This window comes from Pezoporus occidentalis, unplaced genomic scaffold, assembly GCF_034315485.1.
Source record: "Pezoporus occidentalis ecotype Australia unplaced genomic scaffold, CSIRO_AGI_Poc_V1 ctg226, whole genome shotgun sequence".
NCBI lineage: Eukaryota > Metazoa > Chordata > Aves > Psittaciformes > Psittacidae > Pezoporus > Pezoporus occidentalis.
This window is the reverse complement of record NW_026914138.1, coordinates 741449-813537: the sequence shown is the minus strand read 5'-3', so window position 1 is coordinate 813537 and position 72089 is coordinate 741449. Positions and strand designations below refer to the sequence as shown.

Genomic DNA, 72089 nt, shown 5'->3' with positions numbered 1-72089 from the left:
GGTACTTCCCTCTCCAGGCAGTTTCTCAATGTGCATTTACTAAATAGAGTATTTTACAAGTAGCAGTTGTCCCATGACGTATGCAGAAAAGACAGAGAACAGGTGGAAATCTCTGGTTCCATCTCCATCAATACTTCTGTCCCTGTCTGTCTCTTTAATTGCTATTGACTGCAGAAGGTATTTTTTCATTGAGGCATGAGGTAAAGTGATATTGATTACAGTAAATGAACTTTTCTGTAGTCTGAGTCAATTGGGAAGGTGCAGAGAGGAAACAGCAGGAATGTTTACCTTGCACAGGAGTGAAATTCCTCTTTGGAAACTCTCTGCTTGACTAAGGGACTGGGTGATGTAAACCCACATTTCGAATGTTTAATGCAGAAAGTCAAGCTTTGGGTAGAATGAAAATCTGCTTCATTTGCTTGATGTATTGAAACAGAAGAGAAGAAAATTACAACAAAACCAGATTTAACTTTTAATCCCTCATGTAAGGAGCTTTTGCCATGTAATTTTTTATCACAACTGCATGTTTCATTCTGGGGAAATAATGGTATGAAAACAAAGAAATCCCTATCAGCAACATACTTGATTTTATACATCTGCTGGGACCCGGTGCCACACTCAACTTGGTTTGTGATGGAAGAAGTGCACGGAGGCAGGCACCTGCCACAATTCATCCATGGATGCAGAGAATGTTGTTCCCCATTTCAATGCACTTAAGATGTACAGCCACATCCCTCCCCTCACAGCTGCACACAAACCTTATTAATTTAAGCTTTTTGTAAACTAAAAAAATGGCACTTCTTGGATCAAAAGTTAACTTGAAATAGTAATTTATTTAACACTACCGTCTAAACACCCGAGCTGAGAGCTTTATTCTGCTGTGTACTATAGAAACGCTTCATAAAAGCTTGCAGCCAAACAGCAGAAATGAAAACATCTTCTCCCTTTATCATATTAAATAGGAAAACTGACATAATTCAGCATGCATGAAATGATGTACTTTGTCCTCAATATGCTTCTGTTTATGTAAGTGGAAGTCTTCAAACCTCTGAACTGCTCATTTCCTCAAATTTGGGGGGAGCAAAACCAGGGAGAAGTGAGGGGCAAATCTCCCTTACTTTACAAGAATCAGCCTCGTGAGCTTCCTTTCCCTAGTAGATTCCAGTCCACCTTTAGCAGGCTCCTGTATTTACATTCAATAACATCTTCTCCTTCCAAAGCCTCTGTGGAGACTTCCCTCTTTTTTTTTTATGGAAACGCCAATAGTTCTCACCTCTCTCCGGACTCATTTAGTCTGTTTACAAAACACCATCAAATGTCGGGGTCTCATCTGTGATTCACATCCTGACATTTAATTATTGCTCCCTAAATCACTTACCCGAAGAAAAGGAAAAGTCTAATGAGATTTTTTTAAGGTATTGGTGACATTTATAATTCTTTTCCACTTAATATTATGAAATTATTTGGTGCTGTTAAAACCTGAACAGAGAACACTAGCAATATGTCTCTTAAATGTCTGCTGCAGGAATGGAGGATTTATAAGGAGGCTTAGGAGTGTATTTATATGGCCTGTACTAATCATATGATCATATTTTAGGGTGTCTTTCATCCAGGTGGATCTCATTGCACTGTGAAGATGATTCTTGGAATTCACCGGTCCCTTTGCTCCTTATGTACTCCCTACATTCTGCAGAATGAATAATAGCATGTGAGTGACAAATAAGACACTTTCAGATAAATATAGGTCCCTCAAAAAGTGGCAAAGCCTGTTTATTTTATTGCTTTCCTAAACTGGAAAATGCTGAAGTCTGTTTTGGTCTCCACTGTGTGCTTATTTTGCATGGGGAAGATAGAGTGAATCATCAGTTTGGGCATACAGAATGGACTTGCAATTCCTAGCTATAATACAGGTGGAAAGCACTTCACTTTCCTTGCTGCTCCTGATACAAAATTATTCTGGAGGAAGATAAGAGAATGACATCCTGATTTGGAAATAGAGGAAGTTAAAGGATCTCAGACAAGTAGCACCTGATAACTGTGGTACCATTAACTCATGTGAAATCCGTGACGGAATTTTCAATGAGGGGAAAATAAGTTAGTTTGAGCAAAACTCATTTTTTCATAAAGGCTCAGAAATCCACACTGGGCATAAATAATAATGGAACTTAATATTTGGCACTTGCAGACTCATTTAAAAGCCCATTGTTATTTTTCTCTGTTTTCTATAATCACATCCAAGTGCTTCTGGTTTCCTTGTAAACACATAGATTAGGGAAATTATGCAAGGAGGAAAGTGTCATGTTGATTCAGCAGGAATTCTGTTTGTGCCTGAGAAGCTGGGTAATATGGAGGGATAAGGAAGCCACTGCCCCATTTTTAATCTTGATAGGCTAGAGGTCTTCGAGAGGTGGACACTTTACCTGCCTCTGTGTCACCTCACTGCCAAACAGAAGAACCATCAGGGATTCTTCATCAGGGATTGTACTGACAGGACAAGGGGTGATGGGTTCAAACTGAAACAGGGGAAGTTCAAATTGAAGATAAGGCAGAAGCTCTTCCCTGTGAGGGTGCTGAGGCGCTGGCACAGGGTGCCCAAAGTTGTGAATGCTCCATACCTGGCAGTGTTCAAGGCCAGGTTGGACAGAGCCTTGCGTGACATGGTTTAGTGTGAGGTGTCCCTGCCCATGGCAGGGGGTTGGAAGTAGATGATCTTAAGGTCCTTTCCAACCCAAATCATTCTATGATAAGATTCCACATGTGCGTTGTCTTTCTGGAAATCAAAGTCCAGGATAAAGCATTGGACATTTTCTTCCCTTCTGTCCTTTCTGCATTCATCAAGGGCTGCAGACTGAGTATAAAGAATCAGCCTTTAGGGCATAATTATACAAGGAAAATCAAACATTGGGAAAAGCAGTTTGCGGCAGTTTTTTTTATATTTGCCTATCATTAAGTGAAGTGAGGGTGAAAGATGTAAAAAACCTGACTAATTCATAATCACTATGAAAATTCAGTGCTGGAAGGAAAATTCCTGAGAGTGTCTTTCAGGATGGTGACAAATCATGTTTTGAGTCCAATATTGGGGTTTTCAACTATTCCTAGAAGGGCTGGTAAACATGCAGACCTCCCCATCACATCAATATAACCATGAACATCACCAGGGATTAAGCCTGTCCTCACCTATCATAAGCTGAATACACCAGCTACTTGCATACTTCAATCACACCTCCAGGTTTTTCCTTCAAAATACTTCCCTTATGATGGTATTTGCTCTTCTGTGGGATCTTTCATCTAAGATTTTAAAAAATGCTTTGCAGGCATTAATTAATTAAGCCCCAAACTGCACCTGGGAATCTGGAAAGCCTTTGCCATAATTTCGTGGAGCAGTTAAATAGTTTCCAACCACAGCTCCGTGGTCATTAACAAGGAATATGTGCTCTGTCAGGTGAATGCAGTGGTAGTATTTTTACTTGGATCGGTTGTGACTGATCTTCAAAACACCGGAGTACATAATGCAGGGTTTATGCCAGCTATAGACTTTTTAGGACAGCTTTATGCCATTTGCAAGATGACTGACTGTACTTGATCCAGCATAAAGTATTTTGGGAGCACAGGGAAGGGCCTTCCCCTATGTAGCAGAAGGTTTATAACCAACCTACACTGCAAATAGTGAGTCTCGTTTCATTTTCCTCCGTGAGCTTTGCAAAAGCCAGGAGTAAGAACAGCGATGACTGGGCTGCATCCACCGCCCCTGAAATCCATGGAAACATTGATTTTAAAGGATACAGTGAATAGAAATCCCAGATGTGCATACAGGTCTTGTTATAAGAAAAGATGACTGGAGTTACATCCCTATTCTTTTATCATACATGGGTTACATGGAGGAAAAGTACAAAGCAGAGCTGTGCATTTTGCTTCAGATTTTAAACGTGAAACTGGTTTTATTTTTCAGGTCTTGTATGTTATTTCTAGAAGAGCATAACTTGAAAACAGGAGGGACAGTCTCATTCCAGCATGCTATAAACGTAAAGCAAATCATTTGGCTTCAGCCCTTTCACAAGCCAGAGCTGCACAAAGGTGCCTAAGTGGGCATAACCCAGCGAGAGCCCTCAGACTGCCAGTGACAATCCAAACTGTGCTCATTCAAATTACCAAGCCTGGCCCAGGATAGGTGTTCGGTATTTGAGTGAAGCCAGGTTGGATTGGTTACCAAAAATACCTTCAATCTCTATAGAAACCTCTCCCTCCTCCTTCCCTAGGTTTTCTATGGACATCGCTGTTAATGTGAGTACCAGCCTTTGCTCTAAACCTGACCTGTAATAAAGCATACAAGCAAATTAAGCTAGAACATAAGTTTAGCAAGCTCAGACTTCCAGATTTCCAATACCTGAGCACTGATCAGCTTTTTCTGCTGCAATTCCTGAGCCTTTTGTCCCAAACTTTGCAATGTGACTCCAAATACACTAACAATTTCCAAGTGATCTGCTGGAATTAGTGCAACATGTTGTACATGCAAATCTGCCTTTCAAAGGTTTTCTTCTCGCTTTAATCATCAGCATTAAAAGGACCCAGTGTTTCCCTTTCATCTGGCAGCAAATTAATTATAAAAGCTGTATGGTAATATTAATATTGTCTTACTGTAGATCAATGGTTTTACTACCTTTGATTCTAATATCATGCACTTGATGACAAAACATATATATATTTTTCAGGGTGGCAAATTCAGGTAAAGATTTAAATAGAAATGTTTCATCTTTTAATCTGTTGACTCAGTTTAAAGTTCCACAATGTAACTGACCTTGGTTCACTGTCAGGAAAACGATTTCAAGGAATCTGAAATACAGATTTGTGGGTTTTCCATTGCTTTTAGTGGCAAGGGAGGGTAAAATCTTCTGTGGTCTGGATATGGGGGTGATCTTCCCTCTAGTCTATCCCAAGTGATGGCTTATCATAAGGGGGAGTAATGCGGCTGTTCTAGTATGTGTGTACACACGCATACATACACACACCTAGTGTAAAGTCTGCTGTTTCACACCTTGACTTTAATTCCGCTGTATCCTGCTGCTCACACATTATCACTGAATACACACTCATTTCAAAGAGCATCTGTTGGTCTTTGAGCTTCTTTCCTTCTGGGGTGGTGGGAAAGGTGACGGGAGGCTAGGATCAGACTAGAAGAGGAAGGATGAAATCTTTTATTGTTACCTTCCTGTAATGCAACTTTAATGAGGTTTTTTTGCTCTACGGTGTAATAACAAAGCCAGGCTGTGGACTGAGCAGCTCCTGATCTCACTGTGGGAGCTTCTTCCTTTGATGTGACTGTTAGAAACACCTTGAGTTGGTAGTGACAGTTTGAATGTGGAAGCTCTGTACTGCTCTGTTCGCACGCGTCTGATGAAAGTTAGTCATTTTGCAGCAAAACCGCTCTTATTTAGTGCATTCCTCCATATGCCAGATACGGTCTTGTAAACTAAGCGCCCCTCTCCTTCTTCTTTTTGTTATTATTTTGTCCTTAACAAGAGAGAGATTCAATTGAATGCTGCAGATCAAGGCAGAGAAAATGACTAGTTTAATGTACCCTGAGCCGTGGCTTTAGTAAAACCTGACTTTTTTCTGCTGCACTGAGGGAAATCAACTGAGGAGTAAATTGCTTCTCTTTGCTTATGGATGCACGTGTCCATTTCATGGCCTTTGGATCACTTTCCTAATCATCACTTCCTAAATAACAAACAGGATGATGCTAAGAATTGCCTGCTCTCCTTTCACATTGGTTATGCTCTCCACTCCTCAGTCTCTCCCGGGTGAACTCAGATTTCCATACTCTGCTGCCACCTTTTCACTCCATGCAGATTTTCACCCAAGAGCCATGGCCTCATGTGAATGCTGTGTCAGGCACTGCATAAACACGAGGTGAAAAATCAGCCTTGAGCGGATGTGCTGGCAGACTACACATAGCTCGGCAAACCCCAGCTGGGTGCAGCACATAATTGAGGGTAACAAAAGAGCAGGATGAGAACTGTGTTTATAAGCAACAGTCTTAGCATGCAGGTAATCCAAATTGCAAAGAAACTATTTTGAAGGTATTACAAGAGAGGGAATTTTTATGTGGTTTGTGAAGGTGAGAATGTGAACTGAAAGTAGATTGGCTTTGCAGACTTCCACAGAGAGCTGTCTTCATACAGTGGGGAAAGAAAAGGTATTCCTAAGGAAGTGTGACCATATTATAACCTGAATTTCATAGAATGGTATGGTTTGGGTTGGGACCTTAAAGCTCACCCAGTTCCAACCCCCTGCCACGAGCAGGGACACCTTCCACTAGAGCAGCTTGCTCCAAGCCCTGTCAAAGGTTAATAAATAATTTGCTGATGGCCCAACAAATCACACACATTGATTTGGTCCCAATCCCATTGCTAGATTTCACTCATAAGAATCACGCTGCAGATCTTGCTTTGCCAGCTCTTCCCATATCCTCTTTTTCTTTGCTCTTCACTAGCAAAAATCTTTTGTTCCCTTTGATTTTCTCTCTCAATGGATTTGCAGTATCTAAGATTTCTAGGTTTGTAAGTGATCCCTCATAATCCATCTAGTCCACGCATGACTGCACTGGGTTTACACCCCAGCAGCATCCTGGTACAAAGCTCTTCCTCAAAGCTAATCAAGAACTCGGAGTAGGAGACCGTGGGTCTTGAAATCTCTACATGGCCTCCCACTTCCCTCCCTTCACTCCTGACTTGGATCAGTTCAAGGTAAATACAACTGTTTCAGTTACTAAAGGAGGATTATTTACTGTGTATACATCATTAAAGTGTGCCTGCACACCATGGTGATGAATATAATAGAAACAAGAAAATGCTGTTCTTATTCTATTCCCTTAGCTATTAATCATGCTGTTCTTCTTCAACATCTGCATCCCAGAATAAACAAAGTTTGGGATATCATAAGTATTGTTTGCTTTTGCTGTTACACACACAGTGTAAGTCTTGACAATCTGCTTTCTGGAGCATAATTTTACCATGCATTTAAAACTTCAGAGCTACCAGAAGTGCTTTAGAAATCAACTCAAAAGAATTCTTGAGAGCTTGAATTATGTATACATGGCATGTGTCTGTGTGGACTAACATTTGCCAGAAAATAGAAGGTACGGATGAGCTGAGAGGCTTTCTTTTTCAGAACCCAACCTGAATAGAGAGCTTTCTTCTTTTGCAAGGGATGCGTGAACTGAACAGACAAAGGCAGGAAGACTTGCCTGCAACTTTGGTATAGATGAAAGTGGACTCACCAGCTGTTGTTGGAGAACTGTAAATCACCCCTGGACTCAGCTGCTCTACTTCAAAGGATCAGATCATTTACTTCAATAATTATCTTCCCTGGGACAAGTGAGTTCAGATTTTGTTATAAGCAGTGTTTTAATGTGCTTTGTAATGCACTGATCCTAATAGTCTACCCTGTGAATCTTTGGTTTATAAGCCAGATAGGCTGAGAGCTGGGCTGGTTCAGCCTGGAGAAGAGAAGGCTCCAGGGAGACCATAGAGCAGCTCCAGTGCCTAAAGGGGCTGCAGAAAACCTGGAGAGGGGCTTTGGACAAGGGCCTGTAGGGACAGGCCAAGGGGAATGGCTTTAACCTGCCAGAGGGGAGACTGAGATGAGCTCTTAGGCAGAAGCTCTTCCCTGTGAGGGTGCTGAGGCGCTGGCACAGGGTGCCCAGAGAAGCTGTGGCTGCCCCATCCCTGGCAGTGTTCAAGGCCAGGTTGGACACAGGGGCTTGGAGCAAGCTGCTCTAGTGGAAGGGGTCCCTGGCTGTGGCAGGGGTTGGAGCTGGAGGAGCTTTAAGCTTCCTTCATCCCAAACCAGTCTGGGATTCTGTGCTACACAACATGGATGTTTTTGTGGCAAAAGAGCCACCACTGTTACACTCCCCTCTTTAAAGGTAGACACTTTATAAGTGACTACTCAAAATGTGTCTGTGTCCAAGCCTTTTGGGCCATGTAACAAAAATTAATTGTAAGATTTCTTCCCCTATGGGTATTAGGAAATGGCTGTGATCTTTTGGCAAAGTTCCTTAGCATTCAAAGAGACAGATATCAGCAATACATCAAAAGTATACAATATGGCATGTCAGGGTTGTTTAAACGCTGTGTGAGTTATAATCTCTGCCATATGAGGAGAAGCTCATGTTCTTCACTAAGTAGGTTTCCATCTCAGGCCCTTTGAAAATGTTTGCTCAGTCTAACCAGAGGCCCAGCGTAGGATTTGGTCTCCACTGACACCTTCAGAACAGAGAGGCTTATTGGATGCAATGTCTGCTGCCTTTCTGGGCTTCAGGACTGAAACCAGACAATGTGTGAATGTACTGAAGCTGGAGAATCTCATCAAGCTCTATCCCAGCTGCTCCTTCCAGACTGAACATAGAATATGAGCAAGATGTTACCAGGTGAGATGTCCTCTGCCTGGCTGGAGAAGGGTGTGTTGGGTTTTGGTACTTAAGCCCATTGGAGTTATTCCTGTGGAACCTGCAGGTTGCTATATTAATCCTAACAAAAGTATTCATAGGAAATCCCCTCTGCCTTTCTCTTCTGGGAGACACTGGGTTTGTTTCCCCGTCCCTTTGTGCCTGTGTGTACTTAAGGCATGAATGAGACACAACAAATACCCTGCTTGACAATATTCGTCCAACCACACTGTACCAGTTGCAAATCAAACACCTTTCAGCTGAAGCAAGGCACACCAAATCCTGCAGCTTGCTCTTTCATTCTAATCACATTCTTTGCTCCTCATGCTGGAGATCTCACTGACTTACCAATGGTGTCTTGCACATCCTTCACACACAGGCAGGGAAGTCTGAAAGAGCAGAGCTGAGGAGGAGCCGGCACTACCTGAATTCCCCCTTTGACTAGAGGATTTCTGTGTAAGCCCACAGAAGGATTTGCTGCAACACACTTTATTTCTTGACAAGATCATTTAGATAGAAAAATATTCTGAAGGATGCAGTAAGCAGCTCAGGATGGGCAAGGCTTGGATAACCTGAGCAATACCTGTGCAGCTGCTAAGCCAGAGGAAATCAAATGAGATCAAGGGCACACAGAGACAAGCTAAGAACTATGCTGCTGGGAAAGAAATCACAATTAGAGGCAATCCACTTTAACTGGTAAATGTGGAGAACTTTTTCACTCTCTCAGCTTCCTGTTTCTTTCATTTCCCAAGGTTAACTTGAACCTGGCGTGTTCTGTGGATGATGGATAAAATTAAATACCCACACAATGCAGAAACCTAAAATCCCCAGGAGACACAGAGAGTCAGCCCCTGCTGTCACCTCAACTATGCTGTTATACCCCGAAGAGAAACTGATGTAACTGGCTCCATTCTTTCTTTATTTCCTTATTTCAGCTTGTAGATAGCTTTAATAGTTTCTTTCCATCAGCTTGAAGTGAAGTTTTAATGGCTGAAGTACTATTTTGTATTCTAACCTCAGGCTTTTCCTACTTCTGTCAATGATTTCCATTAATAGCCTTCTAAGTGAGTGTTGCTGCCATCCCAGCCCACTGCTGTTGTATTGAGAATTACGCGTTTTGACTTTTCAGACATGCTGTAATTTTGCTTTTTTAAACAAAAAAAAATTGATTCACGTTATTCTAATCATCTTTGTGAAATGGCACATTTCATCTTCAGAATGACATTCACTGGCTCTTGTGCTGAAAGGACCTGGGTCCCCTATACTGTGATGGGCACCAGGCAATGCGATATTAAGATAGGCACCCACTGCACATATGTGCGCAGGTAAAATCAGCACAAACCAACAGAAAAATCTCAACCCAGGCACCTAAAAGGCTCCTCCATAGCCCGAGGCACAGTGAAGCTGCATTCTCCTCTCAGTCCTCTGAAGGTGAATGTGCCTGAATGAGCACAGGGCACAGAATACTGAGTTGCCACAACCAGCTGCAAAGTCTTGGGTTTGTTTCTCAGGGAAGCAAGGGGAAAGTGTTCAGAGCAGCGACCTCGACTGGAACTGTCCCCCAAGCTGAGACTGCCAGTCCTAGGGATTGTACCTTGAATGTCCTGCAAAGGACTTGTTGTTGTTGTTCATTAAAGTTTATTCCTGTTACTGTGAAATGGCTGATTTTCATTCTCATTCTGACAGAAAAAGAGCATCTCATGTCCCTGCAGGGGAAAAGATCCCAAAAACCTGGCTCCAGTATAACACTCCAAGCTCTGGGAAGACTACATAAAACAAAAGGTGGTTGTGATATTCCCATTTTTTGAGACCTGACTCAGGATTTCTGGTTGGTTGTGGTTAGCAAACCACAATGAGCCCTGAATGCTACAGCATTCAAAGGAAATGAGAGGATCTTTCATTCAAACCCTTCCTGGCCACATCTACTAAAAACCCCGAATCGACCAACCTAAAGCTACCGGGTTTTCCAGTATTCCCTCTTGCAGACACAGGGCAATGAAACCACCTCAAGATGAGAGAGGGAATGTTATTTTTTTGATTGCTTGGGGGTTTTTAATAGGCTTCTCAATGGGTTCCTCGTCATGTTTTCTTTCTGTATTCTGCTGCCCTGAAAACCTCAATGATAAGCAATATACTGTTGCTAAACTCTCTCCAGGAGAGAGAGGGATACAATTTTCTTTCCTTCTTTTCTCGTTATGTTGTACTGAAGGAACAATAATATGCATTCCTTTGTAGCATAATTAAAATAAACTGCTCTGCTGCGGCACTTAGTCAATAGGAGCAGTTCTTTATTGCCTCATATGCAACAAATCCTCAGAGATTACAACTTAAAGCACATATGAATGTTCCTTCTCAGGCTCTTACACAGAAGAAAAACACAAAGGTGCAGCAATAACTGATCCATAACCCACCAGACTCACGCAGATAAATTACATCCACTGGACATGCATTACAAATGCCAGTTTCTGTGCAATGAAAGGAGTAACCTAATTAATTCGGTGTAGTTACACATGGTTAAAATTCATAGAAAGAATGATAGTGATTTGATGTTAAAGGACCTGGGCAAATCAAATTTGCTGCTAATATGTGCTTTCAATGGGCTGAACTTGGGGGTGCAGCTTTTCATTTGCACAACAGCAGCAGAACTGCTTCCAGCAAGGACTGAGCATGACAGAGGGGAGTGAGGAAAACCCAAACCATACCCAACATTCCTCCTGTTAATAGATATATCACAAAGCACTTGGACTTTACATGGGATACGCTGATGCTAACAGTAGGGTAATGAGGCCTTCCTTGGGAATAAGCAACAGATTTAGGTTCTAACTCTGGCTTTAACATCAACCTCTCACCTAGGCATGGGTCACAATCTAAAACTGGTTTGTGCTTAAAAACACTGCTTGAGATCTTGTGGGTTTGTTCAGAGTTACCTGAGAGGTTTGGGTCTGCTTTACTGTGATGAGTTTGAGAAATCCATGGAGCACATAAAGCATATTTGAAGATTTAACCTCCTTTATAAGGAGGCTTGCCATGCAGGCTGAAAAGAAGCCCAATTCCTTACCTTGGCCCTGTAAGGGTTTTGTGAGAGCCATCATCATTACACAAGAACTGCTCCAATCCCACAGACATGGATGTGCCATTAGTACTGAATGGAGTCCAAACATCAAATAGCTATCAGAGGATGAAATACATAGATGATGACTCAGAACAAAGTACAACATTATATTACCTGATTGAAATGCAAAGTACAAGTAACTGTGTGCTATGAAGTAGATCAGGTGTAGAGAGTTTGTGAGCCAGTGCAGGAGAACCCACCTGAGTACAAAACACAGTCAAGCATTTAAAGTCCACCCTGGTTTCTGTGAGGCTACAGTACCATGAGCCAAGGTGAATTCAGTAAAGGCACCTTTTCCCTTATGAGATGCCACTGTCCCTTTACTGTACAGTAACCACAGGGTTTACAGCAGTTCTCTCTTGACAGAACCCAAGACACGCCTGCACGTAGGCTATGAAAAACTGGTCACTGTCCAAGGAAAAGCAACATAAAAAGGACAATAAATTTATAGTGTAATTTTGCCCTAGTTACAACAGTGTACAACTAGGACAAGCAAGGCTGCTTTCCACAAACAAATTTATCACCACTGTTTGCTCCTCTATTGCTTTCAATAAGAAATGCCAAAATAAGTATGATTTAACAAGGCTATCAGCTGGCTGGAATACTCATTGGGTTTGGTGCAATACAATAAAATTGGTTGCTAAGTGTTGTGTTAAAAATAAATAAATAAAGAAGGAATGAATATGGACCTAAATCTGCCACTTAATGCACCACAGCTATGCCTCAATATTTACTGTAAACCAGGAGAAGATTGTCTTTGGATCCCAACTTGCATATTCATAAGGTTGTCATACAGCTTGAAAGTGGGTTTTTTTCTGTTTTGTTATAGCACTTTAGATATTAGGGGTGTTTTAGCACACAGTTTATGTAAATCCTGCTCTGAGCAATCTGGATTTCACTGATGCTGAGTTTAGAATTCTGTTGAGTTAGGGGAAGATGGAGACTTGAGGAAAAGCACTCTGTTGGAAAATTCAACAGCGAGTACAGAGATGGAGCTGTGCAAGGAAGGTGTGGCAAGGTAGGAGTGACAGAAGAACCAGGTCCATGCAGAAGCTCCAGACTCCCTGACCCAGGACCTGTTTTCTAAAGTAACCTCAATTTGCTGATGTTTCTTTGAGCCTTCTCCACCCCATCCACAGTTTGTGGTATTAGTCCCTTGCATGACTATGATGGAAGAACCTCAAACTGTGAACTAGATAATACTTCTTGGAGGAAGAGCAAAGTTAAGTGGGGTAGGTGAGCACAGGTTAATTGAGTAACAGCGTACTTTGGGATCCTTGTACAGAGGAATGTCAAGCAGAGATAACAACTGTATTCTATTACCAGTGACACCAGTTCCATCAGAGCATCCTTACATGTGCTGCACTCAGCCTTGGTTTTATGTCTGGGAAGGTTTGAGTTATTAATGGAGATGTGACACTGTGAAGCTGAATGCCCCTGGGGATCAGGATTGTGAAACAACAAACCTTCATTCACCGACACGCCAGGTGACTTGAAGCATTCCATTCTGCACGGAATGCCGCTGTTCCTCATCCCTGCCACTGCTGTTTACCTGAAGGGAAAGCTCTGCGGAGCACATGCTGGGTTTTGCCATTTGCGTGTACAGTGCATAGTATAATCCCAGTAATTCATCATATCAAAAGCAATGATTTCGTCTTACTAAAAGGATAACCTGAGTTCTTGAAGAATGTGACAGCTGGAGAGCAGAGGGGAGCCGAGGGGAATGCAGCAATCCCTGCCAGGACTGCTTGCAGGATTTGATTTGGGATGTTCAGGACTAATGTCATGGGCTCCCACGTCCCGAGTTATGCCATGCTGCAGCAGCAAATCCTTATTCTACTCATCTCATGACTTAACACATCCATGGTTACTGTAACATATCAGTGCTACACCTTCATTAATCCCTTTTTTCCATACAAACCCTGTATACAGTAGTGAAGTATTGCGCACAGTTCACTAAAAAGAAATTCATGTCTGTCCCTGCTTCCTAACTAGCAGTGTCCTTGTACCAGAAAGGGGAGACAGGACATGAGTGAGGAAAAGAGTGGCAGAGACCCCATACATATCCCATCTTTTCTAGAAATAGGACAGAAGACAGCTCTGAGACCAGTGCTGCAATCCAGCTGCCTCTGCTTCCTTCTCTGTGGGAACAGAGAGATAACCAGACATCTGGATCATACACACATCACATCTCCATTTTCCAGATCATATTCAAGAGCACACAACAGACACTTGCTTTCCTCCAGTGGAATGAGAAACCAGATGGCTTCAAAAGATCCACTTTGCCTCCAAGGCGGCATATGGAATATTAATCAATAATAGATTAATAGACCTTTCCCCACTTAAAAATTGAAGCTGTTTGTTAGCTGAGCTGTTTTTGCCAGGGAAGTGCTACAGAACAATGGCTGCATTCAAAGAGCCATGTCATCTCTTTGGAGATGTCCTTTGCAGGCCCTTGAGGAAATCACTTCAGAAGGAGCTTGAGACAGAAGAATCCTCACAAAAGCTGGTTTTAGTTCTAAAAAGCAGCGGCCATTTGGAGCCTTCAGAGAAAAGGGATGGGTATTACAAAGCAGGAAAAGCTGTTCATCTTCAACTTAACAGCAAGCAACCAAATACAACAAGGAAAATAATTTGTCTGAGGAGCACAGTCATGGCAGGCCCATAGGAATAATGGCTTAAGGTGTTCCTGCCCTCACCTGAGCAATCTGGAGAGAGCAGTCGCTAACAAAGCCAGGACCAGAGCCAAGAGCAGAGCAAGTCTCAGGGCTCCGAGTTCTTGCACTGAAACTCTGGATACTGAGGGACAGCAAATACAGTTGATTAATTTGAACAGGGTTTTTCAAGTCTTATTAAATGGTATTTTTAACTCTGCTGGGAATCCTAATCCTCTGGTTTTGGCAATTGATGCACTGTTGGGTGTGCATTTCCCTCACCGTCTTCCTCTCCCCTGGGATCTCACCTCCTTATTATGAACCTGGATAAGCAGCTTTAATTCAGAGTCAGTCTCATCTCCTGAATTAAACTGGGCCCAGAAAAATCCTATTACTGTTGTGAGGGAAGGTGAATAAATGTGTATCTTGGCTGATCATGTATTAATCCTGGTATCCACTTAGGGCCTGAAAGGAAATGTCTGTTCAGTTGCCTAGCAATATAATTGAATGTAAGTCTTAGCATTCTGAAAAAGGGTCAATTGCTAAATAAGCCCCAGAACCTCATTTTCATGCTTTTTTTCCTCAAGCTTTATATTTTCTAAATGCAAACCCAATAACTACCAGATACAAGAATATGAAATAAGACAATGGCGAGAGCTCATATTTTACATGCTGAGTGTCTCACTCATCAGGTGCAGAGCTCACACTAACTGAGACAGATTTCACATAGAAGAAAAACAAGGAAAGAACGAGGAAAGGTTGCCAGGGTGTAGCAGGAATAGCACATTATTTCATGCAATGTCAGGCGCTGGTGTTCACTGGGTCACATCCATTTCCTACCGCAGACCTGTGCCTGTCTGCAACCAGCTGGGGAGCTGGCCCAGGTAATCTGAACACCAAATTCCTGGCTTTTTTTCTTAAATGATCATGGATTCTCCTTCCTGAAAAAATGCAAGTACAGTGAGAACCACTGGGGGGGGGGGGGGGGGAATGTTAATATCTATTTACAGTGATCTAAAACTGTTTGTTCAGAGAACTTCCCCCAGGAGAGGATTTGCCTTTGGCCTGGAGAGTACATCTGGGAAGAGAGCCCTCAGTGAAAGGTGCCTTGTGAGCAGTCACTAGGAAGAAGCAGTAATTCCATTTGCTGTGGAGAACTGAGTGTGTGCTGCTAAATGTCAAGTGTTTCTGTGAATGGCTGGAGAGATGAAGCCACAAAACTCCTGTTTATAACCCTGCAGCCTCTTATCCTGTATTCGGATGCAATTTGGTTCAGCCATGTGGCTCAGCATATTAATCACATTGGTTTAGGCCATTTTATATTACCCTTTTTGTGTGGCAAATATGGGAGACAAAAGTCTTGAGATCAACTGTTTTAAGGTTTTTCCACTTGATACGTGTTATTCTTCCCTGAGAACTTCTAAGGAATTCACCCAAACATGATAAATATCAAAATCTATATGGAAGACAGTCAGTCTCCTCACCCCATTGCTTCTGGAAAAACAAACAGCACTCTAAGCAGAGATTCCTCCAGCAAGAAATGCCATAAAATCCTTCAGGATACAGGCTATTACCAACCTAATGGCTATCAAACGTATTCATAGAATCATAGAATAGTTAGGGTTGGAAAGGACCTTAAGATCATCCAGTTCCAACCCCCCTGCCATGGGCAGGGACACCTCACACTAAACCATCTCACCCAAGGCTTCGTCCAACCTGGTCTTGAGCACTGCCAGGGATGGAGCATTCACAACCTCCCTGGGCAACCCATTCCAGTGCCTCACCACCCTCACAGGAAAGAATTTCCTCCTTAGATCCAATCTAAACTTCCCCTGTTTCAGTTTTAACCCATTACCCCTTGTCCTGTCACTACAGTCCCTAATGAAGAGTCCCTCCCCTTTTTTGATCATGGGTTGCAGTAGCAAAAGAACTGATAGGCTGATGTGCAGTATCTTTCAGATACTGTCTCTTTCACATCACAACCATTTTTTCCCTTCATTAGTACCTGGATATAGTCTGAAAGAATCTGAGAGAGAAATTAAAGTGGATGAGAAGATGTTAGTGGATGCTGCATTCCTGTACCTGCTTTTGGGCTCAGGCTTCTAGCTCATTAGAGACTCCTTGGGTCTTTAGGATGATGAGATGTGCTCCATTTGGATCTCCCTGTCACTGGAGAATATTTCCTTCTTTCTGATTGCCACCTTGCTCAGTGTGTGCCATCAGTCCCCCTCTGACTCCACTTCCAGAGCATTCCTTATCCAGCTAGCAGCATCTGCTCTCTTCTGGGACAAATGCTTATCAAACTTTGGAAAATCTGGTGTCCACAAATGTGAAGAACTGCCAAAATTTCCAATGCATGGAATGAGGAAAACTGCAAAGAGCCTTAACACCATCTGGAAACACCTTTAAATGTGGAAACCCATAGAACCATAGAATAGTTTGGGTTGGAAGGGACCTTAAAGCTCATCCAGTTCCATGGGCAGGGACACCTTGCACTAGAGCAGGTTGCTCCAAGCCCCATCCAACCTGGCCTTGAACACTGCCAGGGATGGGGAACGTTTCTTTTCCTTTCTAAAGATAAATACTTATAGAGTTTTTGAGTCATGGGGTAGGACACATGTGGAATAATACCAGGGAGCCTCTTCTCTCTCAAAGGCACACCTTGGCTCATACAGCTGAAAAGAATTCAAATAGGTGCCACTTCTTTAACTGTAAGGGCAACTTAATACTGAGAGATTCGGTGCATAGATCTCACAACTGAGATGAGACACCTTCATAAGCCCAGAAATAAGTAGGTGAAATTCTCTACGTGCTATTATATATAACAGTTAATAACACGTTCAGAACAAGCCATGGTAAACCCCATCAATTCCAAAGTACACCTTCAGAATCTAGGGATGCTTTCAGTCTCTCCTGGATCCGTGCTGCATTTCCCGGGCTGTTTGTATCAGAGTTCCAAGAAAAAAAACCTCAGCAACCACTTATTCCCATAAGATTTCAGATTAGTCAAAGGAATGCTATGGATATTGATAAAGGTCTTCCAGTTTTACAGAAGCAAATACCAATATTTCTGACAGTTAAAGTAATTGCAATACTTTGTGGATCTTGATTTCTAATCTGCTTTTTATTGCAGTAAAAATCACGTCTGATTATGTCTTTCTATGGGTTACATGCTGGTGTTTTAAACACATTTTTCTTCATAACTGACATTTTTCTAAATAACTATTGAATTTGAGTTGTATCTTACCCAAAATGGAGCCCTGTATTATGCTGGGTGCTGCTCCTGTGCCTAATACGAGACAACCTCCTCCTCAAAGAGTTTACAGCCGAAAGAAAGAAAAGAGATTCATTGTTATGGAATAAATAAGGATGTATGCACATTGACACCAGGAAATGCACAAACTGGGAGCTGCAGGGACTTGGGGAACCTGGAAACTGAAACCCTAGGCTTTAAGCACAAATCCAGCCCCTTTGTTTTAGTGTATTTTTCATGAAATACTATAAATCTCCAATTTCTCTAAATAGATCTCTGGGCACCTCTGATACAGTGAGAACTATGGGGAAAGCACAGTCCTAATTCTAACTGTACCCACATTTTATCAAGTATTAGTGATTCCAGATTGCGCAGAACAAGACTGCTGTGTCCTGTATTTTAGTATGAATAAATGCTTCATGTTTGCTTTTCATTTTGCATATAGATGCACAAAAAAGCATTTTACCACCAGGCGTTTAAGAATGGATTGCACACAGATCCTGGAACCTGGCCAACACATTGCTCATTGATCTGTGCTGGAAATGCTTTGTTACATAAATCAAAATGAGGAACAAAACGTTAAATCCTGACACTTAGATTATTTTCCCCTTTTTTTTCGTGCCCCGAGACAATCAGGCAAGAGGCCTGCCTGCAGGGAAGGGACAGGGGGGAAATCGAGCTTTATTTCATCGGAGACTTTAATCACTGACATCTTTCTTTTTCCTCTTTATTTTTTCCATGATCAGATATTCATGGGAATGAAACAATGACCAAGGTTTCTACAGTGCTGTACAGAGTGGAAGCGTTGTGCAATCCCTCAGCTCTACAGCGCACTGAGTAAACAGCCCTTCATCTCAGTGCCAGTTCAGTAATGTTCTCATGCCCTCTTTTGGGGGGAGGCAGTTATTCTCCATACAGCCTTCAAACAGCAAGTGACACATCTCAGTGTTGAAATAATGCAATTTGCTAACGTGAACTCTCATTGGTGAAGATGAGCTAAGCCTCAATTTTTCCTCCACCCCCACTTTCTTCCCCTTAGATACACTCAGTGTGCAATTTCCAAGTGATTGTAGTGAAAGACTGTCATCTTTATTCCCAGCAGAGGAACGTCTGCTTACAGTCATTAGTGAGCATCGCTTGCATTGCAATGATACTAAAGAGAAATGTAAGGTAGGCAGCATCACGTGTGTTACACCAGCATGTATGAACTTTGACTGAGCAAATACTCCAGGCTTGAAAGAGCACTGGCAGTAGTGCTGTGGGCATCTGTAATTCAGCAAAAACAGCTTTACAAAACAAACAGCAGGAGAAAGAAGTATTATTATCTCTGCTTTATAGATGGGGAATTGATGCACATAACTCATCCCTTTTGCAGCCCCACAGAGCTCATGTAATTGTTCCCTGCAGCTACATTTCTCCAGTGGCTTAGTACACATAAGAGTAAAATCCATCCATGATCATACTGCTTTCTTAAAGCATTGCAGTCCCGAGATGGGAGTGATGTAAAGCAGCAGTAACCTGGCTGGCTCCACAGGGGGAAGATTCACCTCCAAAGGACATACTCCCCAAATACAGACCCAACAGATCTGTGGGTGGAATTTTGTGAATGGCTTCCACGGCACTCACAGTGTTGGCAGTGCTTCCAACATTGAAATAAGAAGATATACTCAGTTCTCCAGCTCTTGCAAATACAGATGATGTCTGTGGTGCATCAAGAACGTCTCACTAATGCCTTATGATTTCCCTAAATACATTACGAAAGGTGCATCTGTAGGGAGAATTCACAGCGCAACCTGCATCCATTAAACCATATTAGCAGAGTTTTGCGAAGGAAAGTTTCAGTCACCCAAATGCAACTCTCATTTTTAATTAAAGTGACTAATAACTTTGGACAGAAGACTGGAACCCTGTTTCATTGCAACCCTGTAAGCAGTTCCCTTAAGGGCTGTAGCTTAACCACCAGGTACCTGGATTCTAGTGACAGGAGGCCCCTTGGGTGAGGGATAAAAGGCATCTGAAGGGGGCTACCAGGATGCTGGAGAGGGACTCTTTATCAGGGACTGTAGTGATAGAACAAGGGGTGATGGGTTCAAACTGAAACAGGGGAAGTTCAGGTTGGAGATAAGGCAGAAGTTCTTTACTGTGAGTGTGCTGAGGTGCTGGCACAGGGTGCCCAGAGCAGTGGTAGTTGCTCCATCCCTGGGGAGGGTTCAAGGCGAGGTTGGACAGAGCCATTGGTCTAGTGTGAGGTGCCCCTGCCCATGGCAGGGGTTGGAATTGGATGAGTTTAAGGTACTTTCCAACCCAAGCCATCCTATGATTCTTTATCCCAAGGCAGAGCAGAGAGGTGGCAGAGAGTGGAGAGGGTTAAAGCTTGTATTAATGCATGCACACATATGTGCATCTCCAGGTATCCAGAGGGGAAAAGAGGGATGATTGCCTTTATACTGAAGGAAAAGAGACAAACTGAACCCCAAATCTCCTGAACATATATCTCTGCTTGGGTGAAGAACCACTGGATTCAATGCACATGCCACAGATTGTAGGACTGCCAATAGTTTTCCTCTTTCAGCGTCTTGATCACCTAACTAAATAAGGAAGATAACAGCATTGACCTACTGTCCATCTTAACTGCAGTAAACTCTGTGGAGAGGCCCCACAACCTTCAATAAGCATTTCATTAATGCCACACTCTGCAAATCACATTTGTTCACACCCCAGAGAAGGGCTTTGAGATCCTCATGCTGCTAAAGGGCGGATGTCCTGTGCACATGTACTCCAAAAGGTCTTCCTCACCCCGCCTCACTTCCTGCTCCCCATAGATACCCATAGATCTACATTCAGATTTAATTGAATAGGTCCAGAAGAAAAAAGTACCGATTAAGGTTGTTCTATCAGCTAAAAATAAAAGCTCAACTGCTTGAAGCTGTGCAGGCAATGGCCCTCCTACCAGTGCTGTAATCAACCTGCAGCATCAGTAGGATTTTACACCATCTTTTCCCTTCCAATATGTGATTGTACAAACCTTAGAGAAAAAATAAATCCTGCAATATAATGAGGGATTTAGGGTTTTTTTTTCCTCTCCTTTGATTGCTATTGCTTGGTGTTACCTGGGCAGGAAACATCTGCTTCTTTCCCCATTAAAGAGCAAAGATTACCAGTTTTTAGTTAAACCTGGCATTCTACAGTTATTTACTGGGACTTGAGGAGGGAAAAATAGAGAAGAAGAAGTTGGAACCTAATTACACAGCAGATGCTGAGAGTGGTATTTATTCACCAAAACCACACAGGTCATTCATTAAAATCTCAGTTTTAATTAGCAAACACCTGTTTTGTGTTTGATTTTACACTGATACGTCCTGTCTGCAATTTGCTTTCTTCAGTACAAGCAATTAGATAGCCCTGACAGTTACAGTTAATCTAATTACAACAGGGGTGCCTTGGGAGCCCAGCCTGGACTTTCAGAAATGACACACATAGGATGACAGCTCCATCCCATCCGGGCTGTGGTAGTTGCTGGGATGGAGGGATGGTCTTTTCCCACCTTTCTGAATGACAAAAAGATATTGCAAAGTTCCAGCCTTTTCTCTTTTAAAGAAAAATTCCTTTGTAGGAAATAATCTGAGCTCCAGAAGGACACGTGATGCTATTGCTGCTTCCAGACATGACCTCTAGTCTCAAATTCACATTAAGAGTGATATATTGCAACAGGCTCATTGAATACAGCCCATTCACTCTCCTCTTGTTGCCCTGAATTATTCTTCACTGGTTTCCCACAACCCTTTCAAGTCCTTAAAGGAGAATTGAAAAGCAACTCTTCTCTCCTCTCTTTTCTCTATGGTCCCCACTAGCTGAGAGGGAAGTCTGAAAGGTTGGAAGGAATCACTTCGAAAGGTCTCCTCTGCACAAGAGTGAAAAGCACCTGCTACCCCCTTGTGCTGCCTCCTGTGGAGTGATCCCAGATGAGCCTTAGGTCAGAAATCAGATACTTCCAATCAACATTCACCCTGGAATTACTCTATTTTCTGTTTACTGACAAATAAAACCATAAAAGAATTGGAGGTCGCAGTTATTTGAGACAGTTCTATCCTCTGGCTGATGTATTTCATTTTATGCCATGGGAGTTTCCAGGAATCCAAAGTTTTTCACTTTAGCTTACCTGCAGCCTAGTAGTCATAAAGGAGATACCAAGATACAGACCAGGCCATGTTTTAATACAAGGGAAGAACATGGGATACCTGAGGGAACCCACCCAACATCTTGTTTTTAGGCTTTACAAAACCAAGTGCTTGAAAACTGTACTTAACAAAACACTGAGCAATGAAAATGCATTTTGATTACAATGCTGAGATGAACTGTATTTTTGTGGATGTAAATGAGACATTATCATGAATTCTGGTTTGAAATACATCTATTTGAAGCTTGTGTTCTACATCACAATCACATGTTGCACATTTTCCACAAAGAATTTTGGCACCCAGAGTCACTGTGCTACTCTCTTTTCAAATCTCCTTTGTCAAAGCTCGCCTCCTCCTTTAAACAAGGCTGAAGTAATTCTCTAATTCAAAGACTAATGTAGCAATAAGCAAACTACAGTAATGTGAGTGTTGTTGTAATAAATTGTTGCATCAAAAGGAGTGTGAGCAGCAGGTCGAAGGAGGTGATCCTACCCCTCTGCTCTCATGAGACCCCACTCGCAGCACTGTGTGTACCCAGCATAAGGACATGGAGCTGTTGGAGCAAGTCCAGAGGAGACCATGAGAATGCTCAGGGGCTGGAGCAGTTCCTGAATGGAGTCAGGCTGAGAACATTGGGGCTGGAGAAGCTGCATGGAGACCTCAGAGCAGCTTCCAGTGTCTGAAGGGGGCTACAAGGATGCTGGAGAGGGGCTCTTCATCAGGGACTGTAGGGATAGGACAAGGGGTGATGGGTTCAGACTGAAACAGGGGAGGTTCAGGTTGGAGATAAAGAAGTTCTTTACTGTGAGGGTGCTGAGGCGCTGGCACAGGATGCCCAGAGAAGCTGTGGCTGCCCCATCCCTGGCAGTGTTCAAGGCCAGGTTGGACAGAGCCTTGGGTGACATGGTTTAGTGTGAGGTGTCCCTGCCCATGGCAGGAGTTGGAATTGGATGAGCTTAAGGTCCTTTCCAAACCAAACTATTCTATGATGCTATGACTAACAAGGTGGCTTTGCTGAGTGTTACCCCAATGTCTGAATGTCCCACCACCCACTGCTCTCAGTGTAGTATTTAGCAGTCCATTAAAATAGGAAGTGATACAAGTGATACCTGTGATTATAAAATTATCATCATTTAGGACAGATCTTCTTCTGAAAACATTCCATGCCTCGCATTTATGCCACAGCTTTCTTTTTGTTTGTCTAGTAAGCTGGCCTCCTCCCCATCTATCATAGAAATCCACTGTAAAAGGAAAGAAAATCACCTTGGGGTAGGTGAAGAGATTTTGAAATAAGGGAATAAAGTATTTAAATTTAACTGTGTCATCCTGGATAGGCTCCATACTAGAACTGATTAATCCAGCCCTCTGCTTGTCCTGGAGGGGAATGGTGCTCCTAAATGCACAGGGTGAAAGCTGTGGAAGGAGATATGGGGCAGATTCATTCCTCCCTGATGAAGGGAGATGTGAGGCTCCCAGCAGGAGAGCGTGCAGTAATGGAGCACTCATTACTAGCTGAAAGCAAGCTGGGAGAGTTCAGGGGTGTTGGGATGTGCCACAATAATGCAGATATGTCAGTGGAGAGAGGACAACTTGTGAGTTTGGCAAGTGTATTTCTGCACTGAGTGAGAGCACAAACCTGGGAGATAATGAGCAAGTTGCATTCCGGAGCAATTTCCTGCTTCACCCCAGTCAGGCATATCTGGCCTATTAAATAGTTGTAAAGTTACATCATGGACAATGGCACATAAGCTGATGATGGATGTGCGGTGTAAATCATGGCACTGGGAAAAAAAAATGCTTAAAGGGGCTTGTGTGGATTTCTTCCTGCCTAATTTTTAATACCACTGTGACAGAGCAGAGACCAGCCAGCCTTTCCTTTGGCACACTGGTTCCATTCTGTGACCCAGACAAAGCTCAGGATAACATTCCACATTTGGGTTTTGATACTAAGAACATAATTTACACCACGCCTGAAGCTACTCTGCTATTATACCAGCATCTCCCCATTAACCCTCAGCCTCAGGAAGTAATGCTGCACCAGGGGGCTTTAAAGCCATCTTGCCCGACTCCTTTGGCCTGTAACCAGCACAGCTGGGAGCCCAGGCCAAGGACCTTATTTTGAACTCTGGATTCTACTAAGGCAGTGCTGCTTTCCACTCATCAGATTTATCCCTGCCTGCTTCTGGATTATCTTTAAAATGCCTATGAAACCAAAACGAGGTGATAGTGATGACACAAAGTGCCTGCGCTTGTCCCACAGTCCTTCTGCTTGTGGAGAGCTGCAACTTGCTCCTAGCATGGCTAAAGCATATTGATACCTCATCTCTTGTCTCAGGGGTGGGTGGGAATCTCCTCTGAGGAGATGTGTCCATACCAGCCAGGAGATGTCCAGCTGAGTGCTGTCACACAACATGAAGCATCCTGAGGCAATGGGACCTCGCATCAGGGATGCTCATCCCCATTTGGAATGGGTGCCCGGGGGTATTTTGAATGGGAAGCCAGGTTTTAAGACTCTGTTCACCATAAGGTACTTGGCTTCTAGAACCAGCCCTTTAGTTTCAATTTGAGGTCTAACTTGCCATATCAATATGAACAAGCTTTGGAATTGTGACTTACTGTTCTGGCTGATTTTAGATTCAATTCCTGTTCTTATATAAATCTTACATTGTGATAACACACCCTGGAGTAACGTCAAACTGTGCATGCCCCGGCACCCTCAGAGAAATGATGGCATAAACCTACAGAAGCCAATGTTGATACAGTGCTTTAAACTAGCCAAGGAGCTGGTATTTTAGGTGCAAATGAGAGGATGAGAAATGAAGTTCATACAAATTTAAGGACCAGCCTTCCAGTTGCAGCAAAGCCAGCCTTGGGTCTTAAAAACTTTTGCATTAGTCCAGCTACTAATGAACGGGGACAGGATCACAACGTGGCTTACCGCAAGATACTACATGGATACACACCATCCTGGACTGCAAAGTTTCACTACTCAAAGGATTCACTTTTTGGTCAGAAAGAAGAAATAGCTCCAGGTTACACAGAATAATTGGAACAGAACAACACAAAAACATCTCTCTGGAGAGTCACAAAAGACTTGGGCTGCTTTCAGCAAATCCTTTCCAGAGCTAGTTCAGATACTTCGAGATAGCCAAAACAAGTACACGAACGGAATACAGACCTCTTTCTAGCTTTATATCCTGACATCCTCTTACCCCTTCCAAGCTAGATGACATAAAATATAGAACTTCACAAAGAGAACCTTCCCAGGTAAGTATTATTTAAGCGATATTCTCCTTTAGGTCACTACTCAATAGTCCTGTCAGTTCAAAGCATGCTTTGGGTCACAGCAATTCCTCCCCCCAAGAATAGAAGAAAGTCTTAAGAAGATATGGACTACTGGAAGACGGGTCTTCTTTTAATCAGCTTTAATATCAGAGTGGCAGCAGCAGCCTCTATGCTTAGGCCACAAAGGTTTTATTATCCTTTCTTTTGAAACTGATAAATTGGTGCAGACTTTGGGATGGCTTTTTAACAGCCACCAGAAAAAAAAAAAGAGAAAAGGAAGAGAATGAAAAGGGAAGGAAGAAAGGATGTGGCTATCTTGTGAGATACTTAGAGCTCTCTGGAAAATTCAGATGGACAGACCTGTCATGCCGCTGTCATCCTGCCTCTTCTCTTCTGAAGAGTTTATAGCTGTCCATTGTGGCACTCCGGTCGTGCCAGTCATCCCACTGTGTTTTGTGATGGCAACTGTGTCATTGTTTTCTTGCTGCATGATGGCTTTCAGCTCCTCCTGTTTGTTGCCTGTTGCTGCAGGCACTGATATAGATGCACCAGTGGATCCCATCACCTTCTGGGAGGAAGAAGCCGTAATTCCTACATGACCATTCTCAGGTGCTTCTGTGACGTCTAACACATCATAGAATCATAGAATGGTTTGGGTTAGAAAGGGCCTTAAGATCATTCAGTTCCAGCCCTCCTGTCATGGCCAGGGACACCTTACCCTAGACCACATCACCCAAGGCTCTGTCCACCCTGGCTTTGAGCACTGCCAGTGTTGGAGCATTTACCACTTTATTGGGCACCCTGTGCCAGTGCCTCACCACCCTCACAGTGAAGAACTTTTCCCTTATACCTAACCTGAAAACAACATCAATAACTCTCAAGTCCTTGCTGCCACATGGATCTTCACCCCTGAACTCCACTGAGACAGCAGACCAAAGGACCTCGCTATCACACTGTCCCTCCAACACTGCTGTGCAGCCCCCAGGCTTATCTCCAGCAGCCTGGGTCGATCCCTGTCCCTCTTCAAATCTAGTTTAAAGCTCTTTCAACAACCCTGCTACCTCCTGCTCCTAACTGAGGTCTGCCAGGCTAACAGCAGCTCCAGGTCATGGTTGCTGTGAGCCCAAGAAGCAATGGTGCTTGCAGACAGTAAATTAAAAGGGCTGGTGGTGAAAAGATATTTAGAAGTAGTGACAAACAGTGCTCCTGAATTAACTTTAAGCCTCACATTAGTCCCACTAAAGACAGCAGGATTATTCAAATGCCGATTTTCTCAGCTGATGAACTGTTTAATTGGACTGAAACCCACTGAATAAACATCTACATGGACGTCGCTGAGAAAACACAAAGGGAAACAGATTAGGAGTGGAAGCAGTTTCTTTTCAGCAGGCTTCACTGTGGATGTTTATGAATTATCCCTCCTTTTGCATAAAGGATGGGGGAACATGGTTAACCAAAGCAATAACAATAACTTGGCACTTGTACTGTGTCCTGGAGGAAAGTTTATTGCACACTGTGTGTGCTTGTAGAGAGCAGTGTGCCATTCTGAGAGCTTCCTTAGGAGCCCATCGTGGTCCATTTTCAAATGAAGGGACAGAATTCTTGCCGTAATAGTGAAGCTGAGTGGCAGGAACCTGCATTTATGTAGATAACACAAATGCATTGCTTTTTCTCCTGAAGTAATCTCAACCTTATGATACTGATTTGAAGGGGTAACTGCCCATGTGATAAAACCCAGTGGAGGGGAAGACTGAAGAGGAGGAAGCAACATCTTCTGACAGAGAATAAATATTTGCCTCATGGGGCACTATAATCATCTGGTCATCTATAATATCACGAATGAGAAATCAAAACCTCTAGCACTGTTTAATCAACATGTTTGAGCACAGGCAGGGCACATTTCTACACAAACCTGGTAAAACCAAATGAAGTTTATGGACATAAACCTAATTAATTTAGTGTATTTGGATTCCCATCCTTTGGTCCCTGTTGTGTAAACTGCAGCAGCTGCAGCTGTATTGCAATGAGGATCAAGTTGTGCCAAACACGATGTGAGTTTCAGTTTGCAAATATTTGAGGCTTCAGCGTGGGAAGGTTGACACAGCATCGCAATCAATTCAACAAACAAGCTACAAGGGTACTATTGACAGGGAGCACAACGCTCCAGCAGATCTGCCCATTGAAGGCAATGTGTACCCAAATATGAATTCTGATTTTCGTAATCCTTTTGCCATCAAGGAATCCATCCTCCCGCGCCACTTCAGCATTGCAAAATCTAAGGTCTTGATTTATTCATGGCAAAAGCCAACATGCATAGCAAATGGTAAAGAAATTAAAGGACATGCTGATTTAGAAATTACTCAAACAGCTCTGGGAGGTGGTGGGGCCAGCTGGAGATAAGCTGTGGTAGGGACATGCCAAATCCTCCTCGTGTTCCAGAACCAATATCCATAGGACTAAATGCCAAATATTTTCACTCAAAATATCTGCATAGCTTTCAGGTCGAGCTGGGCCTTATGTATTGGACTGAATTTCATCTCTGGCATTAATGAAGAGACAGGGACTGCCAGTTAGTTTTTCATGCAGTGTACTATTAGCACAAGCTGCTCACAGAGCACCCAAAGCACCCAGCCATGGCTGTGAATGATTTCGCATCTAAGATACACATGCATTTATCCACTGGAATTCCCAGGGGGGTTATAAAGACCTCCCAAATGGCACCCAAACAATGAATGAGGGAGAGACTTGCATCAAAACCACAGTGGTTTGCTCTTCAACAGGACTAGATGGAGGAGTAAGGACAGTGCTGTGAGTACTGTGAGTCAGAAGGAGACCTCAGGGCTGAATTTCAAGTGTGGTTTCAGTTTAAATCAGAATTGCTGGCCAAGACCTGTGTTTGCTCCCAGAACCCACTGGCAGCGGCTGAAGGGAAGCCAGCCTCACCAGACCCTGCCCTTCTCTTGACATGCCATTCCTGGTTTAGACCTCTGTCAGACTGTGGTAGGAGTCTCATGACGTTGACAACTCCTTGCTAGAAGGAGCAGTAGAGTCCCTTGATGTGTATTTAACATAGAGCAGATCAACATTCTTTTTCCCCCTCCTCTTGCTGGCCCTGTCACAGGCAGGATGCATGAGGGCAGGCTCCAGACTGAGCTGTCACTGCTCCACTGTCCATTCACATTAAGCTCTGGACGCTGAGAGGAGAAGCTGCTGTTACAACTCATATTCCTCAGCTGCCTGGCACAGTCGATGCATGGGCACCTTGGTGGAAAACAGGAGCATGCTTCATTGCTTTGCTTGTGGGTTGGCAGCCAGGCAAAGGCCCACGATACATGTTAAGTCCTGTAAACACTCTGCTGACACCTGAATATGCTGCTTGCTCTGAACACTTGCAGGGACAGTTCCCAGCTCCTTTGGGAGCTCTCTGCAGTAGGAGAGAGGCAGGGAGGAAAGAAACCGACAGCAGCACTCCAGAACGTGCTGGTGAAACTCTGCTGCAGGAGCTGCTGCAGCGTGTTTGGGTTCTGTGGCATCTCCCCACAGTGGTTGCATTTGCTGTCTCTTCCCCAGCTCAAACCATGGGATTCTTCCACACTCACTGGGCTATTCCTTTGAAACCAGATCAATAACTTGCTCAGCCCATCTGTTCATAGGTATAGGTATAGATCACAGCTGACACACTGTGGCCTTGCTGCCACTTGTACAAAATTAAAAACACTGATAATTCCAGTGGCTCCTAATGAACACAAAAAAATATCAAATCCAATTACAGGAAATAGTGGTTTAGGACAAGGACTTTGAGCCTCATTACCCACACAGTCTAGTTCTTGTTTTAACCTGGGCTTGCTTTGTTCTTGAGGTTTGGAACATCCCTTTCAGCTAACACAAGTGAAACCAGAGGGCAACATAAAACACTTCTCTTAAGGACCACTTTCTGATAAGCGGACACATCATCATTAGCAAAATGCTTTTATCATCTGTGATTTCTCAGATAATTCAAAAGGTTTTCTTTAACCATTCTTTTAAAGGGATTTTATCAAGTCTTATCATATTAAACATCTATATCTGGGTGACATAGAATTTTATGGAGTGACATTCAGTCCCATGTATCCCAAGATACATGGATTGAAACCAAAGATTCATTTCAAACCACCCAAACCATCAGTGTCAGTGCCAGCTACCTGAGCAAACCCTGCCTGAGGCAGAGCAGGACAGTGAGATGCTGTGTCCTCATCCAGACCTGCTCTAGGCAGAGCCCTCCACATGGATTTTCCTGCACCTGGTTTTGAAAAGTTCCAACCCAGGGATGAAACTTGACAGTCTGATTGCATGAAACTCGGTCTTCACAGCAGATTCTAGCACCTACCTGGAAAAGAGGCTGTTTTATATGGTTCAGAATCCCACTGAAGATAACAAGACTTCTGGGCATTTAAAAACTGCTTTTACAGTTGATTGTTCACAGAAACTTGAAAAACTTCAGCGAGGTTCAAAGCTTTTGCTCATCATCATGGTGAAGCAAGTACAATTCCTGATGCTGCCTACACTGCAGCAGCAGCCAAGCAAAGGTACAAAATATTCATCACTTTGCATTTCCTTTTTGTCATTCCTTTTTGTTCTGTGTATCTGCATTTGTGAATTGTGCAGCAAAATACGTCTGTATTTGTATTTACATGAATCTGACTAGAGAAATACCTGTGGCTTTGACACTGCATTTACCACAGCAGCAATCTCAGACATCCTTATTCAGACTTTTATTTTCATCCTAGCTGAGGATGTGTCCTAATTCTGTGTTCAGAAGATGAGATATTTGCATTATGCATTCTAAATATAGTTTTTTTCTTATTTATAAAATCAGGTTGAATGGTCATCAACAGAAATGTATCTGAGTTAGTTTCCTGCCCCATGGGAGTTGTGCTTCAAGGATTTGATATGAGGGTGGGACTAAAACTTGATGCAGCTTCAGTGTATAATGATGATTTACTGTATGTTTAATTTTATAGCTGAAGGGTGAAGCTAAAATACATGTTCCCTGTGAGGGTGCTGAGGCGCTGGCACAGGGTGCCCAGAGAAGCTGTGGCTGCCCCATCCCTGGCAGTGTTCAAGGCCAGGTTGGACACAGGGGCTTGGAGCAAGCTGCTCTAGTGGAAGGTGTCCCCGCCTGTGGCAGGGTCTTGGAACCGGGTGAGCTTTAAGGTCCCTTCAACCCAAACCAGTCTGGTACTGTACGCTAAAAAACATTGATATTTTGGCTCTCATGCCATGTTAGGAACAGAAACTGTGTACCTTACCCTAAAGTTCTGTGACTAACAGCTGAAGGGAATTAAATAATCATGTAATGGAAAATTCCTGTTGGGTTTAAGAAGCCTGACTCCTTTTTATTCAAACGCTTTGCTTTTGTGGTTGTTTCTGTTTAAAATTCTACAGCCAAATTTATCTGTAGGATAACACCATTGATTTCAATGGACTTACAGCAGGGATAAAGATGTTAACACTCACTTATCATATCCCCCCTGTAATTTTTCCTCCATCAGGTAAAGCTCTGCTTAGCAGACAGGATATAGGGGATTGTTGCAGCCGCTGTCCTTGTGACATTTCATTAAGCTGGTCTTCTAAAGCTTATCATTAGAGGTACTGAAGTCTTGTTGGGAGAACTTAATTGCATCCCATTTTCCCTGACCAAAGATGCATTTGAAAAGTCAGCTTGCATTTTGATTTTTCTTTACTTTTTCAAGGTCTTTGTGCTGCCCAGAATTTTAAATCCCTCCATCTGCTTCAATCCCTCTTCACCTGCAGTTTGCACAACTCCTGCTACTCCTAACTTAATGTTCCTGTTCCTTCCCAGTCTCCCAGTCAGACTCCAGAACATAGACTACTACCACTGGAAAAGACTTATGTTTAGGCTTTTGCATGGGTGGGAAAATAATGAAAAGGCCACGAAAGTGTAGAGAGCAGAGGATATTTCTCTTTGCTGCAAGCAAAAACTATTGTCCCTTCCTTTAAAATACCCCAAGCAAGAGAGGAGACTCCAAAGTTCTTTCCAACTCATGCCCTGCTCCTTCCTTCTGATTTCAAACAGTAAGTTACACATATTTCTAGCCTCACAAAGCTGTGTACACACAGCTAACAGGAGGTCTGTGAATATTCCTCCATCTGGAGGCTCAATTTTTAATGTTATAAAGCAAGTTTTGTTTACAGCTTTGCCACTCCAGGGTATTGAAGGTGAAGTGACAGAAAATACTCACCTAATAGAAGGGGTTTTGTTGTGGCCCTTCAGGTTTCTGTTTTAAGGATTTAATAATTATCTGTTAATTGTTTAAATAATAACCTGTTCATTTCAGGTACCTAAATCTGCCTTTCTTTGGGACAAACGATCCTGAGAGCTTCTTCTGAGGGGCAGCTCTGCTGAAGCTGATGGAGTTTCAATCAAGAGCGTGTTAAGAGGAGAATCAGGCCCCTTCTTTGTTTTTTATAACCTCTGCTCTCCAGAATCCAATTCCCTCTCCCTGTCTGTGCACAATAAAAGTGTTATTTAAGGCCAGTTCTCCTTGCCGAGTTCTGCACTTTGACACAAACAATGACTGTTTATTCGCAGACATATTAATATATTGTAGCTGCAGAGAGACATTCGTTAGCACATGCAATAGGAAGTGCCTGTGCAATCCGTGCTGTAATGGCTGAGTCAATTATCACCACATAAATCTTTACTTTCAAGCATATTATGGGTTTTTCCTGCAGCAAGTAACAGTGTCTCTCAGTTGCAGTCAGGAATGGTCATTAGTACACTGCTGGTTTTGAAGGGGATGGTTCTTAGTGACAAGTCATGGAAAAGAGGAGTGGGTTTGGGGTTTGGTTTGTTATTGTGGTTTAAAGGTATTTAGATGGAGTGTGTGCAATAGGCAGCTCTGCTGGCTTAATTTGACCAGCCTCATCTTCCTGTTCAGCGATGTACACAGTGCCAGCCTTAAGGAGATAAGTCTTTCAATTACCCTTCAGCAGTCCCTGCTTTTCCATCCCTGAGCCCCTCAGGGCTCTGACAATATAATGAAATTCAGGCTCTGTAGCCTGAGAAACAGCCTAGCTCTGCCAACACACCTCAGCCACACACAGAGCCCACGGTTGCACTGCAGGTAGCAGCAGAACTGCCTCGTATGAACCACATTCAAATAAGCCATTAACTAACTGCTTTGTCTACCAAAAGCAAGGAATGCATTTTGACTTGGACCACTGCAAATCCTACAGGTCTCCACAGAATCCTTAACATCTGTTCAGCAAATCTCTATTACCCACAGTGTCCAAGGCAGATAAAAGAAGCCAGCTTGGATCCTATGGTATAAAAAGGCCCTAATCCCTCGTGGCAAGCCAGGAGGTGTATCTGTCTGACCACGCAGCACAGGTACCCATGCAACTTTGCCAAAATAGCCGTGTCCTGCCCTGGAGGAGCCCCTGCATCACTTACTTTGCCTTTCATTGTGCTGTAATTTGAAAATCTATCTATGTTTCTATCGACTTCAAAAAGTTTCTGTAAGCTATTCTTCCAGAAGGTGAACTGGTGCCAGAGGCTATTTTGGAATTAGAAAAGCAAAGGGCAAACCTAGTTATTTTGTGCAGAAAAGCTGCTAGCACTCGCACACAGTACACTGAGGAAGAGAACAACTCATCAGGATTATAAATCCTGGATTCTGATGGCTGGGTTCTGCTTCTAGCACACAATGTGCAGGCCTAGACAAATCTGACGGAGGTCATTTCATTTGCACGTGGCGAGGACAGCATCAGAATCAGCCCCTTGCTCATCAGGGGCTTTTTGTCTGTATTAATGGTTCACAATTAGCTCTACTTTGTGCATATTGAAAGAACAGATTGCACTACAGCAGGCTCAGATGAAACTTTAGCTTGTCCAGCTATGAAATTACAGAAATAAACCCTGAATATTAAAAGCCCAAGGGGTCTAAAAAATCTAGTGTTGTATTCTATTTGATAAAGATTCTGCACAGAGCAAAAGGAAATGACCAGACCTGCAGAAACACAGTTCACATGTAGTGGGCTTGCTTTGTGTAGGTATCAGAGCAGAATCAAGTTTGATTGAATGGCTGCACAGCCACTAATAATAGGTGTAATTATTGCACCCCACTTACATCCAGCCTGCGTATGGTCATAAAGCATTCCAGCTATTCCAGAGAGACACTAATGCAAGCCATCAAATAGATTCCTTTAAGTAAGGATTGAAGTGTTGCCACAAGAGAGATTTAGTGGAGATGAAACTGGGGAGAGGGAAGGGGTATGAGCATTGATCTAAGGTGAGACACACAAGTCCAATGACTCAGATGATCTCAGCTCTGTTTCTAATGCCTGGGAGTAACAGGGTTTGGAAGCATGTTGCAGCTTTCTCTTCCATGCATCTGCAATAAATCTAATTATTCCCACAATATAAAGGCCTGCCACATCACCCCTTCCACTCCAATATCCAATTTAGACCACCAATGACATTTAAAAGGCACCTTTGTGCTCAAGCACTCAAGCTGCAAGACAAGCTCTACGTGTAGGTGTGTAGAAGGGAAAAGATTCATTCTAAAAGCTGGCAAAATGAGCCAGGATAATAGAAAAGCAGACATTGCTTTAAGAGGTAGTGTATGTGTGCTCATGTGCCTGTGGTCTTTTCGCCAGCCTGAAAGAGTGTGCAGCTTTGCTGAGTCAATTCTGAGCCTGTTCAAAAATAACAGAAACAAAATGTTCTTATGCTTTAGTTCTCCTTGTTTGTATATTCAATTCCAAGTGCAGAATGAAGATTCTCCCTGCCCAAGCCACAGAAAATAACACTCAAAGTGCATCTCAATGCAATTCCATGCATCTTGATGTTTACCTTGGGCACACTTTCAGCTTTACACAATGTTAATTAATCCTTTATGATCTGCATTGAGAAATAAGCCAAAGAGTAGAGTTCCTGCTGCCTTGTTCCCAGCCGTAACTGTGCGCAGAGAACAGGACAAAAGGGGTTGTGTTCACTTTAACCTTACCCTATGCAGCTGATGCTGTGCAGCAGTATGAGCCTGGCACCTTCTGAAAAGGAAGCTGCTGATCCTTTGGTTCGTGTGTTGTGTGCAGTGTGTCCCATATTCCTTGTTTTGTGGGCATGCCAAGTAAGCTGAGACTGTAACTTCCTAAAGGAATGTTTCCCCTGGAGACTGGCCTCAGCTGCCAGCTCAGAGGCACCCTACACAGTTCAACTGTCCTGTATAAGTAAATCTTAGCTTAAGCAGACCTTGATCTTGACCTTTCTAAGAGGTGAAATCCAACTGCAAGATGGATCTATGAAAATTGTACTTATAACCTCAAAGGTTTCTATGAGAACCTCAACCTCTGGTATTTTCCTCTCCACTAGAGAAGGAAGGTATCAGTGGTTAAGGCTCTCCAGAGATTTTTTGGCTTTAGGCTGTAGAAAAAGCATCGGTGAGAGCCTGTAGTAAGGTTACTACTAACACAGCAATAAATAAAAATACTTATTGGAAAGCAAAGAGCAACCTGAGGGAAATCTCAGTGTGTAAGACCGATAAGCAGGCACAGGCTGTTCCGAAGAATTACTTGTGCAATCTCACTTGAGTAGCTTTCTAAGGCAAATTAAAAGAGAAAAACTGTAAGTGTATTGAGAGGAGACAGAATACAAAATGAGGTTTGTGCTTCTATTTTTCTTCCTCCCTGTGACTTGAAGTACAACCTTGAGGGGACTGTTACTCTGAGATTCACTGCCTCTGTTCATGAAATGAACGTGGCAAAATTATCATAATGTAACTTATTTAGCTCATTTTGTTACCAGGAAATTCAGACAAAGAACTTGCCAAGACTCAGTCTGGAGTTTCAGAAAGCAGGCATCCTTTCCTGCAACACTGGGGATGGCTCCATCTTACGTGTGTGCCTGGTGGTTTCGTTATGAGTGGTTTATTAGGATAAAACATACATGCGCATTGCTTTTCCAAGAAATGATGGGCACATTCAGAATGTTCTCAGAACTCATTATTATATGTAAATGTTTGAGATGCATGTGCACACAGTCCCTGAGGTGGTCGTGGGAGTCCTCTGGTGATCTTCAATAGCCTTCCTCACTGTGTCTGCTGGATGAACTCCGTCCTTGCACATGCCCTGTTGTTCTCTGGCTGTTATCCATTCCCATGTTTCTCAAAACTTGCTGATTCCAACATTTTGATCTGCTTATGTCACTGTTTCAAGGACAGAGTGTCCCATGATTTCCTCTTCTCTGGTCCAGACACAATAATTTACTTGTTCTTCATCAGGGTGATAAGACTTCTCCAAGGCTGGAGTCAGCTCCTTCACTCATTTGTGCAAAGGACTTGGAAATGCTCAGATGAAACCTTTTTAATGACAATTATTATTTGTAGAAATGTCACAAACCAGGAGTGGAGCTACCTACTAGGACCTTCATAGAATCACAGAATTGTTAAGGTTGGAAAGGACCTTAAGATCATCCAGTTCCAACCCCCAGCCATGGGCAGGGACACCTAAACCTAGACCATGTCCCCCAAGACTCTGTCCAACCTGGCCTTCAGCACCGCCAGGGATGGGGCAGCCAAAGCTTCTCTGAACAACAGTTCACAGGCAGAACGATAAAGAGGACTAATAGAGGAAAAATATAACAGCATTCACTGTTTTATAAAGGTCAAGAGAAAATACAAATTGCATTTACCTGGGAAGAGGGATAAGCACTTTGAAATAAAAAGGCAAATCTGTATAATGCAGAACAAAGGCAGTTTAAGCAAAGCTCATTTTTATAATAATGTCAGGTTCCCAATTGTGTCAGATTATTATGGTCAAATTGTAAATTAACTCCAGATATCCCATGTTAAATGAAGCTGGGTCAAGCATTAGTTCCTGTTCTTTGACTCCACTTGCATACTAAAAACCTATTGTGTTAGTACCATCAGCTGGATTTTACTGGACAGCTAGTCACAAACACGGTATTTCTCACCGAAGCTGGATTTGATGAGGCCCATGTATTTCATTTCCACTTCCCCAGGAGGACAGTGCATTATCACAAGTGTACGCAAAAAACAACCCAGTAGGTGTTTTACATCAAAATTGGCTGAAAATTACCCAAATAAATCTAAGAGACTGATCAGACATTACTCTTTGCTTCAAGATAAACACATACTTGCCTCAAGTCTTGATTCTTGTTCGTTTTCTGAGCTATTCTGGATTTGATATTTCCACATTTCCTTCATCCAGACCATAGGTTAGCTATTTCCAGGAGCTGCAGCACCACAGAAAGGAAGCCAGCTCCAAGATTTACAGACATTATAGAGCACTTGCTTTTTTCTAAGCTAGGTATCTACAGTAGCTCCTCGTGAAACCTTTGTTATTGGATTAATTCATTCATTGGTGTTCTAATTGGGAAAAACTACCTACTTATAATAATGAACTTGAGACACCCACCTTCCCCATACTCTCATTTTCAGGCTGATCTTAATTTTCTGTGGATAAAGTCAGACTGAAAGGAAACCTGTCAGTATTTGCCACTGAAAATCACCCATTCATTTCTCTGGAAGTGATCCCAACACTGAGACAATTTCTGACTGCATTGTGCTCATCTTTTTCTGTTTGTGTGGAACACAAAAAATCAGATGTTTTTTTCCCTCACTTTGCTTTGCAAAAATTCCCATTAGGTAACTAGGAGTCAAGCACAAAGTGAGTAGGATGGCTGCTGATGGTATAGATTTCCTCAGCGTGGGAAGCCTGTGGTGAAGTTTGCCACACTGAATCAGATGACTGATCCATCAGGCTCTCTAGCTGGCCTCTGGCAGTGGTCCATACCTGCTGGCCACCTTCCAACCCAAATCATTTCACTCTTACAGCTAAGGTATCTCTTCCTTCATGGTCTTAACCAGATGATTATTCTCTCATTGTTCATTTCTTGGCCCAGACTGCTGAGTATAGTTTGTGTTTCTAGAAGAAAATCACAGACAGGACAGAAATAGGCTGCTTCTGAGGCTTGGTGATGCTTTAACATTCAGGTAAGATAAGCAACATTTTTCAAGTGCTGCATTTTGTTTTCTTCTAATCCCAGTGTGTTATCTTTGGCTTTTCAACCATTCTAATGTGTGGCAATTATTTTTGAATAAATCAGTGTATGATTTCAAAATTAAATAAATACCCCCTGCAAACCATGAGCAGATGCTACAGCTGATGCTACAGAGGAAACAGAAGGAAATTCCTGATTAATTACATATGGAGCTGCTTTGGTCAGCTACAAATACCCAGTGTACAATCACGGGCTGTTTAAATAACCCTCAGTAGGTCTTTCAGACTGCTGGGGCTGCAGGTTCTTCTGTGAATGTTCTGACACTGTATCCACCTCAGCTAAGAGGTGGCTATGGTGACACTATAGATCTATTGACAGTCACATAAAGCTCAGACCAGACCACCTGAGAGGGTCTGTAGGAAGAGGGATGCTGCTTAAACCTTCTGTGACATTTAACAGTGAGAGATCAATGAGCACTTCAGAGCATCTGCTCCTTTTACTGCTGGCTCACGAGAGAGAAGCAAGGCTTCATGCAGACCCCTGACTTTAAGAGCCATAGCAGATGGATGAGACAATGGCCCTGAGCTTCCCCCACTGCACCCAGGCCAGGCACCGTGAAGGTCTCAGCAGTGTGAGCAGAGAAAGTGGGGAAGAAAAGAAACACCAGGCAAACCCTGCAGTTGCAGGGAGCTCTGAAACTGCCTTTCAATCCACTGCTCTGCTTCAGCATCCCCTCCTTTGAAAACACAAACACACCAGAAAGGGGAATAGGTGGTTTTGAGAAGCCATAGTGCAGCAGCAGCAGCCTGACACCCTGCTGACAACAACAAAGACTGTGCTGCCGACCTCTAAAACGTGTGACAAAGATGCTGGGATGGGGGGGGTGGGGTGGTGAGAAGGGAGAAGCATTATTTGTAATTCCTTGTGTGGGTTATTTTTCCTCTGCAGTTTATAAAACAGCCCTTTGGAAGCTGGGAAATGAAATCTGTTTCTTTTCTCAGGGCATGGCTGCATGCTGGTAAAGCTAGCTGAAGTTTTGCCACTGCCTTCAATGGGAGGACAATCAGTTCCTTTGCTGGTCTCCACAGCTTTGAATTCTCTGGTTGCTTCACCACTAGGGGTGGATGCCACGCTGCATGCTTTGGAAAGAGTGGCATTAAAGCTTTTGTACCAAGGAGAGTAGAAACAGCAAAGGTTGGAATTCAGTGCTGCTTTTCTGAACCACTGAGTGAAAGTGGAGATGGGATTACAGAGGAATCAGATCTATGAATTCCACTTTATTTTCATGTTCAAAGCTTTCCTATCAGCATTGTTTAGATTCTTTTCATGTACTCATAATTTTCACGATCCCCACTGCACAAACTGCATCAAAGAGAAAAGCCCAGGTCTGTTCAGTTCCTTTCTCAGCACAAAGAGCAACTGAGTTCCTCTCTACTCTGACATTGCACAGGCCAACAGAGAACCAAGGGGCGCTTACTTTCCTTTCAGTTCCACCAGAGAACATCCCCTCTTGATGTGCAAGCCAGGAGTCAGGCATCAACAAGAGCAGCCTCTTCCTACATGCACACAGCAGCAGCAATGATGCTCACCCTGAAAAGAATCACAGCCTATCACTGTTATTTCCTCCCTTGAAAAGGAATACAAAAATCATGCTGCTTACCCCAGCTCTGTTTGCTGACCTGATAACTTATTCTACAACTGGTAAGATTTGAAGCACCTTTCCTGCAAAACCAGCCTCCAGCTCACATGAAGCAAATCTCTGGACAGAAACAGCTCAGGTTCCATGAGGAATTATGAGGGAGACAGAAAGGGACTGGATTGTATGCTGGAGCCTGGGGTATGTGCAGAGATACTTAATGAAATGACAGCCCTTGTTTTGTAAAGGAGCTAATGGCTTTGACAAGAATCATAGTTTCTATTCAAAAGGCTCTTGCAGCCCAAGTAACGAGTCTGTAATTCACTCGCCAGGACTGTCATATTCACAAAATGCATTTGTTAGAAGCTGCATCAGGCCGAATGCTTAATAAATTCAATAATCTCCCCACTAAATGCATTAGTGCTGCCCCAGCTATGAGCTTGATAGATCGTGGTAGTTGCCCTTAAGCAATTAGTATTGGGACAATCGCTCCGATTCAGTTGAAACAAAGCACTGGCACTTGGAAATTAGTTTACTCTAATGAGAGAAAGAATTTCTGAAGAGGGTGTAGGCAACAAAAACTGAAAAATACGATGGTGCAGGGACAAAAATGAGCAAAAATGACTTTACAAAATTGCACACAAGGTCAGTTCCCAGGTACTCTGGGACAAAGACCACATGTAGGTGATGTGCCATGAGCATAAGCTGCATCCAGTACTGTTAAGAACAGGGTTATTCTCCTGCCTTTCTATGAATGGTAACTGAAACAAGTCCTTCCCAACCTTTTTAGCTTCATTAAATAATAAGTCACGAGAAAGATGGTCGTCTGAGAGCAAACTGAGTTCTGTGGCTAAAGAACTGTCAGGCTAATATGAGATGCCATGAACAAGTGGCAGTTGTGCAATAACTTACCCAGCAAATACACTGTGTCTGTGTTCCCTGAAACAACCCTGAGCTGGGTGCTTGCTGTCCCTTCAAGAAGTCAAAGGACACTGCAGCAAAAAGAAGGTTATTCCTATGTGCACAAGTGCCCACTTTTGCTGTGCACAAATAATTGAATTATACATCTGATTAAATCAGAAAATAGGAAGATCTTTGGCTGTGCAACACTCCACGCTCAGTACCTGAACTCAAGTTCCGCACTCACCTCTCTGCCAGTTATAATATAGCAATTAGTTCCAGCAGAACTGTATTTGCTTATAGAACTAATTAGAGATCAAGAAAGTGGCTCACTTTTGATAATTACATGGTTGTGTCCCATCTATCAGCCAGTGTTAAATTGTTGTTATATTAATGTAAAGCTTATAATCATGGCTGTTGTAAATTGAATAAATGTTCTTGCCAATTCTCCAATGCAATTAATTTACATAAAAGCCTCTGGAACTAAAATTAAAATGATATACATCTTTCCAAGGGTTTCATTTAAAACAAAGCTAAATAATAGAGAAATTATATATCTTTTTTCTTTTCACATTCTTCTGTTTACTGAAGTTAATGGCCAAATAATCACTGAAATGTGCCTAACCCAGTTACTCAGAATTGTTATACCAATAGCTCATTTACATGTACAATGATGCATTATTCAAGACATTAATATTTTAAAAAGCCTGTCCTAAACCAAGGGAGATTCCAGATGATGGTGCAGGAGATCAGAGGGAATTCTATTCCCTCACAGTCATCTGCACGTAAATCATGCTCATCTCTTTTATTTAGGCATCTGCATTTTTGTATAGAGCATGGATGCTGCTGATACAGACAAATCTGACCAAGCCTTCCCTGCTGAAGAAAGAAAATCTACATTCTAGTCATCTATAAACCTGTCACAGCCCAAATTTAAACAAGCTGCACCATGCTTTTTCAAACAAGTAATATTGTGAATCACAGAAGCTAGGGTCAGAAACGGTGTGTAAAAATACGTATGCCTCCAAAATCATGAGGGTTGGTAAAGGGGAACTCGTTTAAAGCTGTGACAACTTTGCTTACCATGCAAACACTGCGTGTTACAGTGCTATTTCTTCCACCTCCTCTCAGACTGTTTTGCCTGCCTGTTAAGAAGCAGATGCAGACTAAGTATAGATAGACAGTTAACTGTGGCTCTGAGCCTGAGCTCAAGACCAGGTGTGCTTCTCATTCCTGCTTCAAATCATTAGATCTCTACCCAGTCAACACATCTTTCTGGATGGGAAATCAAGTTCACATCGTGCCTGACCATAAGTTCACATTCTTGTACACAGAGCCTGGCTTGGGGAAACTGGAGCAGATCCATGTGTGTAGAAGGTCCATGCCAATGATCATCCTGAGCCTGGTCTTGCCCAGAGCCTGCATGGCTGCTCCACATCCCAACAAAGGATGGCTACAGTCAACGTAGCTAGAAAGGGTGAGATCTCCTTCACTGATGTTTACACGTGGTTTACAGGAGGGCATTCTAAAAATCAGTTTTAATGCTTTAGGACTCCTCAATGCCTCCACAGAACTAAATGTTAAGAAAAGGGTTAAAATGTGGTGTGTGTCCCAGTAAAAGAATTAGTCAGAACACCACTGGTAGGTAATTACTGGCCTGGTCCTCTCTCCTGCTGCAGCCTGCTTAATACACTGCCCATTTTACTCTACAGTTCATTTTTTTCTACTCTGATATTTCTGACATTATCTTATTCTAGCTGAGCTTAAATACTCACTAGAGTGGAAGCTGTTTTCCCTTGATTGTCTTGGAGCAAATCTCCTCACTGCACCCACCCTATTACAGGGAACCAAGCATGTTAGGGGAGGAAGCCAGTGACATTAGATAATGATTCAGGGGACCTCCTAAAGCTCACTCATTTCCTTCCACTGTCTCTAAATTATTATTCCCAGCAACTTTTGGAATTTCTACTCTTTTTCCTGTAATAGCCTTATCCAAGGAGACAGTGGCTGTGAGCATGCAGAGCACAGGGGTGGCAGTTCAGTAACTCAGATCAGCTTGCATTATGCTTCAATCCATGTTAGCTCCATAGAGTCACAAAACCCACACAACTCACACGATTGCCCTTCCTTAAGTGTTCGCTCCTGACAGTTTGGGTTTCTGCCATGGATGGGCATTTCATAAAAACTCCTGGAAAAGAAACTCATGGATGTGTGGAAGTATTTCTGCAGTCGTTATGCATGCTTCTACATTAAGCATTTACATGCCACATTAGAATTACAGCCAGTCACTCAAACAAATCACTTTCTTCTGGGAAGAACATCTCTGGACAAGTGGCACTTCTATTATGCTGGTCATTATTATGGAGTGAAGCAGCAGACAGAAGTGAGACTGTTAGGGACAGGAGACAATCTAAAACACACAGAAAGTTCCATTGTAAGATTTAAGACATCTTTCCAGAGCCAAGAAACATCCCGTAAAACCTGGCACGCACACAGATGTTGAGTAGGACACTCACACCTGCAGTTTAGAGCTCTGGTGTCACCAGGGTCAGACCCATACAGCATAACATACATTAAGAAATGAAAACCAACTTGTTGCATTACAGGTTTCTGGGAAGTATTTCTCTGCTTTAAGAAACTGCATGACAAAGTTCTACATAAGGAACAGAGTGTTAGCAAACACAGAGCTTCCTCTGTGCTGCAGAGAGGAGACTGCTTCCATGAACAGTCTGTCATTTGGAGAAATGGTGGGACTCTAATGTGGGGACTCCGCAGCACACAGGAGCAATGGGATCTTTGTGCAGGCAGGAGTATTTGCTATTCATTATTTGCTGTTTGTAACCTGTTTATCATTACAGTTTCAGCCAGCCAAGCACACTGTGGAGGTGCAAATGTTTGTAACCTAAGTGAGCTCCAAGCAGCCTGAGTAAACAGCTCATAAAACCTGCACAGACTAAAAGTTCTCAGCACAAACTCTTCTCCAAAGGTATGAGAACTAGGTGCTATGTGCATATTCCAGGGTCACCAGCAGGAACGTAACTGCAGCATGTATCACTTCTTTTGTAACTTGAATTCCTGCAGGCTGCCTACTCAGACCCTTGGGAGCATCACCAGAGCTCAAATACTTGCAAGACAAACCAAGAAACACAGTTCCAGAGCCCCATAACAGTAAGGCCCTGGGAGTTAACCAGGAGCATTTATCCTAAAACTGGCCTGAGATCTGATTTAACAAGTGGCCATGTTGAATTCGATGTCTGTCAAGCTTTAGGAGTTGTAAAAGGATTTATTACTTCCTTTACTGAATTAATTAATCACTGTTATTAGGGTAATTTTAGATTGTTCAAGAACATTTCCTTCACCTTTCTCATTCTTCTGTGTCCTCCAACCTCTTCATGCCCAGATACCACCCCATAATGTATGAAAAGGTAATACATTAATGCTATTGTGAAGATATAAACTCACAGAGAATATATTGTACCACTGAATATATTGTAGCACAATTCTTCCACCTACACTACTTATACTTTCATTTTTGAATGGGAGATAGACCCCACTGTCTACCATTCCCTTTAAAGCTATTTAAAATCATTAATCATTTCTGTTATTAAATGATCCAGAGGAGCAGAAGGCATTGTAGGGGATAGATATCAAGTCCAGTTGCTGAGGATCAGGAGCAATCTATGGAATTCTGCTGGTATAAGACTGGCCTAGAATGAATCCAAGCATTTTTATTTCAATGGCTCCTCCTCCATTCCTCCTCTCACTGTCTTGTACCATACTTTTGTGTCCTGCTTCCTAACAGCTCTGATTTGCTCTGCACCAAGGAGACATTAGAGAGCTTGGGGGTGGTCAGGGCTGTTGCAGGATGGGTTAGTGATGTACAGTTGGCTTTTGCATATTCATGTAATGAAGAAAACAAATCCGTTGGTGTAATTCCTGACCTCCAGCTCTTCACAGACACACAGGCACTAATTTATCTTAATACCAGTGTATATGACAGGAAGTGTACTGAATTGATGACTGTGACCCTCACTCGCAAACAGGGAGAAAATGCATTCCATGAGACCATGCATTGTGTTCACAGCCAATACTAATCCCATCAGAGCAACTCTTTGTTCCCCAGCCATAACACACTACAAGAAGAACATGACCAGTAGTAACTGAGCATCCATTATTTCCTATACATTCATCCCACAGGGATGGGACAATACATACACCAGATACCATGCAAGGTCTTTGATTATTACAGGGAACTGATCAAATTTAACTTGATACACTCTCTTCCCACTTTTTTTTTTTTTCTGCCTGGATTTATAGGGTGTTTTTGTCTTGCTGTTTCATTGTTTTCAATGGTGAGAACTTTGCCAAGCCTGCACTGCCAGCAACTTCCTTGCTGGTGAGAGGATGGGAATAAACCTCCTCAGATAGCAGCAAGAGTGGTTCCAGTCTGCAGAGGAACCTAACAAAATGTCAGTGCCAAACCTCACTATCTTCCCCAAGATGGTGCTTCCATGTAACACCCTCCTACCACTGCAGCTACACACGTGTTCCCTTCTGAGTTACATCACCAACTACTAACAGGTACTAACATGCTGGGGGACATTTATGTTTCATTTTCCATGGTCTAGCACAGTTGTTCAAGGAGAGAAGTTGACTCAAGAGACAGAGGGCAAATAGACCTGAGTTTAACTTGTTTGAATTTCCTTGTATTTATTGCCTTGCCATTCAACATGGCAACGGGCAGCAGATAATTTATGGTATTGTGCTCATAGAAACAAGTTTGTATTAATGCAATAAAAAGCTCAGAGCACCAGCAGTTCTAATAAAATGAGAATTATCAATAGAGCAGAAGAAAGAGGGGTGGGAGAAGAAGAGATGGTCATTAAATCACTAACACCAAGGTCTGGCTGAGATATGCTCAAGTCAATAATACCATAAAGTTTTATACTGGGTGTACTGTGGGAAAATGTTATCATCTCATGCACATGAAGACAGAACCATTTAGATGTAATATATTCACTTCCAATAATAGGAGAAGGATCACTTGTGCTGTGGTCTAGAACTCTGAGGAGGAGAGGTGTTGGGGTGGGAGTTAACATCTGGTAGAAGAGCACCACATGCAAACATTGCTCCAGCAGGGCCAGCCTGTGGGAAAGCAGACCAAAAGCTCCATCTCTGCAACTGTTTCAAAGGGATCCTCTCCCTGTGTAAGGAGAAATGTAAGGAGTAAGTAGAGACATGGTTTGAATGCACTTGTGATGTCTTGGCTTTCCCCAGTGTCTCTCACAGGGACGGGAAAGAACTGGAAGTGGGAGGAATGGGAAAAGAAATAACTGCAATGTGTTTACACCAGAGAGCAGAAACTGTAACAACTCTCGCGTCAGTTACAGAAGTGTGATGTATAGTGAAGAAGATTAATTCAAGAAGTAGAACATTAAGCCTTCTTTTACATATGCTCAGAGAGGAAACAGCTGCATCTGAGCCATAAAAAGGGAAATACCAACAACGCCAAAAAAAAACTTAAGAAAATGAAACCCCAATTAATCAAAAGGAGGAAAATCCCCTGAAGTCACTGCACGTAACCAGATCTGTTACCGCTTCCAAGGATTTGTGCCAGTGCACTTGCTGCCCCTGCCCATCCAGCCACAGCAAGGACACAGACTTCTTTGCTCAGTAAAACTCAGGGCTGAAGGATACAAAAGGTTCTTTCACTTCCACTTTGTTTCAAACAAGGGTGGCCTTGACTAAATACAAACTGTTTCCTAATGCTTCTGTATTGGACAGACAGAGGCTGACTCATCTCAGCATCCTGCCGAGCCGCTGGGCTGAAGAGATGCAGGAGAGAAGGAGCTGAAGGGCAGAGTTTAGAGTGATGGATCTGTGGCTCTCAGGACTCACCCCATTGCCAGCACACACCAGAAACTCCAGATGGAGGAATGGTTGTTACAGCCCTGGCTCCTCTGTGAGACACAGCTCATGTGTGCAGCAGAGAGCTTCCTCCGAGGCCTGCAGTCTGCAGGACTGGCAAGTAATCAGCTAAAAACAATATCAAGAGTGGTCCAGAGTAGAAGATAAAGAGTTAGAATGAAGAGGCAAGGTCTGCACATACAAAACTGAAGTACAGGCAAAGGTCTCGCCCATATATGCCAGCAGGTTTTTCCTTGAGAGTAATTAGCTTTAGCTTATGCCATCAATCCTATTAACTCCACTCCACCCAAAGTTCAGAGAGCAATCCCCAGGTGTCTGAATGACTGAAAAGAACACATGAGCCCACAGGTCTCTGGGCATTTAAGACTACAAACTTTCTGTGGGTTTAAGAGTAGCAAATACACAAGATTGATAAGAACTTTTCTCTTTTTTTCTTTGGCAAGTATGAAAGAGCCACATTATCTAGGAGGAGGGCACTGCAAAGCAGAGAGACCTTGACAGAGGACTAGAAACAGGTATAATTTACATGGTTTGATATTAGTCTACCTGGACATTCCCAGGGATGTGGAAGATGTGAAAAACCAGATATTAAACAATTACAAGAAGAAAGCAACATTTTTTTTTAGGACACATTTTACCATTCTGCACTTCAAAGAAGGGGAAAATGATCACAATAGGAAAGGTGCACTGAATCCCACTGACACAGGAAACGATAGAAAGAAGAATACAGAAAAGAACCAAACTATGGAGCAACAGTGAGATTCTGAGGTACAATCCACTGCCAGATGTCTGCAGCACGCACAGTCCCTGGAGCAGGGCTGGCAGCACAGACCCAAGCCCTCACCTCCTCCTATGCACAGAACCTTACCTCCCAACAGGTGAAGGGGAGTTGTGTCCCGGAGCTCCTGCATGCATAGAAGCAGTTCTGCCTTTAACAGATGCAGATTAATTGGTGCTTTTTCATCAGAGCTTTCCATCTGGAGCATTGCAAAAGCCTTGCCAGAAAACCTGGGAGATCTTTCAACCTTCTGCTGGAGTTGGGGGCACTGGCAGTTGCTGGGCTCTGTCTCGGTGTGCAGAGGTGTGAGCAGGAGCTCTGCTGCTGAACTCCATTGCGTGTGAGACCAGCATCAAGAATCCTGACTCTTAAAGAGGGGCTCAGCAGACTCCTGGGCTCCCCTGTGGTAATGTTTCAATATAACCACCTTGACTTAAATCCTTCCACTGATTTTATGTCCTTGCTATTTAAATGAAAACTTGCTTTTGTGCTTCTGGCTGACTGAAGCACAGTGATTTTATGGTAGATTTCACATTGCAATTAACATGCTCCCCCTGCTTTACCCTCCTCCCCTCCCTTGGCAAGAGGAGCCCTGGGACTGCATCTTGGGAAACCTAAAGCCTAAAAACCAATGCCAGCATGTTGTCTGGGTGCAAAACTTGCCAAGTAAAAAGGGACGCTCCCAACTTCTACCGCAGTCACTGAGGATAAGTGTCACAAGTTACGTAGCTCTGTATTAAATACAGTAAATACATGTACAATGTGGGATAGGATTGCAGACTCCTGCCCCACCTGTTCTGGCAAATCAGCATGCAGCCCTTTCCTCCCAGCCCTGCAGTGTTCCCTGGGTTGGCAGTTCCTTGGATTATGGAGTATTATGATTTAGGATAGCAGCGTTTCACCTGTACTGCAGTGACTCTCAGAATCACTGACAGCAGCTTATCCATTGATGAACTGAATGACTCCTGAAGAAACAAATCAAATGTATTCCTATATCCCTTCCTCTGGGCTTCCTATTCTTTCTATTTGTTGTATAATTTATAATTTATATAACTTGTGAGAGCTCAAAGACTGTTTGGTTTAATTGTAGAGCAGAGAGAACTCTCTGCAGTTACAAGTGAATCTCCTGCCTCCCAGCTGCACATTCCCATGTGTCCAAACAAATCCAGTGAGAAACCTTCCCCAAACAAGCTTGGAGTAACTTAAATCTACTTGAACTTCAGTGTCTGCATTTCAGAATTTGGTCTTAAAGCACAGATTAAAATTTAAGCCCTTAAATCTCATGGCTTTTTCCATACCTCTGCAGCTGATATAACTGAAGTGCTTTAGTTTGACTTGGTAGCACGAGCCAAAACAGCACTGTGTATATAACAAAACCAGTTACTGGATTATTCCAGTCTTGGCAAGAATGTCCAGCATTTCTAGAACTAATGTTGATAGTAACAGTTATCCCATCGCTAAGTATATACCTGTAAGTAAAAGGGTTCTGCATTTCAACGCCATTTCAGCCATTGAGATATTAAAAGTAAACCTGGTAATACCCCACTGTTATTGCTATTGTTTTCCTGCAAACAGCACACAGAGGAAAACATGGAAGGAGAAAAGGAGCCTTCCCTGGTTTATTTTTGTATACCCCAGAAAATTATAGCACAGCTAATAAAATGAGGGTGTCCTACACAAGCTCCAATATTGTATAAATCATGAATAATACATCAGGCAAAAATGAGGAACTGCAATAGAATCAAACCTATATGGAAATAAATAAAACATAACAGAAGCACTGCAATCATGTTAGCTCTGTTGATAAAAGTGTGTTTGTGTTTGCAAGAGGAGAAGGGAGGAAACTTCTCTAGTAAATGATTGTAAAAGCATTAGTAATAATAAGAACTACATGGCAAGCCAAGAGAACTGGTAATTAACAAATAAGTGTCCAGACACCTGAAGCCGTTTGGTGGAGAAGGTAAAAAGATGGGAAACCAAATGTAACAGTACCTTTAATAAGGTGTCATGGATGAACCTTGAGGGTGGATGGGAGCACACATCCTGCCTTGCAGAGCAAATCGAATTTCATAATGGTATCTTGCAGCGTGTGTCTCTAATTCTGCATGTGAAAAACTTCTGCCTGAGGAAACCAGAGGGGACTCAGGAATTGGAGGAAATCACCTCAGTGCTTCACCTTGGGTAAGTGTGGGATTAAATCCCAGCTTTACATTCCCCACAGATTCTTTCAGGTGTGTAGCCAGGAAAGAATGTGCCAGTTCAGGGCACAACCACTTCCCTTGCAGGAAGAAGAGAAATTAAGAAGGAAGAAGGTGATTCCATGTTTATGACACTCCCCTGGAATCCGCTGCAGATGCTGCAGATGATGGTGAGATCTCCGTGTTCTTCTATGTACTTCTCCACACCTCCTCCTATCCAAACTTTATTCCCCCCACTACCTAATGGAATAGAGTTCCACCCAAAAAGGCAGCTTTGGTAGGTTCTGAGCTCAGCACAACTAAGCTGTGAAGGTATCATCATGCATGTTTAATGGAAGTCTAAAGAAAACGTTCAAGGACAAAGAATTCACTTCCACAGTTCCCTGTAATGATCCCCATGCTTCAAAGTAAATCTCTTACCCCTAAGATTACTATTAACATTTTATGCAAATAGGATGCATCTCTCTTTTTTTTTTAAGATTCAGAATAATCTATGCATATCTTTATATTACTGCTCAGAGCCATTAGCCAAGATGAGTTCATGTTTTTATTCCCTTTGAATGCTGGATCTATTTTATTTCTTTGGGTGGCAGCTTTTATTATTAAAGTCAGCAAAACTTGATGAATCCTATTACCTGCCCTTCTCCTTTCCAACCAGACATGATTTATGAGCCAAAACCCGAGTCTGGATTGCTAATAGCCTGCTTTTCTCTGATCTTTGCATTTGCTTCTGAATGGGAACAAAATTGAAAGTAATAGCTCAAAATAACTCTGATTATTAAACAACAATAAGTAGCTTGGAGAACCTATTTACTAAAGTATTCTTAGAGTATCATGCACATTCATGGACAGTGTCGGATGGGGTTTGTCCAAAGGTATAAGCCAGTTGCATGCTGTGCTTGTTGCCCTTCTTGAAGAAGGAAGGCATTTCCTTCTTCTATTTCCCAGTCTTTTAATGACTGGGATGCTCCCTCCAAGTGCCCACGCTCCCCACTGCTGGAGGTCTGGTGACGTTTGTCATGTGCAGGTCCCACTGTGATGGAAATAACCCCAGTAACAATGACTACAAAGCATGGATAGGGTTTGTACGCTTTTGTACCAGTGGAGTACGCTTTTTGTACAGCAATGGTCAGTAAAAAAGAAGTAAAAGCTGATTTTTCACTTCACTCATTTACAAAGAGCTGCAGCCTTCACTGGACAAGTACTGAAAGCCAAATAACTTTAATCAAGCTTTAACAAAGAGCCAGCAAGGTGTGACTGGAAGGTCGGCACCGCAGCTCTCTCAGCTGCATGCCAGCACTCAGATGCATTTAATGCTGTGGCTGCCCTTCAGTGAAGGCCTCTGGAAGTCTTACAGCACCATCTATAAATATTCAGGAGTTGTTGAATGCAGCAGCAGGAAGAGCCTTTAATTTAATTTTGAAGGCTGCAACAGACTGAGCTTTCCAAACCTGATGGAGGGGAAAGGCTCTCCTGCCAAAGCACAGCACTGCTTCTGGCTTTCAAACCCCAGCATTAAGGCCACAGTTTAGGGAGCATCATCTAAGTTGAATCCTCTCTCAAAGAGCAGGAAGAGAAGAGCACAGGCCTTACACTTTCCCACTGCTACCCCCACCAATCTCATTCAAGCTAATGGGTACTCAAGAGGTTTGGCACCTTGATATTTAAGTGGTTGCTGTTGATATTCTGGCAGCTCAAGGGAGCCTGATTTCCTGCGGTTTTTATCCTGGGTTAGAGCTGCATGAATAGGTACTAAAGAGTTTATCCCTACCTCAAAAGCTGCAAATGCAAATAGATGATGGATTAAAGGCAAAACCAAAAGCACAGAGGAGTGAGGTCCTCTGCCTGTGGCCAAAAGTAGATCTGGGGGCATTCAGAGGAAGGGAACTCCTATGCTTCCCACCAGCTCAAGCCACTGCCTCCCCAACTGCTGCCAGCGCACAACTGCTCCATAGAGTGGTTCATTCTGCTGATGATACTGCTGTGAGGCTCTGTTCTGTGAGAAACTCAATGTGAAATGCAGAGACAGGAACAAAACCACACCAGCAACAATTAAAAAGGGGAGTTGTTAATCTGAGTTAAAATGAAAAGACCAACTACCCCACAAGCAAAATTCAAGGCATTTAAGGCTGAGGATCTGAAGATCTGTTAAAGTAATAAACCCCGGGACACTCCTTTGTCTTCTTGACTTTCTTCTATACAAGGGAGATCAACCCTCCAGCTATCCAGAATTGACTATCCAGGGCAGAACTGGAGGGAAAATAGATGAACTGCTGATAGCAGCACTCTTTATAAGAAACATGGAATGCACTGGGATAAGATAGGGTAAGATCAGAAAGCAACCTATGCCCAGCCCTATCCAGAAGAAGATGCTTGGAAAAGAGGCCATGAAATAAAACTATCACTGAACAAAGAGGATCAGGGCAGAGAAAAAGCTTTTGCTGCCTAAGGACAGTGAACCTTGGCAATGCCTAGTAGACCTTCAGCTCGTATTCATGGGCTGTCACTCACAATGGGGACACCCGTGGCACAGCAGGGACTCGCAATGCTGAGCAGGGGTCTTGGGACATCATATACATAAAACTGAAGTGCCAGTTAAGATCATAGAATCACGGGATGATTTGGGTTGGAAAGGACCTTAAGATGATCCAGTTCCAACCCCCTGCCATGGACATTTACCACATCTTTGGGCAACCTGTGCCAGGGCCTCACCAACGTGGTGGTTACACAGAAACCCACAGGCTGTAAAAAAGATCCAAAATACAAGCTGATGGGTTGTTTGTGAGGAAAGGATTGTGCTCTCCAAATACAAGTTACCTACAGAATGAGTTATTCTAACAAAGGCTACACCAGTGGAAACCATAAGCTCAGAGTGCTCATGAAGATGCTTTGGCTTCTGCTTTTTCCAGCATGTTAGTCAAAGTCAGGCAGATGTTTACCCATATTCCTGCAAGTTCAGGGTGTTACCTTGAAACCTGCACACCCAATTCTGAGGAACACATGCTGAGAGCAAAGAAGAGGTTAAAAACAAAGGAGAAGCACATCTTCATGTGGTGCAATTTCTTACATTCTCTACTTAATGATTCAGATGCTGTGGTGTGATTTACTATGAGTTGTGACTTCTCACATTTAATGAAGTGAAACCCTCTTGGCCCTCTGTGAGATGTATGCAGGGATGAGAACCCAGTAATTTACAGCATTTGTGACCTTATTACAACGTACTTTTTGCTTGACTGCTCTTCAGACCTAACAGGATCTGTTGTCAAGGGCTCCATGGAATATTCGTTATTATTTATAATTGGATGTAAAAGAGATTTACCTGTAAAAAAATGTAGCTTAAAAATGTAATTTTCAATAATGTTATGCTAACTTAAAAACAAGATACTCTTTAAGGTTAATATTCATTTCAATGATGCTGATGAATGCTGCTCTTTGCAGTGAGAGACAAGTAGTACAAGGTTTGGTAGACTGCCTGCTAAAGGGTAACTAACTGTTGAGCAAGCAGAAGCAATAGATACCCTCCAGGGGACTGCTGACTTGCTCCTCACTTGAAATCTGCAACCTGAAATGCTGCTTCCAAGTTACTACTGTGGCAATCCATACCTTGGTGCCAAGCAGGTGGATGGATACCACAGTAATTACAACCTCCTAAACCCTCATTAGGAAATATGTACATTCTGCCAATTCATTTATGGTCTAATGGAGACATTATCAGGTATCGTGATTACTACCTGCGTTTGCTGTTCCCCTACTTCAGGCAATTTACCCCTCTGACACGGACTCTCCACCAGTTGTATGGACAGATTCTGACACCAGGGGGCAATAAACTCAACACTTCGGGGAGCCCTAAAGGCTCTGGAAGCCTGATGCACTTGCGATGACATAGAACTTCATGAATTTCTAAATCCAGAGATGGGATTTATTTGGGAGTGAACTAGAAACCTAACACTACTAAACAATGATAGACAGATATAATTGAGGATTCCTAAAGAAATCCGGCATCCATCCTAACTGCTTGCTTACAATGGTACAGTGTGTCAGATGGTGCCTGTGTAGCTCAAGATACATCTTTTCCTTCCAAATTCCTATTACTTGGAGCTCAGCCTTGCAGTTATGGTGAAAAAAAAAATCACATCCATTCAACTTAAACCAGTTTAAGTAAACTCAGAGTGTAGTTCCTCCTAAAGGAAAATTTATCTCAGTAATAAATCAGACAATACAGTAAAAGATCTGCACTAAGCTTTATAATGCTTACACAGATCCAGTTTAGGGCACTCCTTAACTGGGTTCATCATCCTTGTGCATTGAAGCTAGAAAGAAGTGCAGAAGTCATGCAAGAATAATGACGAGGATCACTATGAAATACACTGTAAATCCTGATCAGCAGTGAGAACCGACCAAGGTTTTACCTGATTCTTTCCCATTTTATCATGTAGCTTCACAAGCAAGAGATGCCAACAGCTGCCCTTGCTCTTAACAGGTGAAAAAGATGCTATCAGTCAGTTTTGAGATCTTTGTCTGAGCTTCCCCGTCATCACTACACAGATAATGTTTCTCCTACACTGTAAAATGCTTTAAAAGTTTCACAGCAGTGTTTGAAATATTGGTACATGTTGTATTATTTGCTCAGAATAGACTGCAGTGAAGCAGCAAAAGGCTTTTTTAACAAGTGCTGTTTATTCCTATTTAGTCCCGGATTCCACCATCTGCATCACAAAGGGTCTGCATCTGCTGTTTCATTTTACATTTGGTGGCTTATCGTGACAGAACAAGAAAAAGATTGCAATTTGAAAAACTTCTTCTTTCAACTTTTCTAATCTTTGCAACAACAATTTAACAAACATTTTCATGTTTGCATCTATTGGGGTTTTTTATATCAGGTCATTCAGAGCTTTCATTTGATTGCTTGAGGAAACCAAACTGTTGCTGCTCAATCTCTTTGCAATGTTCCCTATAGTGCAGCTTCTCAGAGAGCTATCAAAGCACCAGTGGAGGGCTGATAAAATCAATCTGTTAAAATCACCTATACAATTTATTCTTCCTCCTTTCCCCACCCCCTCTGCCTTTTAAATAAGGATGCCTGGTTATTATCCAGCCACCTAAACAACAAAAGAATTTTCTCCTGTACTGTGTTGCCACTTTGATAATGCCATATTGCTATAGAGAATGTTTGCTTCTAAAGATTGGAGATTTGTTTGTAATGCTGGAGGTGTTCAAGCTGTGGAGGATATTGCAGAGGTAGCTCCCAAAGAGCTGCAACTTCTATTTTAATGTTGCCCCTGCTTCTTAGCTAAGTTTTCTCAGAGTGAGACTACTCGGGGATCATGAAGTCCAGATCCCAGGGATCCCAGGGGGATATGAAATAGAAATAAAGGTCTTCTAGTAACACAGTAGCCAACGCTGCTTTAAATGTCTCACCACCATTCTCTAGGAAGATCTAAGCCCTTCCCTCCATACTCTGTAGCTCCCTGACCAGAGTTTAACAAAACACACATTCTCCATAGCCCCTGCTCCAGACTCTCATCTGCATGGCTCCAAGCACCTGCTGGTCAATAGACAGAATTAGCTTCCCATTACTCACCCTGTTCTACAGGCAGTTCCACTCTAGCTGTTCAGCTCCCTATGGCAATATTGGAGGAAAATATCCCTTGTGTAAAGTCAGCATTGTGCTTTCATGGAACTAGAGTTGCTTCCAGCAGCCCTGGATACAAAAGCTCTGAAGACTGAAGTTGCCTGCGCGAATCCAGCACTATCACAAAACTCCATACTGAAATGCCAGTTCATGAGTAATCTTTTTTACCCCTAATAGTCAGGCTTAAATTGACTTAATTGTATGAGATATAGCCTTAGCAATTTCCTTTTGTGATTTATAGGATTAAAACCTGTTTTCCTGCTGGCAGGCAGTGCTGTTCACCAGCCTCCCATCTCCTGTTCCCATTTCATTTAGGCAGAGTGATCTGGCATTATTAAAATTGGATTGTTTCCTTATCCCCATTAAACAAAAGGTGGTTTGATACCAAGTGTTAATATATTATTGCTTTATGCTCCTCCCTGTCCATCAAACCTCCAGCCTGCACTCTGGGGCACAGCAGGAGCTAATCATACATTAAGAATCAGTGGTAGTGTAAGCAAGACACATCCAGCCTTGCACTGGTTTGTCTTTAAAGATTAAGATTTTCCTTTCTAGTCTTTTCTGATGCTCTTTCTTAACAGTACAGGACAGCAGAGAGGTAACCGAGTGTCCTGTCCCAAGACTCCTACCCGCCAGGCAAGTGTGACAACTGAAAAAGTGCCCTTCCTGCGTATCACACAAGGCATAGGTCAGCAGCTGGGACATGACAGAGCCTTGTTTGTGTGATATTAGAAGGAGCTAAGTCATAATCAAAAGATCCACATGCGAGGCATGGTGAGACATGAGGAAGAGATCTCTGCTACAGCCTTGCAGCCAGCACGGAGGGAAGGGGCATGGCAGTCCAGGAGGAAAGGAAAATCAATCTTCTGGTGTGACATGATATTCCTTTGATCAAACTAATCTTTTCGTATTTCTCTTCCCTTTTGTTGTTGCTGTGAACATCTTTTGCCTCGGGGGGAAAAAGTGAAGAGACACAAATAGATAATATACTGGCATTTGAAATCAACCAACAGGGCACGAACTTGCTTGGGTGGAAATAGAAATAACCAAGTCTGATTGTATTGATTTACTACTCAGTTGTGAATCCTGCCCTTCTGGAGCCACCGGAAGAAAAATAGAAGCCTATTTTAGGAGGGAGGGAGGAAGCAGTGCACATAGACTCTGTGCATTCTCATTTCTTTCCTTTCACCATGTGAATCATTCCCAATGAGGCCAGTTCAGACTCTGAGTCTGCTGCTGAACACTGACTATTGCTTCATTTTTTTTCAGAGAGATCCATAGGTCAGATTTAGGTGAAGCAAAATACATTTCTAAGTTCCTGAAATGATACGTTAACATGCTTGCCCTTTTGAGGAACTGTCACTGGATTTAGCAGAGATTTCTAGAAGATGAGTTCATTAAGTTCATGGAATACTCTCCCATGGGAAGTTGCTGAGGTTCTTTCACCAGATGTACTCAAGAGAAAATCCAATTTAACTGTGAACTGCAAAGGTTTGCTGAAAGTTAAGAACTCACAAGATCCCAGGAAGGGAAACAGACCACAGTTGCCCTTTAAATCTGACACTAGGGCTGGGGTTTACTGTCTGTAAACTGAGAGCTATTCATGTAGGGCTCTGAAGAATAGAGTCCAGCTCTGTTGTTTCCACCACTGACATGACATTGGACATTAACATGAGAGATCATACTAGCTTTTAGCCTTTTGGAAGACTCCAGACCCCGCAAAGAACATGTTAAGGATGAGTTTGCCATTACTCACCTTGACCTGTTTAGGCTAAACCATGGCACACAACAGTACAGGTGCTATTTGAATACTTCAGGTGTCTCACACTGCACGAGCTCTAGCAGGGGAGACAGAGCCCCACTGACCTTTTCAGTATTCTGTATTGTGACTTGCTGGAGTCTTTTGACTCATTTCACTGTTTTACAGCTCCAGTGAGAGACACAGCGGGGTGGAATGGTCATCCCAATCAACATAGGAAATGATGAAAGGTCAGCATAGTAAAATACCCAAGGGTGTTTCAGGGAATACATATGGGCATTAAAATTTAGCTGCAGTCTCTGTGCCAAAGCCTGTAATGAGAGAAGAAAATGGCAGCCTATGGATTCATCTCCTGTACGAGCCAGGAATTACTTTTCATGCAGACAGAGGTGCACATATTTCTAAAGCAAATGCAGAGACAGGACACAAACTTGAATACACGCCTGCAAAACACCATGCAAATATTTCTAGCCATGCAAATTACAGAGCAGTTTATGAAGTAAACCACAAGTGAATGGGATAGGTGGGTTGGGGCTTCTCTTTCCCCCCCCCTCTTTTTAGTTTCATGTTCTACCCGCTTCAATGGAAACAACAGTCCTTGTCCCCCTGCTGGTCGCTATCAGCATGATCAGCCCCAATTCAGTGGGCGTACACTGATCTGTACTGCTTGAAGCTTTGGCTCCCAGTAATCACACACGTTTACTTCAGCCCTTTTTGACATCAGCTTCCAAGTTGTCCTAAACCCTTGAGATGGCTGCAGAGCTCTTTGGCTCTCCACAGCAGTGTTATTCAGGGAGAGCTGCACATCACCTCTGTGCACGGTGCCGTGGCTCCAGTGGGACTCCCAGGTACTGCTGGGTTGCAAATTAATAACAGCAGAACTGATATTTATTTACCAGCAGTGTTCTTCCATAACTTAAGCTAATGCCAGAGCCCAAGATGAGCTTGTGAACTGATGCATAAAAAAGAATTTAATCTTGGCAAATTAGATACTAAAGAGCAGTATTAACTATGGTTTAGATACCCTGTTTGATAATCTGCATTCAGAACAACTTATTCAACCTGATACGTCTGCAGCAAATTCTCCTTTGCACAAATTTCTCTGTTGAAACAATCATGAGTCAGAGTAAATAAATAGCAAGGTAGCTCTGATAAGAATTTTATTGATTTACTTTTCACTCCTCTGAAGCTGGCCTTGATTCAAGTATTTTTATGTAAGGTTCGTTTTTGAAGCCTTTTTGGCAGCAGTTTCAAGTTTCTTCTAATTCCTGCAAATTTCAAGTCAGATTTGGGGCTGTTGTTGATACCAGGATATCTTATTAGCAATAAAAGTATATTACCTATAATTGAATAGCTTCTCAATTAACAAGTTGGAGAGCCAGCAAAAACAGGCAATTCCCTCTGCTGCATCCACAGCAGGAGGCATCTGAATTACCAGAGAGTCGATTAGTGCACTTCCACCCAGATGATAAATAAGTACATAAAATGCACAAGATGGAAATAGGCAAATATCAGCTTTATGTAAAATGAATGCGGGAGAGGTTTAACAGTATGGAGAAAAGTACTGTTCAATGTGTAATTTCTATTTGAAATACAGCCAAAGAAGTCTGTAGATGCAAATGGAGAAAGCACAGGAGTAATTCCATAATACCTCCAAGACCACACAAAGGATGCAGTGTGCAGCAGTGACAAAGAGGAACTGATCTTCCTTCACTCAATCCCAGCTCAGCAGCAAAGAATCTGACCTCCTCAATCCTCCTGAACTTAACCAACCTTGTCTTTATTTTTCAACAAACAGAACCCTGCCCTAGGGAATTCTCACTGAAATTAATAACATTATAGAGTTGTTTAAGCACAGGGAGAAAGAACTAATCCTGAGACACTTGTATTTTGTTTGTACAAGCTCCTTTCATGATATTAACTCCCAAGTGTTTATTATTTGCAGAAATACATTGCTGGCATTTAAAAAGTCAGCTTTCATGTGTTGGAGCTAAATATGCATGATGTTTCCATGAGCGGTGTGTAATTGGGTAATTCTAATTGCAAAGAAGAATCTTTTCCTTCTTGGAAAACAGGTTGAAGTTTGTATAAGGTAATGAAGCAGGGGTCTGAAGTTCACTCATGGAACAAATTGCATTAAGTGAAATCAGGCAGTTGTCTGTTCTGATTTTCTTCCCCTGTAAAAGCTTGATGTCACCCAGTCCCCACTGCTGATGGACTGTTATTATCGAGCTTATTCTATGAAGAGACAAAAATTAAGTGATTAAGGAAAAATATTACAATCAACTCCCATTCATTCATCTCTCCAAATGCCATGGTACTTCAGCCCAGTTTTTAAGTCACTTTCAATAAATAAGATGGGGACAAAAATGGGAAGGTTGTTGCTATGTAACTTACAGCATTGAAATGGATGAGGCACTGTGACCTTTGCCTCCGGAGATGATGTGCAAACTATTTATATGCACAGCTGTACAAATTACCAGAGTTTAATGTTAAATTCCATGGAAAATCATCTTTGCTGTTCTGCTTTTGAGGAAAGAACAGGGTTTAAATATTTAATAGGCTTTCTTACTGGGCACGAATATTTAATATTATGTAAGTGAGCCGCACGGAGATCTCATTCAAGGCTCTGGCTTCAAGCATTTGGCAAGGTCTCCTATAATGAGAGTGAAAATGATAGGTTCATCAAATCACAAGCAGCAAAAGGTACCAAATAACATTTTGGAGGTTCAGCAAAATCCCTTTTATCATGTGCTTTCTGCAGCACAACTTTCAGCAGTGTGTTCTCCCTCCTGCTGCCTGCTCCAAGCGGCTGTGAATCCCCAATGGAGTTCACCTTCCCCCTCGAACACGCAGGTAAGTGATAATTAGATTTCAAGTTTACAGAAAAGCCTTCAGAACTTCCATGTAATGTTCCTAATATGCTGATAAGCTGGAAAACAATTCTCACTTGTAGTTTGACAAGCATTGGTGCAGGCCTGCTCAGTGCTGGAGAGTGCAAAAACAACTAATCCAGTGCTCACCAGCACCAGCTGAAAATGACAGGAGATTCTGGCTTTGTGCCGAGATTGAGAGTTAAAACCCTTCCAAACAGGGGGGGCAGCAGAAATGAAATAAGAATTCACAGTTCTGTAGAGCTCAAGGTGTTTCACAGCTTTTAAAGCACCTATTTTAAAGACACAAGAGCAGCGGCATGGAGAGTCAGAACAAGCTGCGTGACAGACCAGCAGCAAAGTCTGGACTTAGACCCAGAATGTCCAAGGTTTTATTTCATGACATTCCCATTGCAAACCTCTCCTAGGAAGCAGAACACAGAGGCAGGATCAAACAACAAAGTCTTTACTCTCAGCAAAGCCACCCTGACTGAAAACCATGACCAAAGATGTACAAGAATATTCTCTCTGGCCCAGTCCTATGTGTTCCAACAAGATCAAACACCCTGACACTGAGTGTTCTCAACTCTGCAGAAGCCACATCAACAACTATTAAAGGTCTATTCAGAGCCTATAAACATTTTGTGCAGCAAGTATATCAAGTTATGTGTAAATACTCACATATTTGATACGTTTCCTTTGGGGCCTTTTGATGTGTATCCCAAATATTACTCTGCTGAATGTACCACTTCATTATTGTCCACAAAGTCAAGAGAACACATTATCAGTAAACAGATAATGGCTTTTACTTGAGACTTAAGATGATGAAGACACTAAGCAGTGCATGTGGGTAGTAACAGAACCTGGTAGATGGGTGATAAGATCCTGTCTTCCTTTTGTTGTTCTGTCTTCATCTGAGACAACATTGGGGAGGTTGGAAGATGTGAAAATTGCCTGTGGATTGCGTGTGGCGACATGCATTGCACCAGAGTCCTGAGTTAAGTAATAAAGTTGGGGAAAGAGTGGGGGTTATTTTGGGTTGTGGGTTTGTTTGGGGTTTAAGTTTAGAAGATTTTTGGCTTTCTAGGAATTAAACAAGTGAAACTTTCAATCTGATTTTAAAATGTTACCAGGTTTTATGGATGGGGAATTCTATTCCCCTTGGTTTCAGGATGAAGAAATAGTGTATTGCAATACAGCATGTAAGCAGGGGTCAGGCTGAATTACTGGGATTTGGTTACTGAGTCAGAGGCACCAGGAGCACTGACAGAGGCTGACAGGCTTCCAGGGGCAGTAAATCCTGTGTGGTACCTTCTGGACTGGAGACAAAAAAACACCATTTGCCTTTTTTTTTTGCCCTCACATCTTGCAGTCCAAGAGAAATTGTATTAGATCAGCACCGCTCCCAAGAAAGCCTGAGGCTGTAGGAAGCAGTACGAGTGAACCTGTCTGTGGCAATCCTACCTTTGAGTCAGCACTGGATCAATTGCCAAGCATGATTTTATGGTTTGATGGACCATAAAGCTTCAGGCAACAAATGTGGGGTATGATCTTGATCATGTGAGGTCATTAAAGATCCCATAGCACTACTTGTTTGCATCAGGTTATTCATCTGGCTGTCCTGGATCAATTTTAGTTCATCTCTTTCAAGAGAAAATCCCCATATGCAATTTCTGATTTATTCTTCACCTCCAGGATTCAGCTGCTGTGTGGGAGCATCACTGTTTCAAACACTGCAATGTCACCCCAAAGGCAGCCAAGTATTTTCCATTGGCTTGCAAAATACTGGGAAAGCCATATTTAATCTCCACAATAAAGGGTTATTTAACACAGAAAACAGGTTATTGGGGTTTATTGTGCAACATAGACATGAACATGAATGGTTAATTTTTAAAAGGCAGTTTCCTGCCTGAGTTTCCATGCAAATGGAAAAGCCACTTCCTGCTGGCAGAGCTTGGAATCAAAATTGCAGGCAGCTAGATTTAAATATACAAAGCCCTCCTCATATTACAGTTCTTTATGTGCTATTGGAGCCTTCCATAAGGTTTTAAAAGAGGCCATAAGTTATACATAATTCTTTGTGTGCGTCCTTGGAATTGGACGTTGATTTATACCAGCTGAAAGTTTGACCTCAGACAGTATTCTTGAAACACAGGGAGAGATTCAGTGCTTGAACTGACAAGGATACTACAAAAACTACAATACTTGACTGTTGTAAGGCTGGTCTAAATGAAAGACAACCAAGCACACCAGAAAGAGGGAAAGAAAACACTTGTACTTGGGTTTAATCTGCATATGCTGAGATACTCCATATAGGAGACAAATAATTCAAGGCTACAGGCACCAAGGACTTCATAGAAAAAGGAGGATATTTATTACCAGTGCTGAAGGATATAAAGTTATTTGAAAGGTAGAGACTTCATTCTTTTCTTTCAGGAAGTTAGGATTTATATTGCCTTTATAGTCTCTTGCTCTGGATAGATGAATCATTCTTGGGAAACATACTTACCTGATTCAGCATTACTGGTTCTAGTGTGAAAGGGAGTTGGGGGATTTCACCCAACACTGTTAGAAACATACAGGAATATGAAGAGTACCAAAGCACTGCAGATTTTTTTTGTACTCACACACATTTGGTGCCCATTAGACCTCAGGATTGAATAAGCAATAGCTTTTTTGGATGCAGTGATTGTATTAGGATCAATAGGTCAATTCCAAAGGCTGAGAGGCATGCAAATCTCCAACTTGCTGACTTTTAGCAGGGTTTAGCATCACATTCCAAAAGCACTTGTGAAATTCCCATTAACAGGATCTTCAGGAGGTTTTAGTACATGGATTTGTCTTGAATCAATGACTGTAGCATGTAACATGTACTACATAGTGTGACCCACACGTGTGTGACGTGTGCCACATGTACCATGTCATGAAGGCACTGTAGGTGCCCATATGGGTTTTTGTAGTAAAAGAGATTTTTCATCTTACCCGTGGGTACTTCCAATACAAGCACCCACCTTTGCTTCTGCATCTCCAGAGAGCAAGTCCTTCACCTTCAGAAGACTGCCCAAGTCCAGCACTTGCCCTGCTTTAAGCACTTTACTGCTGCTACCAGTTGGGGAATTGGAGTGGGAAACAGATTTACTAGTAAAGAGTTCATTGTTGTTACTTTACTTCTCAATATTGCTTTCAATTTAGCAAGAGCCCTAATTTTGTTATCAGCAATGGTGCTTTAAGCACATTGAATTAGGCTCCTCGTTTATACCTGCCATAAATCAGTTTAAGATTAAACAGCTCAAGAAAAATGCTAAAATGATTCCCAAAAGCCAACAGGAAGTGGGAAACAATGTGAAAATATGAGCTGGAGAGATGGAAGCTGATAACAAGGAACAATAAGAGCAAGACCCAGGAAATTTGTGATTTCCACTCACTTACTAATCACACTGCACATGTATCTGTGCACCCTGCTGCTTTGTTTAGAATGTCAGTGTAAACCAAATTCCTTCAAACTTCACAAAACAAAGGAAAATAAAGGAAACCCCACTTAGCTCCAGCCAGGAAACACTCAGTGGCTGCAGGAATACACGTTCTGTGCATCTCAAACCCACTTTGAACTACACTAAGTCAAAACACGATTTACCTTGGCAGAGTTTCAGCTTTCATATACATTTCACCCTATAGAAAATAAATGTTTCATCAAAATTGATTCCCTTTTCTGGGGCGAAAAAGACACAATTCCAACTGACTCCACTTAGAGCCACTCATCTCTTCTCCCACAGATAGTTCCATTTATTTCAATGGAACCACTCTGTGGAGAAGTGCTGCTGATTCTGAGTACAGGTACCACAGTGCTATCATCCATCACCCTCACATCACTGAGATCCCTCACACAGCAAAGCAGCACAGCAGGATCTGGCTGGTGGAACACATCCTGCTCAAACACTTGACAAGGAGTTGAGTGATTCGCTATCAGTGACGCACATCAACCAAGACACCCACAATCAGCATTCCTGATCATATGGGTTTTCAGGACCATTACACCTCATCTGATCAAGGACTGATGATTTCATCACTCCATTGCTATCATGCTGGATCTGATGGTTGATACTAGAACTACACCCTGTGCTATAAATAAAAGGAGAAAAGCTTATTTAACTGCAGGGTAGCCACCTCAGGTGACATGACATCTGCAGTGGTTTTCCAAAGCTGTATCTCAGTTTGATGCTTTGTGCATCTGTCAGCTTGTAAAAATAGATAAAAGTTTAGCCCAATAATTGCCATTATGTTTTATATAAAACATTTGGTCCCAGGTGGAGGGATCCATGGCCTTCAGTGAGATGAATCAAGAGGTCGTGATATGGGGAAGTGAAAGTAGCACTGAATTAATACAACAAATTGTCCATTATGGATCCACTTTTGTCCTAGATATTCCAAACCAAATGAAGTTTCTAGTGTGGAGAATTTGATTCTGAGCTCTGAACCATTTAATCACATTTCTTTTCACTACCCACTCACAGCAACTCACCTTGCATCAAACATAAATTAATACTATTATATTCTGAGGACCAAGTGCAGCTGAAACACTAACTTCATTAGTTCTGCAACACTACCTGTCAGGTAGACTGGCTGCAGTCCAATGGAAGGTGGCCATGTGTGAAGAAACAAGGTTAAAACCAAACCACAGCATGGAGAGAAGATGCAGAAGACAGAAGCAATTCTATATGTATAAGATAAAAGCAATTCTATATGTATAAGATAAAAGCAGGAATTATTAATCTGTGTGTGTCAGGTTTTATACAAGCTTTTCCACTCCAAACAAGTATAAAACCATCAGAAGATTATACTCCTTGCGAGTGCTGGATGGAAACTGCATTCCCAACACAACAGCAAGAGCAGAAGGGAGCAGACCTTCCTGACCCCCACAGCAAAGCTCCAGAGCTAATAACATTCTTGCAGGACTTTGACAAGTTGATCAGAAATGTTGTGTTTGTGAAAAGGTTATAAAGAGGCTTGCTGGACCCAGAGCAAGCACACAATGCCAGGGTCTAAACGGATTAATCTTCTCACTGTAAAGCATCAACCTTGTGGGTCTGATTCTTCTCATCTCTGTTTTGCACTGATGTCTCTCAGTTCTGTTATTCCTGGTTTTATGGAACTGTAAACTCAAATACGACCTGTTCAAAGAACTTGGTCCAGATGAAACCTCTTCCTAGTTGCTGGATCTTCCCCTGATCACATTCAAACTGTGTATCCTGAAGAACTGGTTTTGTGAAAGTTGAGAGCTGAACAGGCTTGAGACTGCAAAGTGCTTCTGTCCAAACTATTGATGACATTGCCCAGATGCTGCCTCTGCAAGTCATAAGGAAGTTCTTATTTCTCCTTGCACAATTTCAAGAGCAGTCGTGGTTGGAGGGCTAAATCAAAGCAGTACATCTTCTGAGGAAGCACTGTAGCTAATAAAATCTAACCGTAGAAAAAGGAATTAAATGGAAATAGTTTGATAATCGGTTAAGCAGATAGATGGTTTCGTTGGAGTATTTTCAGAACAAAATGTTTTTCACCATTCTGTAGTAATTTGAAGAACTAAAGAACATCATTGCTTAGAAAAAGTCAGATAACAGCTACCAGCAGACTTGCCCACTTCATACCAAGGTGTTCCATTTTCAATCCCTCTCCCTTTTTCTTCCCATTAGTCACTAGTCCGTAGTCCACATTGAATATTACTAACCTTACCGACAAAAAAAGCAAAGATTCTAATTCTAGAATCAATTTATGGTCATATTTTCTCTCTGCAACATTCCTGGAACATAACCACCCCATCTGTGAAAAGCAGAGGCAGTACAAATAAACACAAGCTGTGATCCCACAGCTCTTGGGGTCGTGTCTCTACAAAGCTATTGCAGCAGAGGGAAAGAGATCCACAAGCAATCTGTATATGCAAATGGGAGTTTAAAAATTGACATCAAGCCTCTAGTTCAGAAAAAGTCCCTTAGTCAAGAAAGTACATGAGTTATTTAAATAGTGTATATATTATAGCAGCAAAGCACCAGATTACAGTCTTGCTTTAAAGACAGCATCTTTCGTGGTTTGTTTTCCTTTCTACCTTCCATGTATTGGGCAACATCAGCTTCATTATACAAATACACTCTTATTTTCTTCCATCAGAACTCCTCGTTTGATCCTTTCTGGCTCCTATTCAGCAAACATGCCAGATGTTGTAATTTGCACCTGCTTGGTTAGGATTTGAAAAGCCTCATTATTTTTAGGTTAGCAGAAGGAAAAGTGTCTTTGGAGCCTTTGATGAATTCCATGAACTTTTCCCACCTATTAACTCTTACAGCTGGTTGTTACCAAGAGGCAGAAATCCATCAATGACTTGGAGCAGGTCAAAGCCGAAGCAGTAAATGGTGTAGCAGAATGGTGTCTAGCCAGTTTATATCAGGTATTTGGTACAGTCTGAATTCACCATGTTGATGTTCACAGCATACTTACATATGGTGTCACTTCACAGACCAGGACTAGAAAGTAGAAAGTGACACTTGGCCTTTATTAAATGTTCTCACTTGCTCTCTCTATGCACAAATGAAGTCCTTTCCTCAAGCAATAGCCACAGGTGAGAAATTAGGTCTTTTGACTACAGCAGCAGAGAGGCTAAAATAATCTGTTTCCTGAGGGAGGAGCTCTGTGCAATCGCTTCACTGTATTAGAAAGTGGAGCGGTACAGATGAACTTGTACAATTACTCCCCTTCCTCAAAGCAGAGAAGATGCTTTGAGCAGGTGATTTACAAGATTTATCACACCTCTGCCCAGGTTAGCAGCTCACAATGTAACCTCCTTTGTTCTGTTGCTTCGCTGAGCTAATGGAAACAAAAATCCCTCCTTTGAGATATTGCTTAAAGTCACAAAGCAGAAGCAGAAGACATACGTAAGGAGCTGGATTATTAATGGAAACAAACAGCTAAATGACCTTGGGCTGGAATCCTCAGAGGCACAACAGCCCATGGCATTACTGTGTTCCACCCTGGGCATTTAAACCCAGTCACACACCTGCATCTATTTCAAGGTGTCTTCTATTCTTTCCATGCCAGCCAGAACAAACTGGAACAAGTTATTGCACAGCTATGGTGAAATCAATCCAATGTTAACAAGTGTCATTATATTAAACAGAATGCAGAAACTATCACAAGGAGGAAGCAAAGTATAAGGCTATCTTTGGCTCATCAACAAAGCCTTTTCTTCACATCTGCCTGGTTTTCTAATGATCTTTCATGTTGATTCACCCCACAGGGCTCACATTCCTATCTGGCTGGCTTCATGCAGTTGGATGTTCTCAGGGATGTGACCTTGCCCTTTCTGGGATTCAGCCCTGGGCTGGGGTTTTTATCATGTGTAGAGATGGTGACTTGTTAGGAAGCAGGAGTGTTGCTCCTGTGGCATTTACCCAGACTGTAAAGAAATTAACAGCAGAGAGAGAAAATGAACCTGCTGCTGGGCTCCGAATAGGAAATTATCTCTGAGTAACTGGAGCAAGGTGGGATGCAGTAAATAGGCCATTAACATTCCTTTTGGCAAATCTGCACCTGTCAGAACTAAAATGCTCAAGAAGGGAAACAAAGGGGAAACATCTCTTAAATGAGGTCAGAGACAAAGAGGACTCTTTGGATGCTCCTGTTACTGACTTCAGCAGCCTTCTGGCTGCGTGTCAGCAGCAAGAGTTATTGCTTAGGGAACAAATGTACCTGTTACGCAAAATCAGTGCAAGATATTAAAATAGAAAACAAACCTGGTGTCCATATACTGCATCTGAATTTAGCACTGGTGAGTCTTCCCTAAGATCACATCTGTGACACCCAACCAAACTCCAAAGCTGCTTTTTGTGAGGTGTTTCAAGGGCTGACAGAGCATCTGAACTGCTGTATATTCTGACCTCTCTCACAGTACAGATGAACGTGAAAGCTTTCCTCACAGCCTGCACACATTAGAGATGCAAACCATCGTGATGAGTGGAAGACTGCTGCCAGCAGTTCCTATGCACTATGCATCAGGTCTGCAACTGTAAACAAGGAAAACATTAACATAAGTGTCTGGTTGGGTGAGCTACTCTCAAACAGGAATTCTCCAAGCTCTTCAGCAGCAGAAGAGCATTATTTTCCTGGTTTCCCCAAAATACATCTCAAATGAAAGCCAGGGAGGAGGGTTGAGCGCAGAACTGTGGCCATTTCAGTTAATTTTCAAGGTTTCCCTTCCACATGCCAAAAGACTTTAAAAGAGAAGCTCCTGTATTTCCAGTGCTCAGATTCACATAATGACAGTGCAAGTTCAATAACAGACAAAGTCTGGATGAATTGGGCTTTTACCTTTCTTCTGCAGAATTTGAGCAGAAGGGGAAAACACAGTCATATGAAGTGCATGGCTTCTTGGATCCAAACAAGGGAATTAGTTTGATCTTATTATAGAATGGTTTGGAACGGACCTTAAGGTCATCCAGTTCCAAACCCCTGCCATGGGCAGGAACGCCTCACACTAGACCATGTCACACAAGGCTCTGTCCAGCCTTGCCTTGAGCACTGCCAGGTCATTTACCACTTCTTTGGGCAACCTGTGCCAGCGTCTCACCACCCTCACAGTAAAGAACTTCTTGTCTCTGTATAGCAAAAGAATTATAAGTTAGGAAGGAAAATGGATTTGTCTTGAAATTTCTGCAAAATTATATATTTATTTGGTTGCTGGTTTTGGCCTCATCTTTTTGAAGCACAGAACTGCCACTATAGGATGAGGATATAATCAGAGCCTTAATCACTTACAAGTCCATTCATTACTGGACCAGGGTTAGAGAAGCTGAACAATGAGAAACTTAAGTGGCAACGAAACAAGCAGAGCAGGAAAGTGCAAAGGTGTTTAGTGGGACAGAGAGAGCAAACCACAGGAATGCCGGGATCATGACCTGGTTTCATACAGTGTTTTCCAATTAAAGCGATTTTTCTTCAAAGAAAACCTTCTCTGGGGAACACATTCGTTTCTTATGAGCATTCCATGAGGAAAATGGAAAACCTATATGGTAAAATTTGACTTCATGGTTAAAATTACAACCCATTTTTCCCCCGCAAAACCAACAAAATGGTCACTCACTGGTTTTCAAACAAATTCTCCTCTCACTTTTACTGAATAGCAAAGTTTCCATGATGTGAGATGTGGGCTTCCCCTCAAAAAAAGATTTCTACTTAACCTTGACCAGCTCCTCTCTGGATGATCATAGGATTTCTCAGTGGCGAGAATGGAATTCTTGTCAGATGCAATGGATGAACTCCATGTTTCCTAAAAGCTCATTTAGAACAAAATCCTACTTTAAGACCACACTCCACACACTCCACATGGGTTCCCCTGCAGGAAGGTAGATTTCTGTCCTCATCACATATCTACCCAGTCTCATGATCATCCGTTTCACAGGCACAAAAAAAAAAAATGAGTTAAAGCAGACAGAAAACAGGTGCATTTACAAGACCTGTCCTGCCTTTTCACATCCAGTTCTCTCCTCCTCCCCTCTGCTTGGGCATTAGGTTTGGTAACAGTGAAAGGACATTTTTCCTTGAATTAGTGTGAAACACTCTGTCAGAGGATAGACTAACTACCAGTAATTTTCAGATCCATTTACATGACATTCCACTTATTTTATGCAGTGCCATGTTGCTGTTCCACTTCACTGCATTCATTACATATGTCCTTAAAATGGAAAGTTCTCATCTCTGTGAAGATCACATTTCCTGTGGTTATGTATTGCAGTATCTCCTTCTCATCAGCTGCTTTAACTGTTCATTTGCATCAGATCTTAGCTAGCACAAAGACTTTTTCAGAAGCAAAGATGTGATGATGGATCCTGAAAGCCAGCCTCCTTTGGCAGGAGCAGCTATAGATGTCATTCCAGGTGTTTTGGTACATTTAAAGCTGTAACATCTGTGTATATCCTAGTCACAAGTGTCATGATTACAGCCACACAGAAAATACAGAAACTAGAAACATTCAATCCAGGTTTCTTCCATTCTGACCCATTTTCTTAGCCAGGAGTCCAGCTTTCCCATCCCCTCCACTGCACCATCCTCCCAGGCCCTGCAGATGAATTAATGTTTCCAAGGCTACAGAGCAAATCAAAGCCTGAAATGGAATTAGAGCCTGCAATTACTACTTTGTACTTGAAAGTCTTAGTTTCTAGACCATGCAAATGGCTTCCAAATGGAAGCTTGATTAATACCATGTAGAAACTTAATTAACTGACAGGATCCATCTATTGGTCAGGCAGCCAAGTGGCAGCATTTCTGCTGCTCAGTCACTGGAGGTGTAAAACTCAAGCTGGTAAAGTTTAAAAGGAGAGTAAAGCTGCAAAAAAGCCTTTGCCATCAAGTTCCTCAACTTACATTTCACTGCCTGAATTCAGGGACGTGTCAATGCAGTCTGTTTACATGCTCCAATAGCCTTTTCACTACAGAATCCAAGAACTTCCTATTCAGCCAATACAGAGGTTCCAGCAAGCAGAACTGCTTTGGGAACTCCAGTTCAGCACAACAGTGTCTTGCTTCTTTTCCCAACCTGTTTTTAGCACTGACACATGCTGCTTAACAACTACATTATTCTTTCCTAAACACAGTTGCACTTCAAAGGTGCAAAGTTGAATACTACACAGTTTACCTGTATACTACCTGTTTACCTGTAACTCATTAGTATTAAACAGAAACTATCAGGAAAAGCTCTTTCCAGGCTCATGTCTGAGGTTCACTCTTGCATTCTAAGTTGAAAATGGAACCAGAGTAGCTGCCAGCTGGTGTGTGCCCAGTGAAGGGGAAGTACACTTGCTTGAAACCTCTTGGAATTTGGAATGACATTTCATTCTGTTAGGACGCAGGAAGGCTCAGAGCAGGGCTGTGGAGCAGCTAGTCCATAACCAGTGTGATAGAAGTGATTTGAGCAGCAGCCTCAAAAGGAAGCATTTAGCTGCTCAGCCAGCAATTGGGGGTGAGCATAAACCTCCATTCTCCTACAAGGAAAGAGCGCAGATGTACATATGCAACAGGCCATGTTATCTTGAGCCAACTGGATTATGTGAGCTTTTATCTATTTGGAATGCATTTCTGCATTTCTACAGACCCCTACAGCCAGAATACACTTTTTAATCTCCAAACTCTAGCAAAAGCCCAAGTAAATGTACTCACAACTACACACTTATTATAATGAGATTTTAATCTAGCTTTCATAGATTGAGTTTCACAGGAGGATAAGGGGCAGGTTGGCATTATAATTCGGATACAGAAATCAAGAAGGTAATGGACTTGTTTGCATTTACAAACTCACAGAAAGTATCAACAGCAACTCTGAGAACATAGAATCAGAGAATAGTGAGGGTTGGAAAGGTTCCAACCCTAACTGTTCTATGATTCTATGATTCTATGGAAAGGACCTTAAGATCATCTAGTTCCAACCCCCCTGCCATGGGCAGGGACACCTCACACTAAACCATCTCACCCATGGCTCTGTCCAACCTGGCCTTGAACACCACCAGGGATGGAGCACTCACAACTTCCTTGGGCAACCCATTCCAGGTTGACATTAAGTCAAACACAAGCTATTGGGACTTCATAGAAGCACCACATATGGGAAAAGTACTATGTTATACTACAGAACACAGATGATAGATGCAAAAATCTCTACGCCTTGAGATCCATGAAGGGATAAAATCATGACACTGACCTCAAGAACAATGACTTTATACATGCTCTTCCCACAGTGGTAAGGAACAGAAGGAAGAGATTTTCCCCATTGTTTCCAAGGGAGTTGTTCATCCAGAAAAGCAAAATGCATCCTGCCAAATCTGAGTGCTTTTCCTGGTAGAAAGCACCACACACAACAGTTACCCAGCATCACACACTCCCGGCGGCAGACAGCGGATGAGACACACGAAGGATGTCAAGAAGAGAGAACAAATTTAGCACACAGGAAAAACAAACAGGAATTACTCATGATGAATTGTTAATAGCCTGTTTACTGCTGAACCTATCATGGAAAACAGGAGGGTGTCTAAGCCCATCATTTAGTTCAGGCCAGAGAATTCAAAGGGTAGTTAAACGATAATGGGAAACTGAAAATATGATTGAGTTTGTGATGCTAGTAGCAGTTTATACGGGGTGGGGGGGGGGGGTGGTGTGCAACAAAGAACAACGAAAAACATCCTACACAAGCCCAGAATAGCAATAGGCAAACACTGTGGGCAAACTGGCCTTTAATAAAGAGAGGAGAGAACTCCAAGTAAGCCAAATGTGCTGCCAAAAAAGGCCTGGCTAGAGCTATGCCACTGAATCAATTGAAACAAATCATCTTTCAAGCATCACTCAGGCGTCAGACTTCATAACTCAGTTTATTTTTAGTAACTTATTTGCCAAGGTACAAATAAACCCCTGGTGTTTGGATAGTTGAACAGGGAATTTATCTTACAAAAGACAGACAGAGTCTTTGCCTCTACCTGGACTTGGAGAGCAAATATTTACTTGGAAGCAATCAGCTTCAGGAGAGACAGGAGTTGCTTTCTGTCACCAAATTCTGAAGGAGGAAGGTTTAGGGACGTGTGTTTGCACAAAGCCAGTGAAGGAAGGGTTAGGGACATGTGTTTGCACAAAGCCAGCTAAAGCAAGCAGCAGGAGAAAGGGGCCTGTGAAGAGCTGAAGGAGTCTGAAGGCCAATGTCTCAAACCTGTTTTTCCTATAATTGGCTCCCTAACTGTCAAACTTAAACTTTATATTGACATTAGTAAGCATGAAATATGCACCTGTGGTTCATTCTCCATATGGAGCCTGAACCATCTGCAGCTTCTGCATCTGAATGTTCAGCAAGGGCAGGACTATGTTCTCCCCAGGGAGTCAGTTCTCAGCTGCACCTCATGGCTGGTCAGCACAGTGCCACAGACGAAGTGACAATTCCCCCTTCTGAAGGCACACCTCAGCAGCATGAGTGGTTTGAGCTTGGATCCTGGATGGAAAACTCACCCCACATCACCCCTTCAGCACACACTGCAAGTGACATTAGAAAATAGTCATTGCATGGACTTACATTGAAGTTGCTTTAGTGACATCAAACACAAAGCCACAAATCAAGCAAAGGGGGATTTAGGCACAGCCTTTTTTTAACCTTTACAGTTCTTAAACATTGCAAGAGTGGGTATTCATGCAAAACCGTCAGTACATCCCTCTATCTTCACTTGACTCCTGCATGCCTCTCTAAGGTATTTTGAGCTATCTGTGTAGAAAGTGTGCATGTTACAGACCTGATCTCCAGATTAACCTGTGCATGTACTCAGTGCATGGCTTTTCTGTTGCAGTTACACATTTCTCTTTTACACGAACCTTTCAGTGAATTGCAACATGTGGCATTCTCAACGTGTGCAATATTACGAGTGTC

The 72089-nt window shown here is 42.5% G+C and overlaps 1 long non-coding RNA gene across 1 annotated transcript; it reads left to right on the top strand.

Annotated features, from left to right (window-relative positions):
* Positions 1-38509: 38509 nt before the first annotated feature.
* LOC134164864 (uncharacterized) lies at positions 38510-59668 on the top strand. The gene is made up of 4 exons (XR_009965292.1): positions 38510-38790; positions 40824-40966; positions 58549-58640; positions 59086-59668. It is a non-coding gene; the product is annotated as an uncharacterized LOC134164864 (long non-coding RNA).
* Positions 59669-72089: the final 12421 nt, after the last annotated feature.